Source organism: Helianthus annuus, chromosome 4 (assembly GCF_002127325.2).
Source record: "Helianthus annuus cultivar XRQ/B chromosome 4, HanXRQr2.0-SUNRISE, whole genome shotgun sequence".
NCBI lineage: Eukaryota > Viridiplantae > Streptophyta > Magnoliopsida > Asterales > Asteraceae > Helianthus > Helianthus annuus.
In genome coordinates this window covers 143,790,256-143,862,344 of record NC_035436.2, presented here as the reverse complement: position 1 = coordinate 143,862,344, position 72,089 = coordinate 143,790,256, and the positions used below count along the sequence as shown (strand labels likewise).

The following is a 72,089-nucleotide window of genomic DNA, read 5'->3' as shown; positions in this document are numbered from 1 at the left end:
GACAAACCTTGAAAGTATGTAAATTCGAGGGTTAAAAATGTCAACAAGGGGTAAATATAATGAACATTAACCCTACATGGTGCTCATACCTTCAAACGAATAAATCATGGATCATACGAAGCTAAATGTGAGAGATTTCAAACTACAGGGGCTAAATGTGTCAACATGTTTAAATTATACCTCTGAGTGACCTTTTGACAAACCTGGAGCTTTGTAACGGTTAATCATGCTCACTAGAATACACGGTTTAAATTTCGTAAAGTTTCGTTAACGTATGAGAAAGTTATGATCGAATTCGTGTGCGAAGGGTTAAAGCGTAAACGTTGAATGTTAGGACTTTTCGGGTAACAACGAAGTTAACCGGGGACCTAACAAAGTGGGTATATGTTTTAAAGCCTTTATAGATCAATTATAAGGGTTCATAATGCAAGAAACAAGTGCCTAATCGAATTTTGAAGAGCCAAGGATCAAATCGCAAAATCTAAAAATATTGATTTTGTGCAGAAGGGGCCTAGCGTGACGCGACGGGGGCCTAGCGTCACGCGAGGGGTGCCCAGCTTCGAAATTTTTGGGTTTTGCCTGCTGAAGTGCAATCTGATCAATCTTATCCGATTTTCCACATTTCTCTTGACCCCTAGACACCCCCTAAGCTCTAGTAACAAGTGTTGATCAGTTGTGGAGAGTTGTAGACCCAAGTGTCAACTTCTTATGGTAGAAATTTCACTATAAAAAGAGTATGAACTTGCAAACATTCTCACACCAATTCCTTCAGCATTCTGATCATTTCTGGAGCTCCAACCTGCTTCCAAGTGATCCCTAATCAAGCTTAGGACTTCAGTAAGTGTTCTAATCCTTTCTAAATTGAGTTTAGCTTAGTTATTTAGCTAAAAGTCAAACCGTCGTAATTACGGTTTGACTTCGAGATTAGTCAACAATGGCTCAGTTATATCTCGAATTAAAAGTAGTTATAAGTTGGTATTTATGTGGGTAATAAAACCTCAAAAGGGTTTCCCCTGATCATCACTCTAACCAGGTCAAAAGTCGGGTCAAACCTTTACTTAAAAAGTCAACAGGAAGTCTAAAATGCCATTTATGCATAATTAACATTTTAGATCATATACAACCTGTTGGATCATTGTTATAACTTAGTAATAAGTGTAAGAGCATGTCTAAACATGTTCAACCCGACAATTTCCTGTTAGACCCGGTTCGGAACCGAAAGTCACATAGTTTGACTTTCACTTTGACTTTCAGTTCTGACCCGTTTAGGCATGTTTTAGAAATGCCTCAGAGCTTTAATTGGATTAGGTTACATGTTAGAACAACCCTCTGTGATTATACACCTTGGTTCATTAGTTATCCAATTAATATGCATGTTTCCGTTAATTGCTCATATGTTGACCGTTATGCCCTTATTACCTTAAAACGTGATTTTTGGAAATGTAAAAGAGTAGAAAATTAAATTACTGATATATAAACTTGTATGCAAAGTTTGACATAAGTTTGAATTGTAGATTAAGAGTTATGCTCATTATCGCTAAATGAATGCTTTATGTTAATAAAATGGCGCAATTAGCATATAGCCTACTTAAACATACTTTTTGATATCAAATATTTTACCCACTGATGTAATATATTATTTTGGGATTTTTAAAGATTTTTAATTAATTTTAGGCTGAGCATAACTCATAGTCGTAGGCTTAATTCGGTAAATGTCGGTTTTGCCCTTACGGGCCATAAAATGAGTTTTACGTATCTAAACGACTCCAAACCTTTTGCTACTGATCACATATGATAAATAAATTATTTTAAGCCTTCTGGAATATAAAAATATCAGATTTAAGTATCGAACCCGGAAATGGCCTTTAATCGCCTTAATTAGCGTTTTTAACGCATAGTATGTTCTAAAATCATATTGGACATACCCGGGTTTATACCTACTGATATAAGAGGCAAATTATTATATTTTAACAGTAAGCAAAGGTTGATAAACTCAGACTTCAGTTTTGAGCTTTTCCGGCTTATGTGAAATTACCAAAATACCCCTACGGGGCATAGTTGGTTAAAAATGATAAATTTCACATACATGCTTTAACCTACTGATATAACTTAGCAAATTGAGTATATTTGCTGATTACATCGGACCTGTGACTCAGGTTGTCACGTAAACTCTTTTATAAACTTTTAAATGACCAAACTACCCCTACGGGGCCTAGTTTGTGTTTAAACACGTTTCGGGCATAATGAAAGGCATCTTACTGATGTCACAACATATTTGAGGCATAATTAACTTAGGAAACCTGTATATAGCTCTCAGGAATACCCGTCACGCTTATTACGCGTATGGTTCGGTTTATGTAACAAGTTTACATAAATTAGCCGAAACGGGTCAAACCTTAACGGTTTTATCTCAAAATCCAGAATGCGTATGAAATTCCCATATTAAAAAAGTCTCTGAACTTGTCGGGTCTAAATCACATTCTATCCGGTCTTCGCTTAATCGTGCGTACGAACCGTATCTTTGAAACTAGCCGGTCTAAGCTCAAGCTTAATTAAAGACCCGCTAGGATTCTAATAGGTTATTATAAACCTCCGTTCCAGATTAGGAGCCCAGTAAAAGCTATCTGTACTTGCTGATTTGATATACGGCTGGGATTAAATTTATATTTAGCTCAGGTAAATACTTTTAACTTATTTTCCGTTATACGGGCTTGGGTTACGGTATATAGCATACCGCTTGATCGGGCATCAAATTCTCCATCGCTTAGGTGGGTAGTTGAATAAATTTGATCGGCTCGTTTAAGCAGTCTTGTTACTTAAAGCCTTTGGGGGGGTTAATGACCATGTCCCGGATATCCCTGGCATCATTTTACGAAATGGCCATGACCTGAGCACGGGGTGTAGGCGTACACCTGTCAGTGTATAACTCAATATTGTGGTGTGTCTATTGATCTTTAACCCGGACAAGATCCGGGCTACTGAACGCACAAGGAACATGTAATTCGTTCACATGATTATATATTTAAATAATTCTCCCAAGTTATAAAAGGTTAATTTTGCCTCTGTGCATATTAATCAAATTATAAAAGATATTTTGTGCCACGTGCATCCAAATCAATTTTCTTAAACCATTTTCAAAATGAGTCGGTTAATTGTATTTACCAGTGTAAACTGACGTATTTTCCAAAAAGGTTAAATGCAGGTACTATACGAAATTTGCTGGATATTTCTCCTTAGCATCAACCGAAGTCTCGCAAGCTTAAGATGCCTAAAAGTCTGTTGAACTATTGTTTCCATTTTATGTTCGATCCTTCTGTGGATAAACTTCTGAATATTGTGACAATTGATATTACAATAATAAATTCGGTTGTATTATATTTTCAATTGCTTCCGCTGTGCATGTTAAATATTGTGTTGTTTGACTATTACGTTGCCAACCATGACGTCACGATAATCCCCCATTGGGCCCACCGGTGACACGTGGAAATTCGGGGTGTGACACGAACTCACACCACACACACTCTGCTCTCACTCAATCTGCCATAATCAAGAACACAAGGATTTACGTGGTTCGGTCTAAACTGACCTACGTCCACGGGTAACTAGGAGTTTATATTTAGCTTGGGTGAGGTACAAAGTTTACAATACAAATGAATCTCTTATATAGAGATTGAAGAAAGAGAAGAATGAACCAAAACATTATCCTCTGAAATGGGTTACAGGCATTATTGGTTCACCCCTGCCACCTTATCCTCTTATCAACTTGATCAGCATTGTGACCTCAGCTGAACAAGTTGTCAAGTGGTTTGACTTCACACTCAACAATCTCCCACTTGAAGCCACGGGATAATCTTCACCTGTGCTTCAACTGTGCATCTGTATCTCTGTAAAAACTTTAGCTCTTAGCTCCTTCCTAGTTACCCCGGCCTTTTCTTCAATTAACTTGAAGGCCCGTTGAAGCTCCCATTGAGCCTCAACTCATCAGTCATGGCTAAATCTGCCCCTGACCCGTTCTCTGTCTCTACGGGCTCCCACTGACACTAACTGCCGTATTCTGAGAAAACCTGAGAACTAACACTCTCCGAATAAAGCAGGTAATTCACTGGAGAGACTTTTACCACTAGAATACTGGTTCTCTAAACCCACTGTCGTCTGGGAGTTCTGACTGAAGCACTACCTGTGCTCCCACTGCCACGAATACGCTTGACTGGTTTCTCTGAACCTTTCCTAGCACATTCAACCTGAATCTGACCTGTGGCTCTGGGTTTGTCTCCTGCAAAACAAACCTTCTTCTGCCCACGAGATTCTGTGAACCGGATCTTGGTCTTCTTCTGAACTGGGACGGTTACTCCCTTAGATGGTAAACTGACCATATACAGCGAACCCTGTTTCTTTCCTCGAGCTACGACTAGATTTCCCTTTAGAACCTTCCACTGCCCGTTCCTGAACTTAACCTCGTGCCCCTGTTCATCCAACTGCCCAACTGAAATCAACTGTTTCTTCAGACTTGGAATTACCCGGACATCCTTCAAAGTCCATGAACCGACTGGAGTCTTCAGATCTAAGTCACCCATGCTCGTCACATCAAGAACCTCATCGTTCGCTAGTCTTACCTTACCAAAATAACCTTCTTTCATATTTTGCAGTGCTTCACTGTTGTGGGTAGCATGAAATGAAGCACCCGAATCCATAACCCAGGAATCCACACTGCTCTCCACACTACAGATCAAAACATCATCATCTGGGTGGGCTACTGCAGCGTTAACTTCTTTCTTCTCATTTGGACATTGATTCCTAAAATGTCCTACCTCTTTGCAGTTCCAACAGGTTACATCACCTCGAGCCCTAGACTGACTCCTATTTCTGTTCCTGCTCCGACTATCTCTGTTATTCTTCCTTCCTCTGCCAACATTCAGTAATTCACTCGATGATCCACTCGAACTTCTTCTTTTGACGTCCTCGCTCAGAATAAGATCACGAATACCTTCAAAAGTAAATCCGCTGGTACCTGATGAACTGGAAATCGCTGTAACAGTTCCGGACCAACTGTCTGGCAAAGAAGATAACAGTAGCAAAGCTTGAACTTCATCTTCGAATTTGATGCCCACTGACGCAAGTCTGTCCAAAATCGAATTCAACTTGTTGATGTGCTCTGTGACTGAACTGCCTTCCCTCATCCTAGTATTCACCAGCTCTCGAATCAGAAAGACCTTATTAGCTGCCGAAGGCTTCTCGTACATGTTAGATAGGGCTAACATCATATCACTTGTTGTGGTTTCCTTCATGATGTTGAATGCCACAGTCTTTGATAACGCCAATGTAACAACTGCCCTGGCTTTCCTGTCTTTTGATTCCCAATCTGCTGGTTCCACCCTTTCTGGTCTAACTCCTGTTAACACAATATCAAGATCTTTTTGAACCAATAATGCCTCAATCTGCATCTTCCACCAGCTAAAATCTGTACCGTTAAACTTGTCGATTTGCACCTTCCCGTCTTCTGCCATGATAACTCAAACACGACTAAACGAAACTGAAATCGAAAAATAAACCGAAAATCAAACTAAAACAACCGAAACAAGCACTGGTCTACGGTTCTGTTTCTTCGATCTTCAACGAAACGATACTCTGAAAATTTGCTGGTTTAACCGGACAAAAAACAGATCTTGAAAATTTTAAACCTTCTGCCTAATGCCCCCAAAAAAAATTTAGTTCTTTGAAAAAAATAAAAGTTTGGCTAGTACTGCCAAATGATTAAATAAAAAGAACTAAACCCATCTTTTAAAGTTGAGGGCCCTTCTGGTCAAATTGAAAACCTTTACTTCTCCACAAAAATAAAAAAACACGGCTGTCTATAGTCATTTCAAGTTATAGTCAACAGATTAGTCAACAAATTTGAGGCCGGGGGGTAAGGTTGCGACATAACAGTGAACAGTGGAGGGTAAAATTGCAATTATTTCCTTAAGGGGGGGGGGGACCACAAAAAAAACTTCTCTCCTTCTGAAAGCCAGCGAACCCAAGCAAAATCGAAACCCTAAACCTTCGATTTTGAAACCATAGATGCGATATTCGGCAACAATGGTTTCTAATTCGAAACCCTAGGCGGCGGCTGGCGGCGGGAAGATGACCGGCGGTTCTGTCGGCGGTTCTGACGGCTGTGGAGACGATTCTGATGACGTTGGAGGCGGGTCTGATGGCGGTGGAGGCTATTCTAATGGTGGTGGCCGTGATTCTGACGGAATCCGGCGGTGTGGGCGGCAGCGGTTTCGAACAGAAAATGGCTGACGTGAACAAACCAGTAGAAACTGATGCAAATCGGAACCCTAGTTCAGATTTCTGCACCTTCAGGTATCTTCTTCTTCTACACCTTCGTTTCTGTTCGGTTTCTGTTCGGTTCAACAACACGAGCCTGGGCTCTGCTACCAGTTGTTAGGATCGGACACTCTCACACGAACTCACACCACACACACTCTGCTCTCACTCAATCTGCCACAATCAAGAACACAAGGATTTACGTGGTTCGGTCTAAACTGACCTACGTCCACGGGTAACTAGGAGTTTATATTTAGCTTGGGTGAGGTACAAAGTTTACAATACAAATGAATCTCTTATATAGAGATTGAAGAAAGAGAAGAATGAACCAAAACATTATCCTCTGAAATGGGTTACAGGCATTATTGGTTCACCCCTGCCACCTTATCCTCTTATCAACTTGATCAGCATTGTGACCTCAGCTGAACAAGTTGTCAAGTGGTTTGGCTTCACACTCAACAGAACCAAGTCGTTCTTAGTGCCGCTGAGCTCCGTCACATTACTGATCTTCAATTCGATTCATCTAGTACTAGAATTGTAAGTTAAACCTTATTTTCGCGCATGTTGCATCATTTTCATTTACAGTCGACTTCACTTCACTGACCAATGTTTTGTCTGACCTAATTTATTCAATGTTTCCTAATATGGGGAAGATTTGTAAATCGATAATGTATCTAGCGATTGCTGATAATATGAACGTGCAAGTTTACACATTAATTGTCACTTGGGGAATTGCAGGAACAAGGCTATTTAATTTGGATGTGTACATGTAATTTGGGTGAAAGAGTAAGTGATAAGTTCTTATATGATATCCTTATTTAAGCTGGACGGGTAGTTGACTCGCACATGGGTATACTTTTTATGCAACTAAGTCCGTCTAAAAGTCTAAGATTCGGATTTTTCTTACTTTTTAGTTTCTTTGTGCTCTTAATACTCAAGACTCTTTGGCTTAGTTATATGTCAAAGACATATGTTGATAGTAGACACGAAGTGGATGACGCTTTGCAGTCTGAATTAAGTATAATGCTTCAGTTCATTCATTCACTGACTCGACACTTCTAATGGGGTTTTCTAATTACAGGAAGTTAAAAATCTTGACACTTCTAAAACTTTGTCTAGCATTGGTCCAACTTATGCTATCTTGAAGTTTATGGAATGTGAGTGGTTACTTGTATTGCAGCTCTCTTTTTTAAATGTTTTACACCTCCGTGTGATCTTTTGTTTTTATTTTATGTAAGTTACTTAGATGTATTGTTGATGTTTGGGGCATACAACATGACATTTAGCCCGTTTGACCCATTCACTTAGGTAAGTATTTTTATTTGGCGCATATGAAATAAAAATAAACCCAAATCGACCAACTTAAATGGTTGAAAAACTGCTATATTTTCAAACCAGAAGTGTAAATTTCATATTCAAGAATTCTAAGAAGTAACACATTCAGATTATTCTTCTCATTTGCAGGCTTTAGTAAAGACATTGGCTACTGAGGAGTTATTTTAGCATTGATGCTCCAAGTCACGAACATGCGCAACCACTTCCTGGTAAAATTATTTTTTTTGATACTGGGAACATTTTTTTACTTGAATTATTAAGCTATTAATGTTAAGTGATGCTAACTAAGCCAGACAGTCAGTTACTCTTTTCTTGCTATCTGAGCCATGACTTCTAAAATTAGCACAATTTGTTTAACAAGTATTAGACATAGTTTATTATTATATTATATTAGAGGGATTAGAATGTAACATTATAATGCGGAAGATCACACAAGATGGCCCAAAACAAAATAAGAGGATAAAAGCTACACCAAAACGGTGAGTTATTTTCTTCAATTAAAAAAAAGTCCCCCATACAAAAGTTCCAGCAATTCTTTATATCAATTCAGGAAATAAAATAAAAGGAAACTAAATAAAGAAAAATAAGAAACAAAATCAGAGAATTAGGAAGTCAAACCTTCAGCCGTACATTCCGTGACCGCCAGTCCCCATCCCGCGTTGATAAGTGCGTATAACTTTAGTTGGACTACAATTTTGATCCAGACCAGTTTGCGGGCCCGGTTGTAAGCCTGATGCTCCTGCATCATCCCCCCCTGAAAAGCATTCGCCATTCTCACTATCAGACGCATCGTAGGGAGCTAAATCCGCGACGTTAAAGGTGGCGGAGACATTATAATGACCCGGTAAGTCAACTTTGTAAGCATTATCATTGATTTATTTAAGAACCTTGAAAGGGCCATCTGCTCGAGGATGTAGTTTGCCAAAACGTCCGCCCGAAAAACGTTCGTTACGTAAATGGATCCACCCCAAATCTCCTTCTTTAAAGACAACGCGTTTCCGCCGTTGATTAGCGTGATCAGCATACTTCTGATTGGCTTTCTTAATGTGGTCCTGGACTTCATGGTGCAAGTGTTGCATATCAACAACTTGTTGGGCTCCATCAACATGTGGTGTAGGAAATGGCAGAGGCGCAAATCAAGTGGGGTAAAAGGATTAAGGCCATACACAATTTCAAATGGAGTCTTCCCAGTGGTGCGATTGACAGACCTGTTATAGGCAAACTCGGCTTGAGCTAATGTCAGATCCCATTGTTTGGGATGGTTCCCTACAAGACTCCGAAGCAAATTACCAAGACTTCGGTTGACAACTTCAGTTTGACCATAGGTTTGTGGGTGGTGAGAGCTACTAAACTGAAGGTTAGAACCCAAGCGAGACCACAACATCCTCCAAAAATGCCCAACAAATTTCACATCTCGATCGAAGGTGATCGATTTGGGAATGCCATGTAGGCGCACAATCTCTGCTAGAAATAATCGAGCTACCTGGCTAGCATCAAAAGTTCGAGCGCATGCAATAAAATAGGCCATTTTCGAAAATCGATCAACGACCACCATGACAGAATCCTTTCCCTTTTGCGTCTTTGGCAACCCCAACACAAAGTCAAGACTGACATCACTCCACGGGGTGGTGGGTACGGGCAGCGGGGTGTAAAGACCCGCGTTCGTGTGGTGGAGCTTAGCCACATGACATACTCGGCAACGATTAATGATCCGCATGACATCTTTACCCATACGTGGCCAATAATAATGATCTTGTACCAAACGCAAGGTTTTGTCTCGCCCAAAATGACCAGCCGATCCACCACTATGACTTTCAATAATAATAGAATCTCGAAGAGAACATACCGGGATTCACAACTGTGTGCCCTTGAAAAGGAACCCGTTGGCCCGAGAAAAGTGTTGGAAAGGGCTGTTAGTGATGTGCACAAAATGCAACATATAAATTACATCAATTGTGGCATAAAACTAACCCTTTTTTAGTACTAATGTTGGAAAAAGTGTGCTTTTGTCTTCCTTTTGTGTTTTCAGGATTAAATGAGCTCAAAATAACAAAGGAAGCAAAAAGACAGCAAAATCTAACATAAATACAAGAAAAGGAACAAAAGTGGCATGCCCGACCCCCCGACAACATCTTCCCAAGCAAAAAAAACCGAGAAGACAGAAGACTGAACACGCCCCGTGATCAGCGAGCACGGGGCCGTGCCCAAGTAGCAGCAGAAAAGACAAACTCATAGAAGCTTCTACTGCCCACCACGGGGCCGTGCCCAGCGGACACGGGGGCGTGGTCAACTTCCTGTAGGCGCATTTATTGGAATTGCGAATTGCAATTAATGAAGAGAGAGATTTGGATGGACACGGGGCCGTGCCTAGCGGACACGGGGCCGTGCCCGAGCTTCTGTTCAGCCTATAAATAGGAGTGTTTGGAGCTCTTGCAACTCATCCCTTAGCACATCACCTCTCTCACACTTCACCCACCACCCACCACCACCATAACACCATCATCCACCACCATCATCCATTGTCCATCATAGAGTGTGTGAGTCGTCTCGGGATCCAAGATTGATCGTAAGAGTTCTTGACAATCAAAGGCCATGTTTGCCTAAGTCTTTTACATCACTTGGTGAAGACAAGTGTTTAGTGTAATACTTTTTATTTTTAATCTTTTGCACTTTTTAATTGGTTTTGTATTAATGACTGTAATTACTAGTTTCTTATGTTGAAGGTGATTCTTCCTTATCATTTGTCCGTGGTGTCTTGGCATTATTTTACTGTCTATATAAAATAAAAATTTTCACCATTCATATCTCCACGGTCTATATGGAGGTATGTTGGCTACCTGGTCGGGGGTTAAGGGAACGGTTTGGTAAGAGTCTTGCCATTGTTCAGTGTATATATCCTGCAAAGGACCGGGGTCAAATTTAGTAGGACCAACTTCAATACCCAAAGGTATTGGATGGCGGGGGTCCAAACTCTTTGATCCCCTCATAAGTTAAACTACTATTAAAACTTTAACCCAGCTACTTAGGACTGTATCCCTGCTGACTCAGACTACTTAGCTGAGGGTAACTTCGCCTTCAAAAGAGGGGCTTACCACATTATGATTTAATAACTTAATTAATTATCTTTCAATAATCCGACCCTTTAGGATTGTATCCTTGCTAACTCAAACTACTGGGTTGAGGGTAACGTCACCTTCAAAAGAGGGGCCTACTACAATAATTAAGATAATCTCTTAAACAAGTGCAAAAGTGCGAAAATAATCAAAGGTTACACTAACATACGAGTCGGATCCAAGTGATTCATCTTGTCTATCTGTTTTTATTTTTATTTTATTTTTCAACATTTATTTAGTTTTCTTTTCTTAGTTTAAAAACCTTTTTCTAACATTTTGATTTGATTAGACGTTGAGGATAAACCAGTACTAAAAGCTCTTGTGTCCTTGGACGACCTCGGTATCTTACCAACACTATACTACGTCCATGATGGGTGCACTTGCCCATATGTGTGTTTAGTGTTTGTAAATATCGTGTTTTATAAATTTAAAACTTGGCTAAAAAGTGTAAAAGGGCTTAAAATATATACCTAAAAAATATAAACACTTCACACGCATCAAGTTTTTGGCGCCGTTGCCGGGGACATAAGGATTTTAAGAAAGTTAGGAATCAACGGCCTAATTATTTTTTTATTTTCTTTTTATTTTTTTAGTATTTTCATAAATTTTCAGCTTCTGCAGAGCTCAGCACGGGCCGTGCCTGGTCGGACACGGGCCGTGCCCAGCAGTGTCACTGGCAGTTTTTATTTTTCGAGTTACAGAGAGCTGAGCACGGAGCCGTGTCGGTGCAACACGGGGCCGTGTCCAACTTTCCGGTATTAGGGATCCGGAAAACAATCGCTGTATCTCCGACCACGAGCCGTGTTCACTAAGCACGGCGCCGCTATCAATGCACCGAATGTTGAAGCCAACAACTTCGAACTTCGGCCACATTTGATACAAATGCTTCAAAACTACGCAACCTTTCATGGGCTTGCGGACGAGGATCCCCATCTACATATTACTAATTTCTTAGAAATATGTGATACCTTTCGGATTAATGGAGCATCAAATGACGCCATCCGCCTTCGAATGTTCCCATTTTCACTAAAAGACCGAGCAAAAGCTTGGCTCAACGCCCTCCCAGTTGGTTCGGTAAACACCTGGGATGAACTAGCCCAAAAATTTCTATATAAGTATTTCCCTCCCGCTAAAACGGCTATTTAATGACTGAAATTAATACATACTCACAAAAGGAGGGTGAATCCTTATATGAAACATGGGAAAGGTTCAAGGAGCTATTGCGAAAGTGTCCCCATCACGGTTTTGCGGTATGGCAACAAGTATCAACTTTCTATAATGGGTTGTTGCCACACAAGAGACAAACACTTTACTCTAGCTCCGGGTGACTTTTAGGTAATCGCCACACGCATGAAATATACAATCAAATCGAGGAAATTGCTCAAACCAATTTTCAATGGCACACTCCCCGAGGCAATAAATCTATTGCCCCGGGCGCCCATAAGGTTGATGAAAGCACTTCTTTACAAGCCGAAATCGAGACCCTTTCTTCAAAAATTAAAAAGTTAGAAATGACAAAAACGGTCTCGGTTATGGCTTGTGAAGGGTGTGGTGGGCCACATGAAAATTGGAGTTGTATGAAAGAAACAAATGATCAACCAGAATCGGTAAACTACATTGATAATAGACCTTGGCCGTCGGGTCCTCCAACGGGTACCTACAACCAAGGATGGCGTAACCACCCTAACCTTGGCTGGAGAGAACCCGACAATAGTAGTAACCAACAAAACCTAAATCAACAAACAAACTTTCAACAACCAAGAAATGAGTCACAAAATTTCCCTCAACAACAAGGTGGACGAGAAAGGCTTGAAGATACTATATCTCGCCTCATCTCCGACACTGAAAAGAAAAACTCGGATCGATTTCAACAATTGGAATCAAATTTTAGAAATCAACAAGCTAGTATACAAAACATTGAAAAACAAATAAATCAACTAGCTCAAAATTTCTCCGAGAGACCACAAGGCGCGTTACCAAGTAATACCGAAACAAACCCAAAAGCACAAGTTCATCTCATAATATTAAGAAACCGTACCGTGGGTCCCGCGGAAGTTCCACCACCACCACCTGAGGAGAGCGCAACACCGCCCCAACAAGAGAAGGTTTCTCCTCCACTTCAAGAGCCCACCAAGGCTCCTCCGGTTCCATACACTAATGAGCAATTCGCAAAATTCGAGAGTCTACTAAAACAATTGCATGTTAATATTCCTTTCATCGAAGTCCTAACTCAAATGCCTAAATACTCAAAATTCATGAGGGACTTCCTCACTCATAAAATGAAAATTGAATCATTGCAATTAGTTAACCTAGGCGAAGAATGCTCCGCCCTCGTACTCAACAAACTCCCCCAAAAGAAAATTGATCCCGGAAGCTTCACAATTCCTTGCTCGATCGAGGAATCCCCCATTCGTAATGCGCTAGTCGACCTTGGGGCTAGCATTAACCTCATGCCCGCATCAATCTTCAAACGACTCGGCCTAGGAAAAACGAGCCCTACCAAGATGAGTATACAACTTGCCGATAGGTCCGTCAAATATCCACAAGGTGTCGCTGAAAATCTATTGGTCAAAGTCGACAATTTCGTCTACCCGGCCGACTTTGTCATACTAGATATGGAAGAAGACACCGAAGTCCCCCTCATACTAGGGAGGCCATTTCTAGCCACCGCACAAGCAGTGGTAGACATGAATGACGGAACACTCACTTTGAAGTATGGGGACAAGGAAGTGAAGTTTGGGGTTGGGAAGAGAATAGAGGACGATGACCCGGTAAATTACATGAAGGTTATTGATTCGAGTTTGGATGAGGCTCTCCGACGGTGCAACATGGGATGCAAGACATCCTGCTCGGAAAACATATAACCTCACTTCGGGTCTAGCCAAGGACCCTTATAAACGTGGCGCACTACGGAGACATTCCGCGGAACTATCCTTAGTTTAGTTTAATCTTTTAGTTTAATTTTAATTTGCATGAATAAAACACACTCGGGATGGTGAAGGACAACAAGGGAAACGAGAAACATTGCCCCATGCACGAAAACAGGACCATCCGACGACAATTTCTTCATTACAGTAAGCTCAGCACGGGCCGTGTCCGCCCAACACGGCCCCTTGTTGCAGACTCTGCAAAAAATCGCCCAGTTCAGGTAACTGGACACGGGCCGTGTTCGCTGAACAAGCCCCCGTGTCCAGGCTTCTGTTTCTTTTCTTTAATTTTTGTCACTGGCACCTGAACACGGGGCCGTGCCCGGTCACCACGGGGCCGTGTCCAGGATGCCAGTAACATAAAATTTTGCTTTTAACACCATTTTACACATTCAATCAACCTAAAAACTTATTTTTGGGACACATTGAGGACAATGTGTAATTTAAGTGTGGGAGGGATGCTAAAACCTTGAATCATGCAAGTCCTAATAACAAGCCTTACACAAAACTCTATTGGAACCGCTAATCACCCCAATTTTTTTTTCAAAAATTTTCATTTTTTTTACTTGTCTAAGTTTAAGTTGGGAATTCAAGTTCTAACAAGGTCATATTTTTACAAGTTTACAACCGATAGCGCCGTGATAAAAAGAACCAACATAAGAAAATTATGAAAAGGCATCACAAACTTAGTTAAAATTTGATTATATATACTTGATCACATAAAAACCCTTTCCCACAAAAGTGAGTTTTGAGCCTTTAACGAGCATAAAAATATATATATCTTTACACTAAATGCTCATTTTTCGTTTCTTGTGTGAATAGCCGTTTGGTTCATACGACTCTAGAACTTGCCACAACAATACATTCCCGGTCCTTATCAACTTAAACCCGAGTAAGTAAATGATGGAGGCATTAGGACTAACCCTTTTTCATTCTACACCATTATTTTTCATTTTTTTACCACCTACCCAAAATCCCCATAGTCAACCCCTTTGAGGCTAAACCCTTTCATTTCTTAACTCAAAACAATCACCCTTTTTACCCACCTAAACCGTTTTATTTTTAACCCTTTTGTTTTAGTAACAACGTTCGGTTTCCTTATGACTTGAAAAAGAAAATATTATATATTTTGATGAAACCAAACAAACAAACAAGTTCATCAAAAATAACTTTGTTTGAATAGAACGGTTCATCAAAATAAAAAAAAAATGTGAAAAATAAAAAGTCTTTCAAAAACTGACGTTTGTTACGCCTTTCGCCCTTTTACTAACCACTAACCCAATCACCCACCTTTAGCCCAAGCCTAACCCTTCACCCAAAAAGTCCTCTTGATATTTACAAAGGTATAAAGTTAAAAAGGAGGAGGAATGATTTCTTGGCAAGCTTATGGTAGGAGTAAGTTCCATGCCGCTCTCGAGTGATTCACTAAAAAAAAAATACACCTTCGGCCGAGTGTTGAGTGATCCCCCGTGAGGTATGTAACTTATATATAAATGGAATTTTAAAAAGGTATGTTATGCCCTTATAAGTAATTTATCTTAAAAAACGTTTTTAATAAATCATAACGAATAGAATTGTAAATAAATAAAAATAAAACCTAAATAAAGAATCTTGGAAATCCCGACACTCTATGACGAGCCCAAAAAAAAAAATATTCTCTTCTACCCATTACATTTGGGAGTGAATAAAGCCACATTATAAAGAGTTTACTTGAGGAGAAGCAAAGATTCAAGTGTGGGGGTATTTGATGTGCACAAAATGCAACGTATAAATTACATCAATTGTGGCATAAAACTAACCCCTTTTTAGTACTAATGTTGGAAAAAAATGTGTTTTTGTCTTCCTTTTGTATTTTCAGAATTAAATGAGCTCAAAATAACAAAAGAAGCAAAAAGACAGCAAAATCTAACATAAATACAAGAAAAGGAACAAAAGTGGCATGCCCGACCCCCCGACAGCATCTATCCAAGCAAAAAAAACTAAGAAGACAGAAGACTGAACACGCCCCGTGCTCAGCGAGCACGGGGCCGTGCCCAAGTAGCAGCAGAAAAGACAAACTCATTGAAGCTTCTACTGCCCACCACGGGGCCGTGCCCAGCGGACACGGGGGCGTGGTCAACTTCCTGCAGGCGCATTTATTGGAATTGCGAATTGCAATTAATGAAGAGAGAGATTCGGATGGACACGGGGCCGTGCCCAGGGGACATGGGGCCGTGCCCGAGCTTCTGTTCAGCCTATAAATAGGAGTGTTCGGAGCTCTTGCAACTCATCCCTTAGCACACAATCTCTCTCACACTTCACCCACCACCCACCACCACCATAACACCATCATCCACCACCATCATCCATTGTCCATCATAGAGTGTGTGAGTCGTCTCAGGATCCAAGATTGATCGTAAGAGTTCTTGACAATCAAAGGCCATGTTTGCCTAAGTCTCTTACATCACTTGGTGAAGACAAGTGTTTAGTGTAATACTTTTTATTTTTAATCTTTTGCACTTTTTAATTGGTTTTGTATTAATGACTTTAATTACTAGTTTCTTATGTTGAAGGTGATTCTTCCTTATCGTTTGTCCATGGTGTCTTGGCATTATTTTACTGTCTATATAAAATAAAAGATTTTCACCATTCATATCTCCACGGTCTATATGGAGGTATGTTGGCTACATGGTCGGGGGTTAAGGGAACGGTTTGGTAAGAGTCTTGCCATTGTTCAGTGTATAGATCCTGCAAAGGACCTGGGTCAAATTTAATAGGACCTCCTTCAATACCCAAAGGTATTGGATGGCGGGGGTGCAAAATCTTTGATCCCCTCATAAGTTAAACTACTATTAAAACTTTAACCCAGCTACTTAAGACTGTATCCCTGCTGACTCAGACTACTTAGCTGAGTGTAACGTCGCCTTCAAAAGAGGGGTCTACCACATTATGCATTAATAACTTAATTAATTATCTTTCAATAATCCGACCCTTTAGGATTATATCCTTGCTGACTCAAACTACTGGGTTGAGGGTAATGTCACCTTCAATAGAGGGGCCTACTAAAATAACTAAGATAATCTCTTAAACAAGTGCAAAAGTGCGAAAATAATCAAAGGTTACACTAACACACGAGTCGGATCCAAGTGATTCATCTTGTCTATATGTTTTTATTTTTATTTTATTTTTCAGCATTTTAGTCAGTTTTCTTTTCTTAGTTTAAAAACCTTTTTCTAACATTTTGATTTGATTAGACGTTGAGGATAAACCGGTACTAAAAGCTCTTGTGTCCTTGGACGACCTCGGTATCTTACCAACACTATACTACGTCCACGACGGGTGCACTTGCCCATATGTGTGTTTAGTTTTAGTAAATATCGTGTTTTATAAATTTAAAACTTGGCTAAAAAGTGTAAAAGGGCTTAAAATATATACCTAAAACATATAAACACTTCACAAGCATCAAGTTTTTAGCGCCGTTGCCGGGGACACTAGGATTTTAAGAAAGCTAGTAATCAACGGCCTAATCATTTTTTTATTTTCTTTTTATTTTTTTAGTATTTTCTTTAATTTTCAGCTTCTGCAGAGCTCAGCACGGGCCGTGCCTGTCGGACACGGGCCGTGCCCAGCAGTATCACTGGTAGTTTTTATTTTCCGAGTTACAGAGAGCTGAGCACGGGGCCGTGTCGGTGCAACACGGGGCCGTGTCCAACTTTCCAGTAACAGGGATCCGGAAAACAATCGCTGTATCTCCGACCACGAGCCATGTTCACTAAGCACGGGGCCGTGGTGAACTTTCTGACCATCATTCTTTTTTGTTTTTATTGCAGGACTTGGAACCAGACGCCACATCTGAACCTTCTACGTAGTGTATGAGCTCCAGTTCTAATAAAGACATAAAAGAACCTCTAGAAGAACCTGAACGCTTTATCAAAAAAAGACTTAAAGCTAAAAATTAAGAGAAGGTTTCGGGGGACCCACTTCCAATGGCGGACCAACGTACCCTCATGGATTACCTACGACCCATCGTAGGTAATCTCGGCGCCGCTATCAATGCACTGAATGTTGAAGCCAACAACTTCGAACTTCGGCCACATTTGATACAAATGCTTCAAAACTCCGCAACCTTTCATGGGCTTGCGGACGAGGATCCCCATCTACATATTACTAATTTCTTAGAAATATGTGATACCTTTCGGATCAATGGAGCATCAAATGACGTCATCCACCTTCGAATGTTCCCATTTTCACTAAAAGATCGAGCAAAAGCTTGCCTCAACGCCCTCCCAGTTGGTTCGGTAAACACCTGGGATGAACTAGCCCAAAATTTTCTATATAAGTATTTCCCTCCCGCTAAAACGGCTAAATTAATGACTGAAATTAATACATACTCACAAGAGGAGGGTGAATCCTTATATGAAACATGGGAAAGGTTCAAGGAGCTATTGCGAAAGTGTCCCCATCACGGTTTTGCGGTATGGCAAAAGTATCCACTTTCTATAATGGGTTGTTGCCACACACGAGACAAACACTTGACTCTAGCTCCGGGTGACTTTTAGGTAATCGCCACCCGCATGAAATATACAATCAAATCGAGGAAATTGCTCAAACCAATTTTCAATGGCACACTCCCCGAGGCAATAAATCTATTGCCCCGGGCGCCCATAAGGTTGATGAAAGCACTTCTTTACAAGCCCAAATCGAGACCCTTTATTCAAAAAATAAAAAGTTAGAAATGACAAAAACGGTCTCGGTTATGGCTTGTGAAGGGTGTGGTGGGCCACATGAAAATTGGAGTTGTATGATAGAAACAGATGATCAACCAGAATCGGTAAACTACATTGATAATAGACCTAGGCCGTCGGGTCCTCCAACGGGTACCTACAACCAAGGATGGCGTAACCACCCTAACCTTGGTTGGAGAGAACCCGACAATAGTAGTAACCAACAAAACCTAAATCAACAAACAAACTTTCAACAACCAAGAAATGAGTCACAAAATTTCCCTCAACAACAAGGTGGACGAGAAAGGCTTGAAGATACTATATCTCGCCTCATCTCCGACACTGAAAAGAAAAACTCGGATCGATTTCAACAATTGGAATCAAATTTTAGAAATCAACAAGCTAGTATACAAAACATTGGAAAACAAATAAATCAACTAGCTCAAAATTTCTCCAAGAGACCACAAGGCGCGTTACCAAGTAATACCGAAACAAACCCAAAAGCACAAGTTCATCTCATAATATTAAGAAACCGTACCGTGGGTCCCGCGGAAGTTCCACCACCACCACCACCTGAGGAGAGCGCAACACCTCCCCCAACAAGAGAAGGTTTCTCCTCCACTTCAAGAGCCCACCAAGCCTCTTCCGGTTCCATACCCCGGTAGGTAAATTCGTCAAAAAACTAATGAGCAATTCGTAAAATTCGAGAGTCTACTAAAACAATTGCATGTTAATATTCCTTTCATCGAAGTCCTAACTCAAATGCCTAAATACTCAAAATTCATGAGGGACTTCCTCACTCATAAAAGGAAAATTGAATAATTGCAATTAGTTAACCTAGGCGAAGATTGCTCCGCTCTCGTACTCAACAAACTCCCCCAAAAGAAGATTGATCCCGGAAGCTTCACAATTCCTTGCTCGATCAGGGAATCCCCCATTCGTAATGCACTAGTCGACCTTGGGGCTAGCATTAACCTCATGCCCGCATCAATGTTCAAACGACTCGGCCTAGGAAAAACGAGCCCTACCAAGATGAGTATACAACTTGCCGATAGGTCCGTCAAATACCCGCAAGGTGTCGCTGAAATTCTATTGGTCAAAGTCGACAATTTCGTCTACACGGCCGACTTTGTCATACTAGATATGGAAGAAGACACCGAAGTCCCCCTCATACTAAGGAGGCCATTTCTAGCCACCGCACAGGCAGTGGTAGACATGAATGACGGAACACTCACTTTGAAGTATGGGGAGAAGGAAGTGAGGTTTGGGGTTGGGAAGAAAATAGAGGACGATGACCCGGTAAATTACATGAAGGTTATTGATTCGAGTTTGGATGAGGCTCTCCGACGGTGCAACATGGGATGCAAGACATCCTGCTCGGAAAACATATAACCTCACTTCGGGTCTAGCCAAGGACCCTTATAAACGTGGCGCACCATGGAGACATTCCGCGGAACTATCCTTAGTTTAGTTTAATCTTTTAGTTTAATTTTAATTTGCAGGAATAAAACACACTCGGGATGGTGAAGGACAACAAGGGAAACGAGAAACATTGCCCCATGCACGAAAATAGGACCATCCGACGACAATTTCTTCATTACAGTAAGCTCAGCACGGGCTGTGTCCGCCCAACACGGCCCCGTGCTGCAGACTCTGCAAAAAATCGCCCAATTCAGGTAACTGGACACGAGCCATGTTCACTGAACAAGCCCCTGTGTCCAGGCTTCTGTTTCTTTTCTTTAATTTTTGTCACTGGCACCTGAACACGGGGCCGTGCCCGGTCACCACGGGGCCGTGTACAAGATGCCAGTAACATAAAATTTTGCTTTTAACACCATTTTACACATTCAATCAACCTAAAAACTTATTTTTGGGACACATTGAGGACAACGTGTAATTTAAGTGTGGGGGGATGCTAAAACCTTGAATCTTGCAAGTCCTAATAACAAGCCTTACACAAAACTCTATTGGAACCGCTAATCACCCCAATTTTTTTTTCAAAAAGTTTCATTTTTTTACTTGTCTAAGTTTAAGTTGGGAATTCAAGTTCTAACAAGGTTATATTTTTACAAGTTTACAACCGATAGCGTCATGATAAAAAGAACCAACATAAGAAAATTATGAAAAGGCATGACAAACAAAGTTAACATTTGATTATATATACTTGATCACATAAAAACCCTTTCCCACAAAAGTGAGTTTTGAGCCTTTAACGAGCATACAAATATATATCTTTACACTAAATGCTCATTTTTCGTTTCTTGTCTGAAACCCTTTTGTTCATACGACTCTAGAACTTGCCACAACAATACATTCCCGGTCCTTATCAACTTAAACCCGAGTAAGTAAATGATGGTGACATTAGGAATAACCCTTTTTTATTCTACACCATTATTTTTCATTTTTTTTACCACCTACCCAAAATCCCCATAGTCAACCCCTTTGAGCCTAAACCCTTTAATTTCTTAACCCAAAACAATCACCCTTTTTACCCACCTAAACCTTTTTTATTTTTAACCCTTTTCTTTTAGTAACAACGTTCGGTTTCCTTATGACTTGAAAAAAAATATTATATATTTTGATGAAACCAAACAAACAAACAAGTTCATCAAAAATAACTTTGTTTGAAAAGAACGGTTCATCAAAATAAAATAAAAATGTGAAAAATAAAAAGTCTTTCAAAAACCGACGTTTGTTACGCCTTTTGCCCTTTTACTAACCACTAACCCAACCACCCACCTTTAGCCCAAACCTAACCCTTCACCCAAAAAGTCCTCTTGATATTTACAAAGGTATAAAGTTAAAAAGGAGGAGGATTGATTGCTTGGCAGGCTTATGGTAGGAGTAAGTTCCATGCCGCTCTCGAGTGATTCACTAAAAAAAATACACCTTCAGCCGAGTGTTGAGTGATCCCCCGTGAGGTATGTGAACTTGTATATAAATGGAATTTTAAAAAGCTATGTTATGCCCTAATAAGTAATTTATCTTAAGAAACGTTTTTAATAAATCGTGACGAATAGGATTGTAAATAAATAAAAATAAAACCTAAATAAAGAATCTTGGAAATCCCGACACTCTATGACGAGCCCAAAAAAAAAATCTTATCTTCTACCCATTCCATTTGGGAGTGAATAAAGCCACATTATAAAGAGTTTTGCTTGAGGACAAACAAAGATTCAAGTGTGGGGGTATTTGATGTGCACAAAATGCAACATATAAATTACATCAATTGTGGCATAAAACTAACCCCTTTTTAGTACTAATGTTGGGAAAAATGTGCTTTTGTCTTCCTTTTGTATTTTCAGAATTAAATGAGCTCAAAATAACAAAAGAAGCAAAAAGGCAGCAAAATCTAACATAAATACAAGAAAAGGAATAAAAGTGGCATGCCCGACCCCCCGACAGCATCTTCCCAAGCAAAAAAAACTGAGAAGACAGAAGACTGAACACGCCCCGTGCTCAGCGAGCACGGGGCCGTGCCCAAGTAACAGCAGAAAAGACAAACTCATTGAAGCTTCTACTGCCCACCACGGGGCCGTGCCCACCGGACACGTGGGCGTGGTCAACTTCCTGCAGGCGCATTTATTGGAATTGCGAATTGCAATTAATGAAGAGAGAGATTCGGATGGACACGGGGCCGTGCCCGAGCTTCTGTTCAGCCTATAAATAGGAGTGTTTGGAGCTCTTGCAACTCATCCCTTGGCACACCACCTCTCTCACACTTCACCCACCACCCACCACCACCATAACACCATCATCCATTGTCCATCATAGAGTGTGTGAGTCGTCTCGGGATCCAAGATTGATCGTAAGAGTTCTTAACAATCAAAGGCCATGTTTGCCTAAGTCTCTTACATCACTTGGTGAAGACAAGTGTTTAGTGTAATACTTTTTATTTTTAATCTTTTGCTCTTTTTAATTGGTTTTGTATTATTGACTTTAATTACTAGTTTCTTATGTTGAAGGTGATTCTTCCTTATCGTTTGTCTGTGGTGTCTTGGCATTATTTTACTGTCTATATAAAATAAAAGATTTTCACCATTCATATCTCCACGGTCTATATGGAGGTATGTTGGCTACCTGGTCGGGGGTTAAGGGAACGGTTTGGTAAGAGTCTTGCCATTGTTCAGTGTATAGATCCTGCAAAGGACCTGGGTCAAATTTAGTAGGACCTCCTTCAATACCCAAAGGTATTGGATGGCGGGGGTCCAAACTCTTTGATCCCCTCATAAGTTAAACTACTATTAAAACTTTAACCCAGCTACTTAGGACTGTATCCCTGCTGACTCAGACTACTTAGCTGAGGGTAACGTCGCCTTCAAAAGAGGAGCCTACCACATTATGCAATAATAACTTAATTAATTATCTTTCAATAATCCGACCCTTTAGGATTGTATCCTTGCTGACTCAAACAACTGGGTTGAGGGTAACGTCACCTTCAAAAGAGGGGCCTACTACAATAACTAAAATAATCTCTTAAACAAGTGCAAAAGTGCGAAAATAATCAAAGGTTACACTAACACACGAGTCGGATCCAAGTGATTCATCTTGTCTATCTGTTTTTATTTTTCAGCATTTTAGTTAGTTTTCTTTTCTTCGTTTAAAAACCTTTTTCTAACATTTTGATTTGATTAGATGTTAAGGATAAACTGGTACTAAAAGCTCTTGTGTCCTTGGACGACCTCGGTATCTTACCAACACTATAGTACGTCCACGATGGGTGCACTTGCCCATATGTGTGTTTAGTGTTAGTAAATATCGTGTTTTATAAATTTAAAACTTGGCTAAAAAGTGTAAAATGGTTTAAAATATATACTTAAAACATATAAACACTTCACACGCATCAAGTTTTTGGCGCCGTTGCCGGGGACACAAGGATTTTAAGAAAGTTAGGAATCAACGGCCTAATCATTTGTTTATTTTCTTTTTATTTTTTTTAGGATTTTCTTAAATTTTCAGTTTCTGCAGAGCTCAGCACGGGTCGTGCCCAGTAGTATCCCTGGCAGTTTTTATTTTCCGAGTTACAGAGAGCTGAGCACGGGGCCGTGTCGTTGCAACACGGGGCCGTGTCCAACTTTCCAGTAACATGGATCCGGAACAATCGCTGTATCTCCGACCACGAGCCGTGTTCACTAAGCACGGGGCCGTGGTGAACTTTCTGACCATCATTCTTTTCTGTTTTTTTTGCAGGACTTGGAACCAGACGTCACATCTGAACCTTCTACGTAGTGTATGAGCTCCAGTTTTAATAAAGACATAAAAGAACCTCTAGAAGAACCCGAACGCTTTCTCAGAAAAAGACTTAAAGCTAAAAATCAAGAGAAGGTTTCGGGGGACCCACTTCCAATGGCGGACCAACGTACCCTCATGGATTACCTACGACCCACCGTAGGTAATCTCGGCACCGCTATCAATGCACCGAATGTTGAAGCCAACAACTTCGAACTTCGGCCACATTTGATACAAATGCTTCAAAACTCCGCAACCTTTCATGGGCTTGCGGACGAGGATCCCCATCTACATATTACTAATTTCTTAGAAATATGTGATACCTTTCGGATCAATGGAGCATCAAATGACGCCATCCGCCTTCGAATGTTCCCATTTTCACTAAAAGACCGAGCAAAAGCTTGGCTCAACGCCCTCCCAGTTGGTTCGGTAAACACCTGGGATGAACTAGCCCAAAAATTTCTATATAAGTATTTCCCTCCCGCTAAAACGGCTAAATTAATGACTGAAATTAATACATACTCACAAGAGGAAGGTGAATCCTTATATGAAACATGGGAAAGGTTCAAGGAGCTATTGCGAAAGTGTCCCCATCACGGTTTTGCGGTATGGCAACAAGTATCCACTTTCTTTTCTTTAATTTTTGTCACTGGCACCTGAACACGGGGCCGTGCCCAGTCACCACGGGGCCGTGTCCAGGATGCCAGTAACATAAAATTTTGCTTTTAACACCATTTTACACATTCAATCAACCTAAAAACTTATTTTTGGGACACATTGAGGACAATGTGTAATTTAAGTGTGGGAGGGATGCTAAAACCTTGAATCTTGCAAGTCCTAATAACAAGCCTTACACAAAACTCTATTGGAACCGCTAATTACCCCAAATTTTTTTTTTCAAAAATTTTCATTTTTTTTTACTTGTCTAAGTTTAAGTTGGGAATTCAAGTTCTAACAAGGTTATATTTTTACAAGTTTACAACCGATAGCGTCGTGATAAAAAGAACCAACATAAGAAAATTATGAAAAGGCATGACAAACTTAGTTAAAATTTGATTATATATACTTGATCACATAAAAATCTTTTCCCACAAAAGTGAGTTTTGAGCCTTTAACGAGCATACAAATATATATCTTTACACTAAATGCTCATTTTTCGTTTCTTGTGTGAATAGCCGCTTGGTTCATACGACTCTAGAACTTGCCACAACAATACATTCCCGGTCCTTATCAACTTAAACCCGAGTAAGTAAATGATGGTGGCATTAGGACTAACCCTTTTTCATTCTACACCATTATTTTTCATTTTTCTACCACCTACCCAAAATCCCCATAGTCAACCCCTTTGAGCCTAAACCCTTTCATTTCTTAACCCAAAACAATCACCCTTTTTACCCACCTAAACCTTTTTATTTTTAACCTTTTTCTTTTAGTAACAATGTTCGGTTTCCTTATGACTTGAAAAAAAAATATTATATATTTTGATGAAACCAAATAAACAAACAAGTTCATCAAAAATAACTTTGTTTGAAAAGAACGGTTCATCAAAATAAAATAAAAATGTGAAAAATAAAAAGTCTTTCAAAAACCGACGTTTGTTACGCCTTTCGCTCTTTTACTAACCACTAACCCAACCACCCACCTTTAGCCCAAGCCTAACCCTTCACCCAAAAATTCCTCTTGATATTTACAAAGGTATAAAGTTAAAAAGGAGGAGGATTGATTGCTTGGCAAGCTTATGGTAGGAGTAAGTTCCATGCCGCTCTCGAGTGATTCACTAAAAATACACCTTCGTCCTAGTGTTGAGTGATCCCCCGTGAGGTATGTGAACTTGTATATAAATGGAATTTTAAAAAGGTATGTTATGCCCTAATAAGTAATTTATCTTAAGAAACGTTTTTAATAAATCATGACGAATAGGATTGTAAATAAATAAAAATAAAACCTAAATAAAGAATCTTGAAAATCTTGAAAATCCCGACACTCTATGACGAGCCCAAAAAAAAATCTTCTCTTCTACCCATTCCATTTGGGAGTGAATAAAGCCACATTATAAAGAGTTTTGCTTGAGGACAAGCAAAGATTCAAGTGTGGGGGTATTTGATGTGCACAAATTGCAACATATAAATTACATCAATTGTGGCATAAAACTAACCCCTTTTTAGTACTAATGTTGGAAAAAAAAATGTGCTTTTGTCTTCCTTTTGTATATTTTTCAGAATTAAATGAGCTCAAAATAATAAAAGAAGCAAAAAGACAGCAAAATCTAACATAAATACAAGAAAAGGAACAAAAGGGGCATGCCCGTCCCCCCGACAGCATCTTCCCAAGCAAAAAAAAACTGAGAAGACAGAAGACTGAACACGCCCCGTGCTCAGCGAGCACGGGGCCGTGCCCAAGTAGCAGCAGAAAAGACAAACTCATAGAAGCTTCTACAGCCCACCACGGGGCCGTGCCCAGCGGACACGGGGGCGTGGTCAACTTCCTGCAGGCGCATTTATTGGAATTGCGAATTGCAATTAATGAAGAGAGAGATTCGGATGGACACGAGGCCATGCCCGAGCTTCTGTTCAGCCTATAAATAGGAGTGTTTGGAGCTCTTGCAACTCATCCCTTGGCACACCACCTCTCTCACACTTCACCCACCATCCACCACCACCATAACACCATCATCCATTGTCCATCATAGAGTGTGTGAGTTGTCTCGGGATCCAAGATTGATCGTAAGAGTTCTTGACAATCAAAGGCCATGTTTGCCTAAGTCTCTTACATCACTTGGTGAAGACAAGTGTTTAGTGTAATACTTTTTATTTTTAATCTTTTGCACTTTTTAATTGGTTTTGTATTAATAACTTTAATTACTAGTTTCTTATGTTGAAGGTGATTCTTCCTTATCGTTTGTCCGTGGTGTCTTGGCATTATTTTACTGTCTATATAAAATAAAAGATTTTCACCATTCATATCTCCACGGTCTATATGGAGGTATGTTGGCTACCTGGTCGGGGGTTAAGGGAACGGTTTGGTAAGAGTCTTGCCATTGTTCACTATTTAGATCCTGCAAAGGACCTGGGTCAAATTTAGTAGGACCTCCTTCAATACCCAAAGGTATTGGATGGCGGGGGTCCAAACTCTTTGATCCCCTCATAAGTTAAACTACTATTAAAACTTTAACCCAGCTACTTAGGACTGTATCCCTGTTGACTCAGACTACTTAGCTGAGGGTAACCTCGCCTTCAAAAGAGGGGCCTACCAAATTATGCATTAATAACTTAATTAATTATCTTTCAATAATCCGACCCTTTAGGATTGTATCCTTCCTGACTCAAACTACTGGGTTGAGGGTAACGTCACCTTAAAAAGAGGGGCCTACTATAATAACTAAGACAATCTCTTAAACAAGTGCAAAAGTGCGAAGATAATCAAAGGTTACACTCACACACGAGTCGGATCCAAGTGATTTATCTTGTCTATCTGTTTTTATTTTTATTTTGTTTTTTCAGCATTTCAGTTAGTTTTCTTTTCTTAGTTTAAAAACCTTTTTCTAACATTTTGATTTGATTAGATGTTGAGGATAAACCGGTACTAAAAGCTCTTATGTCCTTGGACGACCTCGGTATCTTACCAACACTATAGTACGTCCACGTTGGGTGCACTTGCCCATATGTGTGTTTAGTGTTAGTAAATATCGTGTTTTATAAATTTAAAACTTGGCTAAAATGTGTAAAAGGGCTTAAAATATATACCTAAAACATATAAACACTTCACACGCATCAAGTTTTTGGCGCCGTTACCGGGGACACAAGGATTTTAATAAAAGTTAGGAATCAACAGCCTAATCATTTTTTTATTTTCTTTTTATTTTTTTTAGGATTTTCTTAAATTTTCAGCTTCTGCAGAGCTCAGCACGGGCCGTGCCCAGCAGTATCACTGGCAGTTTTTATTTTCCGAGTTACAGAGCGCTGAGCACGGGGCCGTGTCGGTGCAACACGGGGCCGTGTCCAACTTTCCAGTAACAGGGATCCGGAAAACAATCGCTGTATCTCCGACCACGAGCCGTGTTCACTAAGCACGGGGCCGTGGTGAACTTTCTGACCATCATTCTTTTCGGTTTTTATTGCAGGACTTGGAACCAGACGCCACATCTGAACCTTCTACGTAGTGTATGAGCTCCAGTTCTAATAAAGACATAAAAGAACCTCTAGAAGAACCCGAACAATTTCTCAGAAAAAGGCTTAAAGCTAAAAATCATAAGAAGGTTTCGGGGGACCCACTTCCAATGGCGGACCAACGTACCCTCATGGATTACCTACGACCCACCGTAGGTAATCTCGGCGCCGCTATCAATGCACCGAATGTTGAAGCCAACAACTTCGAACTTCGGCCACATTTGATACAAATGCTTCAAAACTACGCAACCTTTCATGGGCTTGCGGACGAGGATCCCCATCTACATATTACTAATTTCTTAGAAATGTTTGATACCTTTCGGATCAATGGAGGATCAGATGACGCCATCCGCCTTCGAATGTTCCCATTTTCACTAAAAGGCCGAGCAAAAGCGTGGCTCAACGCCCTCCCAGTTGGTTCGGTAAACACCTGGGATGAACTAGCCCAAAAATTTCTATATAAGTATTTCCCTCCCGCTAAAACGGCTAAATTAATGACTGAAATTAATACATACTCACAAGAGGAGGGTGAATCCTTATATGAAACATGGGAAAGATTCAAGGAGCTATTGCGAAAGTGTCCCCATCACGGTTTTGCGGTATGGCAACAAGTATCCACTTTCTATAATGGGTTGTTGCCACACACGAGACAAACACTTGACTCTAGCTCCGGGTGACTTTTAGGTAATCGCCACCCGCATGAAATATACAATCAAATCGAGGAAATTGCTCAAACCAATTTTCAATGGCACACTCCCTGAGGCAATAAATCTATTGCCCGGGCGCCCATAAGGTTAATGAAAGCACTTCTTTACAAGCCCAAATCGAGACCCTTTCTTCAAAAATTAAAAAGTTAGAAATGACAAAAATGGTCTCGGTTATGGCGTGTGAAGGGTGTGGTGGGCCACATGAAAATTGGAGTTGTATGAAAGAAACAGATGACCACCACCTGAGGAGAGCGCAACACCGCCCCCAACAAGAGAAGGTTTCTCCTCACTTCAAGAGCCCACCAAGCCTCCTCCGGTTCCATACCCCGGTAGGTTAATTCGTCAAAAAACTAATGAGCAATTCACAAAATTCGAGAGTTTACTAAAACAATTGCATGTTAATATTCCTTTCATCGAAGTCCTAACTCAAATGCCTAAATACTCAAAATTCATGAGGGACTTCCTCACTCATAAAAGGAAAATTGAATCATTGCAATTAGTTAACCTAGGCGAAGAATGCTCCGCCCTCGTACTCAACAAACTCCCCCAAAAGAAGATTGATCCCGAAAGCTTCATAATTCCTTGCTCGATCGGGGAATCCCCCATTCGTAATGCACTAGCCGACCTTGGGGCTAGCATTAACCTCATGCCCGCATCAATGTTCAAATGACTCGGCCTAGGAAAAACGAGCCCTACCAATATGAGTATACAACTTGCCGATAGGTCCGTCAAATACCCGCAAGGTGTCGCTGAAAATCTAGTGGTCAAAGTCGACAATTTCGTCACGGCCGACTTTGTCATACTAGATATGGAAGAAGACCCCGAAGTCCCCTCATACTAGGGAGGTCATTTCTAGCCACCGCACAAGCAGTGGTAGACATGAATGACGGAACACTCACTATGAAGTATGGGGATAAGGAAGTGAAGTTTGGGGTTGAGAAGAGAATAGAGGACGATGACCCGGTAAATTACATGAAGTTTATTGATTCGAGTTTGGATGAGGCTCTCCGACGGTGCAACATGGGATGCAAGACATCCTGCTCGGAAAACATATAACCTCACTTCGGGTCTAGCCAAGGACCCTTATAAACGTGGAGCACCACGGAGACATTCCACGGAACTATCCTTAGTTTAGTTTAATCTTTTAGTTTAATTTTAATTTGCAGCAATAAAACACACTCGGGATGGTGAAGGACAACAAGGGAAACGAGAAACATTGCCCCATGCACGAAAACAGGACCATCCGACGACAATTTCTTCATTACAGTAAGCTCAGCACGGGCCGTGTCCGCCCAACACGGCCCCGTGCTGCAGACTCTGCAAAAAATCGCCCAGTTCAGGTAACTGGACACGGGCCGTGTTCGCTGAACAAGCCCCCGTGTCCAGGCTTCTGTTTCTTTTCTTTAATTTTTGTCACTGGCACCTGAACACGGGGCCGTGCCCGGTCACCACGGGGCCGTGTCCAAGATGCCAGTAACATAAAATTTTGCTTTTAACACCATTTTACACATTCAATCAACCTAAAAACTTATTTTTGGGACACATTGAGGACAATGTGTAATTTAAGTGTGGGGGGGGGGATGCTAAAACCTTGAATCTTGCAAGTCCTAATAACAAGCCTTACACAAAACTCTATTGGAACCGCTAATCACCCCAATTTTTTTTTTCAAAAATTTTCATTTTTTTTACTTGTCTAAGTTTAAGTTGGGAATTCAAGTTCTAACAAGGTTATATTTTTACAAGTTTACAACCGATAGCGTCTTGATAAAAAGAACCAACATAAGAAAATTATGAAAAGGCATGACAAACTTAGTTAAAATTTAATTATATATACTTGATCACATAAAAACCCTTTCCCACAAAAGTGAGTTTTGAGCCTTTAACGAGCATACAAATATATATCTTTACACTAAATGCTCATTTTTCGTTTCTTGTGTGAATAGCCGCTTGGTTCATATGACTCTAGAACTTGCCATAACATTACATTCCCGGTCCTTATCAACTTAAACCCGAGTAAGTAAATGATGGAGGCATTAGGACTAACCCTTTTTTATTCTACACCATTATTTTTCATTTTTTTTTACCACCTACCCAAAATCCCCATAGTCAACCCCTTTGAGACTGAACCCTTTCATTTCTTAACCCAAAACAATCACCCTTTTTACCCACCTAAACCTTTTTATTTTTAACCCTTTTCTTTTAGTAACAACGTTCGGTTTCCTTATGACTTGAAAAAAAAATATTATATATTTTGATGAAACCAAACAAACAAACAAGTTCATCAAAAATAACTATGTTTGAAAAGAACGGTTCATCAAAACAAAATAAAAATGTGAAAAATAAAAAGTCTTTCAAAAACTGACGTTTGTTACGCCTTTCGCCCTTTTACTAAACACTAACCCAACCACCCACCTTTAGCCCAAGCCTAACCCTTCACCCAAAAAGTCCTCTTGATATTTACAAAGGTATAAAGTTATAAAGGAGGAGGATTGATTGCTTGGCAAGCTTATGGTAGGAGTAAGTTCCATGCCGCTCTCGAGTGATTCACTAAAATTACACCTTCGGCCGAGTGTTGAGTGATCCCCCGTGAGGTATGTGAACATGTATATAAGTGGAATTTTAAAAAGGTATGTTATGCCCTAATAAGTAATTTATCTTAAGAAACGTTTTTAATAAATCATGACGAATAGGATTGTAAATAAATAAAAATAAAACCTAAATAAAGAATCTTGAAAATCCCGACACTCTATGACGAGCCAAAAAAAAAAATCTTCTCTTCTACCCATTCCATTTGGGTGTGAATAAAGCCAAATTATAAAGAGTTTTGCTTGAGGACAAGCAAAGATTCAAGTGTGGGGGTATTTGATGTGCACAAATTGCAACATATAAATTACATCAATTGTGGTATAAAACTAACCCCTTTTTAGTACTAATGTTGGAAAAAGTGTGCTTTTGTTTTCCTTTTGTATTTTCAGGATTAAATGAGCTCAAAATAACAAAAGAAGCAAAAAGACAGCAAAATCTAACATAAATACAAGAAAAGGAACAAAAGTGGCATGCCCGACCCTCCGACAGCATCTTCCCAAGCAAAAAAAAAAAAACTGAGAAGACAGAAGACTGAACACGCCCCGTGCTCAGCGAGCACGGGGCCGTGCCCAAGTAGTAGCAGAAAAGACAAACTCATAGAAGCTTCTACTGCCCACCACGGGGCCGGGCCCAGCGGACACGGGGGCGTGGTCAACTTCCTGCAGGCGCATTTATTGGAATTGCGAATTGCAATTAATGAAGAGAGAGATTCGGATGGAGACGGGGCCATGCCCGAGCTTCTGTTTAGCCTATAAATAGGAGTGTTTGGAGCTCTTGCAACTCATCCCTTGGCACACCACCTCTCTCACACATCACCCACCACCCACCACCACCATAACACCATCATCCATTGTCCATCATAGAGTGTGTGAGTCATCTCGGGATCCAAGATTGATCGTAAGAGTTCTGGACAATCAAAGGCCATGTTTGCCTAAGTCTCTTACATCACTTGGTGAAGACAAGTGTTTAGTGTAATACTTTTTATTTTTAATCTTTTGCATTTTTTAATTGGTTTTGTATTAATGACTTTAATTACTAGTTTCTTATGTTGAAGGTGATTCTTCGTTATTGTTTGTCCGTGGTGTTTTGGCATTATTTTACTGTCTATATAAAATAAAAGATTTTCACCATTCATATCTCCACGGTCTATATGGAGGTATGTTGGCTACCTGGTCGGGGGTTAAGGGAACGGTTTGGTAAGAGTCTTGCCATTGTTCAGTGTATAGATCCTGCAAAGGACCTGGGTCAAATTTAGTAGGACCTCCTTCAATACCCAAAGGTATTGGATGGCGGAGGTCCAAACTCTTTGATCCCCTCCTAAGTTAAACTACTATTAAAACTTTAACCCAGCTACTTAGGACTGTATCCCTGCTGACTCAGACTACTTAGCTGAGGGTAACGTCGCCTTCAAAATAGGGGCCTACCACATTATGCATTAATAACTTAATTAATTATCTTTCAATAATCCGACCCTTTAGGATTGTATCCTTGCTGACTCAAACTACTGGGTTGAGGGTAACGTCACTTTCAAAAGAGGGGCCTACTACAATAACTAAGATAATCTCTTAAACAAGTGCAAAAGTGCGAAAATAATCAAAGGTTACACTAACACACGAGTCGGATCCAAGTGATTCATCTTGTGTATCTGTTTTTATTTTTGTTTTATTTTTCAGCATTTTAGTTAGTTTTATTTTCTTAGTTTAAAAACCTTTTTCTAACATTTTAATTTGATTAGACGTTGAGGATAAACCGGTACTAAAAGCTCTTGTGTCCTTGGACGACCTCGGTATCTTACCAACACTATACTACGTCCACGATGGGTGCACTTGCCCATATGTGTGTTTAGTGTTAGTAAATATCGTGTTTTATAAATTTAAAACTTGGCTAAAAAGTGTAAAAGGGCTTTAAATATATACCTAAAACATATAAACACTTCACACGTATCAGTTAGCACACTCCGCCCATATGTCACTGAAGTCACGATCTGCAGCATACAAGTCTTTAAAAGTGTCAAACCCGTTAACATGTACCCGTAGTGTGGAGAGCAGAGAATACCGCCGACTTAAGGCATCAGCAACCCTATTTTGGGACCCCGCCTTGTGGTTAATAACAAACGAGAACATTTGTAGGAATTCAACCCGTTTAGCATGACGAGGATTAAGTTTGTGCGTACCATTGATATACTTGAGAGCCTTATGATCCGAAGAAAAGAACAAATTCATTAGGAAGCAAATAGTGGCGCCACGTGTCCAAAGCACGGACGATGGCATAAAATTCTTTATCGTAGGTAGAATACCTACGCTTAGCATCATTCAGTTTCTCGCTAAAGAAGGCGATGGGCCGCGGGTACTGGCTCAAAACTCCTCCAATTCCCACCCCCGAAGCATCACACTCAACTTGGAACACAACTGAAAACTCGGGTAAGGCAAGCACGGGAGACTCGGTCACCTTTTTCTTCAAGTCTTGGAAGGTCCGAGAAGCCGCTTCATTCCATACAAACTTCCTACCCTTTAAACACTCAGTAATGGGGGCCACAATGGAACTAAAATCTCGAATAAATCTGCGATAAAATGATGCTAACCCGTGAAAGCTCCGAATGTCATGGATGTTGGTCGGCTCGGGCCACCGTAAAATGGCATTAATTTTGGCGGGATCCATGCGTAGGCCCTCTCGTGAGACGAGGTACCCTAAAAAAGTAACTTCTTGCTCCTTAAAACTACACTTGTCTTTATTAGCAAATAACCGTTGGTCCCGTAAAACCATAAAGATTTTTTTTTAAATTCTCCACATGTTCAGCCTGGTTGTAGCTGAAAATCAGCAGATCATCAAAGTAGACTACCAAAAATTTACCGATAAAGTCCCGAAAAACATGATTCATAAGACGCATAAAAGTGCTTGGTGCGTTGGTCAAACCGAAAGGCATAACCAACCACTCGTACAAGCCATCCCGTGTCTTAAAAGCTGTCTTCCATTCATCCCCAGGTCGCATGCGGATTTGATGATACCCGCTTCGCAAATCAATTTTTGAGAAAATATTAGCTCCATGTAGCTGATCTACCAAATCATCAAATCAAGGAATTGGAAAACGATATTTTACCGTTATTTTATTAACGGAAAAGTGCCATTACTTTTGGGTACAAGTAAGGCGGGAACGGCACACAGACTCTTACTTTCTTGAACCAGCCCCTTGTGTAGTAACTCTGTCACCTGACGATGTAGCTCTTCGTATTCGGTGGGATTCATCCTGTAAGCCGGTTTATTAGGTATGACCGATCCCGGAACAAGGTCAATACAATGTTGGATATCCCTCATGGGCGGGAGCCCTATGGGAATATCATCAGGGAAGATATCTTTGAACTCGTGTAGGAGTGGTTGTATTACCTGCGGAACACTAGAACCGGATTGATTAGCCTCGAGGACGATGACGGCAAAGACTAAGCGTTCTTCCAAAAAGGAACGTTCAAAGGCTGAAGCTTGCAATAATAAGGAGGTTTTGGCCTTGACTTGTACCCGCTCGTCCGAAGGTACTAGTGTGACATTAACCCCATCCTTCGTAAAGCTATATGTGTTCTTGAATCCGTCATGGGTAGTTTTCCTATCAAATTGCCATGGCCGTCCCAAAAGAAGATGACACGCATCCATAGGAACCACTTCACACCATGCTTCATCTTTGTACCGAGTCCCAATGGAAAATTGTACAAGGCACCTCTTGTCAACTTTAACTGAACTCCCTTTTTTAGCCATGCTAACTGATAAGGATGAGGGTGGGGTTCGGTGGCAAGGCCAAGTTTTTCCACCATTGTACTAGCAACCACATTTTCACAACTTCCACCATCAATGATAACGTTACACACCTTTCCTCGAGACGTGCACTTGGTTCAAAAAATATTGTTTCGCTTCCAGGAATCCTCGTCGTCATCTCGAGTGGGCTGAACATTAAGCGCTCTGCAGATTATAAGCGCTTTCCCTTGGTCAGGGTATACCCATTCGGCTTCTATGGTACCTGTGTTTCCACCGATTTCGGCTTCCTCAGTTTCGTCAAAGCGGGGTAGGTCCTCCTCAACAAGGGTGACAATCTTCTTGTTAGGACAGTCTTTAAAAAAATGCCCAATGCCACTACACCGATAACATCGAGCAATCTTGGTGTTAGAAGAGCCGGCCTCAGAATACACGTTGGCATTTTGGCCGCTGTTGGGCCTATTTTCTCTGTAACGGGCGGCTGGCTGGTGTGAAGGGGGCCAGCCATACGGAACCCTGAGGTACTTTTTCTGTTCTTCTGTTTTTTCCACTTTGACGGCGAGCCGACACACATCTTCATAAGTTTCAAAGTGCTGGAGATGCACCACATCAGAAATTTCGGGTTTTAGTGTCACACCCCAAGAATTTCCGGCAAGAATTTACCGATAGCGGCAAGAATTTCCTCATCAATAGTGTCACACCCCAACCGATAGCGGAAACATCGGGGCATGGCACTGTGTGAAACAGATTGTCTAGAAGTTTCCATAACAATTATCATTACCAATCAATTTAAAATAACATGTCCTATACCATGTCTCAAAAGGTAAACAAATTATTACAGACAACATCTAGGCAAATAGTTCTATTCCGACAACTCAGATTTTTCAAATAGCCCAATTGTTTATCTGCTTCTAGAGACCCTTGATTTCATTTGTACAGACAACTATTTGTTGGCCTCTAGAGCCTTATTCTAGCCTCGATTTCCTAGCAGATATGCATCCTAAGCACCTGTCACATACGTTAAAATAAAAGTCAATACACATAGTGTAAAGGCGAGCATACAAGTTTGATAATAGCATATAGAGTTCAAAATAGTTTAAGCCTAACCAGCACGTACACAGAGGAAAACGAAGCATGTTAGTTATCGACATGAACCTATCGATACCAATGACTGCGGGTTGACTGCCTAAGGCAGTTCGTAATACATGATCACCACTGTAATCCATTCAAATAATTGTCTTTAACAACCCCCGTGTGAACGGGTGCTGAGTCCAAACTATAGTACTATCGTCGTTAAGGCAAGTAGACAGCATTCCATGTGTAAACATAACAAACAAGCATTCATTAATTCACATATAACATGCAGTAACAGTTAGCGTTTAAAAGTATTGCGTAGTGTGTTCGATTGTGATTTAGAAAATGTAACGTATGTAACACCCAAAAGTGCGAAAGCAAAAAGGGGTCGAGTATACTCACAGCGGTTGTATGGATTGAAGGGAGCGCTTGAGAGTAAGGTTAGCATGAATAGTAAGATAGCATAACGATAAGTGACGCGTAAAACGTAAACAAGTGTTGGTGGGTCGAATCAGCTGGTCGATCGGTTGGTAGTCCGATCGGTCAGCTGACCGTGCGGGTGACTGTCCGTTTGGATGGCTGTCCGTTCGAATGGCCATTCGAGTGGATGGTTTCTTCCTTTAGAAAGGATGTGTTTGTGTATGATGGTTTGCCTTTTGAAGTTTTTGTTGTAGCGTTTGAAAACATTGAAGTGTCTCTACCTTTCAGGTCGGTTGATCGGACAGTCGTTCGATCGGCCGGCAACCCGTTCGGCTGGGCACCTCAGCGAGAACAAGTTCACAGCAGGTTGTCACTCGATCGGACAGCAGTTCGTTCGGGTGGCATTTCTAGTGCACTGAACATGTTGAAAATTGTTTAAGTGTTGAAGTTCAAATGTCTCATAGTACGGTTTGCAGTTCGATTGGTTGGTAGTCCGATCGGACAGCAACTCGTTCAACACTCAGACTTCTAAGATTAACAATGGTTAAGTGTGGGACCCAAGGTACAAGCCGTTCGGCTGGCCGGTCGATCGGGTGACTGTCCGTTCGGACAGCAGTCCGATCGGATGGCACCTTGGTTTAAAAAAGCGCGAAGCGCTCCGAAGCGTTTTGGTTCCAAAAGCTTTAAGCGAAGCTTCAAGCGCGAAGCGAGAGCTTCACGTATACGAATGTAACACCCCAAAAACTCGAGTTCGTTAGTTACTAGTATGTTACCACGTTTAAAAGAAAGAAATGGAATAACTAGGTTATTAAACCTAGTTATTTGTAACACCCCAAATTCCGTACGTCGTAATATAATATTTTAATTTTATTAATAAGATGGGGTAAATATAGATTTACTTTACCATTCCCTAAGCTTTACAAGTTGTGGAAATTCTATAACTTATGTGCACATGAGATTAAACAAGTTAGTATGTAAAAAGGAAATAAGTGACATGTTTTGAAAGATGGAGGGGTTAAAAGAGAAAAGTGTTTTAAATAACACACTTGATAAAAAAAATAAGTCAGTATGTTGTGGTTTGGGGCGTACGATCGAGAACAGGGGCCAAGGAAGAGCCAAAACCCTAACATCCTAAAATCAGCAGATTGAGAAGGAAATTGAAGGCTAATCGATTGCATGTGACCAATTTCTCAGTTATCTAGGGGTTCTCCATCATGGGGTAAGTCGAATTTTGTGAATTGATGTTAGGGGATGATAATGGTTTTGATTAATCCATGAGATAGTATGAAATTGAACTTGTTTGTGAGTTAGAATCACCAAATAAAGGATGTTTCATGGATAATACTGATTTGTTTGAAGGTTTGAATAAAAACCCATTTGATCTAGTTGAATAGTGAACTAGTAGTGAATTAATCAAGAAATTCAGATGGGTGATTGTTTGTGTGCAAGTTATAGACAGATTATTAGGTTGTAGAATGAATAAGTGAGGTGGATTTAGTTGATTATATGATTCATGAAGACTACTAGTGAAAGTGTGCATTGTATACTTGTACATAGAGCTTACAATGTTATATGCACGCCAAGTGTTCGATTAAATGCTTGAATGGGTAATATTATAAAGTTGAATGAATTATGAAGTCTTGTGTTGCATGTAGAAAATTATGGAATTGGTCTTTTATATAAAAAGTGTTATGGAATGCATACTATGTGTGAATGCAAGAGTTGTGTAAGTGTATGATAAAATGTATACAATGTCGTCCGTATAGTCGATTATGATGTTACGGACATATGTTGATAAGCCGATAGTTACCTATGGTTAATAGTTGACCTTTGGAAGTCAACAAGCACAAGAAACATGATTTGACTCGTTATTGTAAAAGTAGGATTATAGGAAGTCGTTTGATACATGTTATGTTAATATGTGTTAATTTTGATTACTCGATGAATTACGTGTGTTGGAAAGGATATGAAGTTGATTAGATGTTTTGATGCTTGTTAGAAATGACTAAGGAAAGTTAAGTATGAATTATGCGAATGATATGATTATTACATGTACAAATGAGTATGCTAATAAGAGCGTGGTTTCGATGAAATGAAAGTATAGGAATCACGTCGTGACTGACTCAAGCATGAAAGGATAACGGGTCAAGAAAAGGCAAGGAATCGGATACGAGCACGGACGCATAAGGTAAGTGATTTCCGTAATCACTTCTTAGTTCAAGTAAGTAATAAAGTGTTGAAATTAATTAAACATGATGTTTGAGGTTAAATATGTAGGAAAGTCTTTCGTCGTAAATGATGGGATTAAAGTTGACCAAAATGCCCTTGATGGGTACTTTGGGCAAACGATCTTAATAAGTATTTTAGAAACAAGTTATAGATTAGTATAATGTCTTGGACAAATATGGAAGCGAAGAGTATGGTTTTGGTATGTCATAAACCATTTAACGCGCAAATACCCTTAACGGGTCAAAACTAAGTATATGAACGATAATGTGTTAAGAGGATGCAAAATGTCTAAGAACTTATTATTTTATGATAGATGTCACTGATATTATTAGGTTTATAAGAGTTTATGGTAAAACAACAAGTTACGTTGATGAATGCATGAACGGGTCGAATTGTGGGTAAGAGGGAAATAAGCCGATAGTGTAAGTTAAGAATTTCCTTAATCCGGATATGGGATTTTAAGTTCATATGATAGAATGTGAATTTACAAGCATGTAGGAAGAAACGGGAGGTCAAACGGGTAAACGGTTCAAAAGTTACGCGCGTTTTAGTGCGTACGGACGACGAAACGAATCTGCAGAAAACTGCAAAATCTAGAGGGCGTCGCCGACGGGTAGGGGGCCGTCGCCGACGGGCAAGGGAAAATCAGTTTTTGTGCTGACGGGTTAATTACCTGTCTACGGGTTTTTGGGCTACGGGTAAATGCAAGGCCCGTCGCCGACGGCCCTAGGGGCGTCGGTGACGGCCTTCCCAAGTCCCAAAAGCTGAAATCTTGTTATTTAAGTTAATTTATGTACCGTGGGCTTTGGTTTGATATACGTGGACTACGGCGGACTTTCCAAACATGATTTTTGAAGGTTCCTTGGATGTTTATGGGCTATAAAGCTAAGTCTAAGACCCACGTTAATAATGTATGATTAGGTAAGAGGTACGCGTGATCTAGTACGTGTTCGTTAAAGTAGGTATATATGTAGATAAGCAAGTTTGTGTGTTTGTATGTATTTGTATACGTATGTAGAAGTTATGTAAGCATGTATGTAGGCATACACGTATGTATGTTTATAACTCCAAGTGTACGTATGTAGTAGGATATGTAGTTATGCTTAATGATATGTATGAGTGTATGTACGTATGTCTAGTTGTAAGAAGGATATGCAAGTATGTAGTTGTATATGTAGGTATGTATAAGGGTATGTATGAGTGTATGTACGTATGTAAGATGTATATGTATGTGGGTATGTAAGTACATATATGTGTATGATTTAGACACATTGAGGATTAACGTTATTAATGGTGTACCTTGAGAATGATAAGTAATGCAGGTACATTCATGAAGCCTCGCCAGGAAATGGATACGCAGATGAAATGCTTGAAGTTTGATAAAGAACGAGATGTGAAGTGTATGCGAATGATCTTGTTTATACATTGTGTGCTAATGTTTTTGAATGTATGTGGTGAATGTAGGTTGTGCGGGTCACGGAGGATCATCAAGGAATAAAGATCGAAGACCGAGTCACTTAAGGGATTGTACGGGGTTGTCTAAGGATGTAAATTTGTTGTACATAAGCTATGATTTATTCTATAATTGAGTTAGTTTGTTGTATTCGATATAAAAGAGTTATTTTAAAAGTGAACTTTCAAGTAAGACGTAAGGTTTATAATGAAAGAATTTTTATGGCATGAACTTCCGCTGCGACTTTCGTTAATTACGTGTTAGGGTGTTACAAGTTGGTATCAGAGCCCTGGTTTGAGAGAATCAAGTACGAGAAAGTAAGTACTTGAACTCAAACTTGTGTGCTCTTATGATAAGGAACCCGTACAATCCAAGACTCGATCAAGGCCTAAAGGTAAAGCAAATGTAAGTATGTATTAACTTATGTAATTGAAGGAAATTAATAGTATGTTATGTGAAGGGTAAGCGCAATCGTTTGGAAGGGATGATCTGTGGATGCGGTCTAGGACCGACATCAAGGCAAGTAATAAGGCGAATTGACCCCAGGTACGTAAACCTAACGTGTGGGCATATGAAATGGTATAATTAAGCAAGTGAAAGAAAATTTTTAGCAAAATATAATAACGACATGATAAATAAGTTTTGAAAAGGTTACACGAGCCGAAACTAAATTCTTCGGACATAAGGTGGCAATTACGCGAAGGCACGAAACTAGTACGTGGAATGTGTACCTGGCCAGTACACAAGAAACGTATGGCGTTCGTGAAACCGTGATAATTATTACAGGTATGTCCGATAGAGTTTGGTAGCAGCTAGGCGTGTGGGTGAAATGGGTAGTAGGACTCTCGGGGGATTGAGAGTACCTTGTAGGAATGAAAGATGGGAATGCAATGCTTGAATCCGCGAGACGGATTCAAGGAATGAAAGATGTGAATGCAATGCTTGAATCCGCGAGACGGATTCAAGGAATGAAATATGCGAATGCAATGCTTGAATCCGCGAGACGGATTCAAGGAATGAAAGATAAGAATGATGCAAATCCCTTGTGGATTTGGTTATGATGGCGAATGCTATGATAAGTTATGCAAGTCGACCGGTTCAAATTGAACAAGTCGAGTAAGGATAAGGTACCATCCGTTTGGAACGGGTGGTCGTGAATGCAATAACAAATGTATGAAGTTCAATCCGTTATACGGATAGAACGAAAGATTTATGTTGAAAGCAATTAACCCGATGTGACCGGGTCGTAAGTGGTATGCTTGAATCTCATTATGAGAGTATATGCCATTACCCATTTAATTGGGTAATCGAATGCGTAAAAGAAATAAAAGCATATAAGTGAATGGAATTAAAATGTTGGAATTATAAGCGAAATAAGTATTATGACTAACTTTTAAAACGGGAAGGGCAAGTGTTTGCAAGAAAACACTGAAACGGTGAAGCGATGGGATCGCAAGCATGTCTGAATTGAAAAGGGGTACAAACATGTACTCCGATACGCATGTATATACATGTATATAATAAGAAATAAGTAGCAGTTTGACCTTGAAAAGTCAAACTGCAGAAGCTAATAAATAATTTAATTTCCAACCGTGGGACTGCTACAGAAGAAAGGAAGTGTGTAGAATAGTACACCCAATGAGTTATAGAATTACGAAATAATGGTTATGTATCTACCCGTCAAGAACGTGTCAAATAATAAGATATTGAGTTATGGCCATGTATTGACCCGTTATGAATAGGTCTAGCACACTAATGCCTTACGAAGGAATTGAGAAAGTATTAATATATAAATAAGGCGATGTGATAAACATCATATCTGAATGAAATCGAATGGAATGTGTAAACCCCTAATTTTATAATGAGATTGGCAGGAATCACGATGCGATAAAACTACCTAGGACGGCGAAAGAATGCCCATGAATGAAAGCTTATGATACCGATGGACAAGATCAGCCCTATTAAGTTATGGATTCATGAAGGAGCAAGTCAACTCGGGTTGTTACACGTTGGTTTGTTCCAAATTAGCGAGGTTAGTAAATGGTTTAACTTGTGAATGTTAAATAGAAAGTTACAAATTGAATAATACTTTTATGTGAATTGGTGGTAGTGAACCTGGATGCTCGTAACTGTGGAAATTTTGATAGAAATTATGAGAAGGGAAGTATCGTTAAGAAATGCTAACTCTGATGCTCGGCTTGTTGGCCATGTTCATTTGAACAAAATGAAAGATGGCATATGATGAATGAGTAGTATAAAGTAAATCGATTTATTTTGAATTAGCAAATATATGAATGTGATATGCTTAAATAGGGAGTTAGAAACAAGCCGCATACCTAGGTTTGTACAATTAATAATTGTATACAATTGGAATAAATTCGATGAAAGAAACGTAGTAATGCTACGTGTTAAGAGCTAGTATTATAAAGTAAAAGACACTAATAAGAGCTCTGGAGAAGAGTCTGACATAAGTATAATTATGAAAGTAATTTACTTAATATGAGGGCATATGAACGATGTGTACAAATACGTTCATGCATGAATAAAACCTTTGCCAAGGTCCCGAATGCGTTTAGGTTGTAGTAAGTATAGTGAATGAACAACCTGAAAGGGGTAAGAGTATAATTGGTCTAGTTTGAATGAGAAAGGTTTCGGGGACGAAACCTCATTTAAGGGGGGTAGACTTGTAACACCCCAAAAACTCGAGTTCGTTAGTTACTAGTATGTTACCACGTTTAAAAGAAAGAAATGGAATAACTAGGTTATTAAACCTAGTTATTTGTAACACCCCAAATTCCGTACGTCGTAATATAATATTTTAATTTTATTAATAAGATGGGGTAAATATAGATTTACTTTACCATTCCCTAAGCTTTACAAGTTGTGGAAATTCTATAACTTATGTGCACATGAGATTAAACAAGTTAGTATGTAAAAAGGAAATAAGTGACATGTTTTGAAAGATGGAGGGGTTAAAAGAGAAAAGTGTTTTAAATAACACACTTGATAAAAAAAATAAGTCAGTATGTTGTGGTTTGGGGCGTACGATCGAGAACAGGGGCCAAGGAAGAGCCAAAACCCTAACATCCTAAAATCAGCAGATTGAGAAGGAAATTGAAGGCTAATCGATTGCATGTGACCAATTTCTCAGTTATCTAGGGGTTCTCCATCATGGGGTAAGTCGAATTTTGTGAATTGATGTTAGGGGATGATAATGGTTTTGATTAATCCATGAGATAGTATGAAATTGAACTTGTTTGTGAGTTAGAATCACCAAATAAAGGATGTTTCATGGATAATACTGATTTGTTTGAAGGTTTGAATAAAAACCCATTTGATCTAGTTGAATAGTGAACTAGTAGTGAATTAATCAAGAAATTCAGATGGGTGATTGTTTGTGTGCAAGTTATAGACAGATTATTAGGTTGTAGAATGAATAAGTGAGGTGGATTTAGTTGATTATATGATTCATGAAGACTACTAGTGAAAGTGTGCATTGTATACTTGTACATAGAGCTTACAATGTTATATGCACGCAAAGTGTTCGATTAAATGCTTGAATGGGTAATATTATAAAGTTGAATGAATTATGAAGTCTTGTGTTGCATGTAGAAAATTATGGAATTGGTCTTTTATATAAAAAGTGTTATGGAATGCATACTATGTGTGAATGCAAGAGTTGTGTAAGTGTATGATAAAATGTATACAATGTCGTCCGTATAGTCGATTATGATGTTACGGACATATGTTGATAAGCCGATAGTTACTTATGGTTAATAGTTGACCTTTGGAAGTCAACAAGCACAAGAAACATGATTTGACTCGTTATTGTAAAAGTAGGATTATAGGAAGTCGTTTGATACATGTTATGTTAATATGTGTTAATTTTGATTACTCGATGAATTACGTGTGTTGGAAAGGATATGAAGTTGATTAGATGTTTTGATGCTTGTTAGAAATGACTAAGGAAAGTTAAGTATGAATTATGCGAATGATATGATTATTACATGTACAAATGAGTATGCTAATAAGAGCGTGGTTTCGATGAAATGAAAGTATAGGAATCACGTCGTGACTGACTCAAGCATGAAAGGATAACGGGTCAAGAAAAGGCAAGGAATTGGATACGAGCACGGACGCATAAGGTAAGTGATTTCCGTAATCACTTCTTAGTTCAAGTAAGTAATAAAGTGTTGAAATTAATTAAACATGATGTTTGAGGTTAAATATGTAGGAAAGTCTTTCGTCGTAAATGACGGGATTAAAGTTGACCAAAATGCCCTTGATGGGTATTTTGGGCAAACGATCTTAATAAGTATTTTAGAAACAAGTTATAGATTAGTATAATGTCTTGGACAAATATGGAAGCGAAGAGTATGGTTTTGGTATGTCATAAACCATTTAACGCACAAATACCCTTAACGGGTCAAAACTAAGTATATGAACGATAATGTGTTAAGAGGATGCAAAATGTATAAGAACTTATTATTTTATGATAGATGTCACTGATATTATTAGGTTTATAAGAGTTTATGGTAAAACAACAAGTTACGTTGATGAATGCATGAACGGGTCGAATTGTGGGTAAGAGGGAAATAAGCCGATAGTGTAAGTTAAGAATTTCCATAATCCGGATATGGGATTTTAAGTTCATATGATAGAATGTGAATTTACAAGCATGTAGGAAGAAACGGGAGGTCAAACGGGTAAACGGTTCAAAAGTTACGCGCGTTTTAGTGCGTACGGACGACGAAACGAATCTGCAGAAAACTGCAAAATCTAGAGGGCGTCACCGACGGGTAGGGGGCCGTCGCCGACGGGCAAGGGAAAATCAGTTTTTGTGCTGACGGGTTAATTACCTGTCTACGGGTTTTTGGGCTACGGGTAAATGCAAGGCCCGTCGCCGACAGCCCTAGGGGCGTCGGTGACGGCCTTCCCAAGTCCCAAAAGCTGAAATCTTGTTATTTAAGTTAATTTATGTACCGTGGGCTTTGGTTTGATATCCGTGGACTACGGCGGACTTTCCAAACATGATTTTTGAAGGTTCCTTGGATGTTTATGGGCTATAAAGCTAAGTCTAAGACCCACGTTAATAATGTATGATTAGGTAAGAGGTACGCGTGATCTAGTACGTGTTCGTTAAAGTAGGTATATATGTAGATAAGCAAGTTTGTGTGTTTGTATGTATTTGTATACGTATGTAGAAGTTATGTAAGCATGTATGTAGGCATACACGTATGTATGTTTATAACTCCAAGTGTACGTATGTAGTAGGATATGTAGTTATGCTTAATGATATGTATGAGTGTATGTACGTATGTCTAGTTGTAGGAAGGATATGTAAGTATGCAGTTGTATATGTAGGTATATATAAGGGTATGTATGAGTGTATGTACGTATGTAAGATGTATATGTATGTGGGTATGTAAGTACATATATGTGTATGATTTAGACACATTGAGGATTAACGTTATTAATGGTGTACCTTGAGAATGATAAGTAATGCAGGTACATTCATGAAGCCTCGCCAGGAAATGGATACGCAGATGAAATGCTTGAAGTTTGATAAAGAACGAGATGTGAAGTGTATGCGAATGATCTTGTTTATACATTGTGTGCTAATGTTTTTGAATGTATGTGGTGAATGTAGGTTGTGCGGGTCACGGAGGATCATCAAGGAATAAAGATCGAAGACTGAGTCACTTAAGGGATTGTACGGGGTTGTCTAAGGATGTAAATTTGTTGTACATAAGCTATGATTTATTCTATAATTGAGTTAGTTTGTTGTATTCGATATAAAAGAGTTATTTTAAAAGTGAACTTTCAAGTAAGACGTAAGGTTTATAATGAAAGAATTTTTATGGCATGAACTTCCGCTGCGACTTTCGTTAATTACGTGTTAGGGTGTTACAACGAAGCGCTCCATATTATATATAATGTTAATTTTATATATATGTATAAAGTAGCTATCCATATTATATATATGTATTTTATAATGTTAATTTTGTACTTTTATGCATAAATTAAAAAGTTTAAGGACCAAATGTAAACTACTGAAGATAGAGGGGGTTAAATGTTTAAATAGACAAACTATCTTTACACTTTTTAAGTAAAAAGTTAGAAGTTTTAGGGACTGAATGTAAACTAATGAAAGATAGAGGGGTTAAATGTTTAAAAACCTTAACTTATAAAAACCCTAAAAACCTAAAAGACATATACGCAGCCGTCAGCATCTCTCTTCTTCTTCCCCCTTCTTCCTGGTTTCCGGCTGAAAGCAACTCCGTCGCCGAAATTTGTCGCCGGATTTCACATAGGAAGTTGCTATATCGTCGATATAAGGTCGATATGTACCTTGTAAAGACTGTTGGGCTTAAAAAATGGCCCAAATGGTGATCTGATTGGCTGGAGCCTCGCTTCACAACTTCATCGCTTCGCCGCTTAAAGCTCGCTTCACTTTGCTTCACGTAATGTAACGCTTCAGAGCCAAAAAAGCGTTTTTTCCATCGCTTCATCGCTTCAAGCTCGCTTCAAGCGCGCTTTTTTAAACACAGGATGGCCCCTCGTCCTGGTCGTCCTGGTCGTCCTGTTCGTCTCACACTTGGCTGTCTTGATTGTTTGTCGTTTTATCGAGGCATTTTGATAACGTGCAAAACAACAGTAACCTTGTCACTACTTGGTGCTCCTGATCAGACTGGAATCACCCAGATCCGATTAGTTAACTTTTCGTGACGGTGTTCCATGTTTAACCTGAAATCGGTGAACCTCATGGATAGAATCCAGATCTTGAGTCACACAAACACGAGAATGAGTAGTATGTCAGCACAAGCTCTGCTTCTATTGGTTTTGAGTGCATTGAGTGTAAAAGAGTTGAAAGAAAGTTGGATAACCATCTTTCAATCCTTTTCTTTGTGAATATGTTTAGATCTATGAAAGATCTTTGTTAGTTTATGTCGAAATCGGTTAGATCTAAGTTGTTCTTGGTGGATTGAGGCCAAAACATGAAGTTCTTCAAGAACACATGATGACGTCATCCTAGAACACCTTGAATCTTGGTGATTTCACGGTTAAAAGTTAAGATTCAAAAGATAGAAAGGTGTAGGAGTGCGTGTAGATCAAGAAAGTACAAGATTTAGGATGAGATCTTGCCGGAATCGAGAGAAATCTGAGAAAAGGTGAGGAGCACGAGCTGGCCGGTCAGAGAGTTTCCAAAAATAGATGGTGCGAAAGTGACAGGGGTATTTATAGAGTTCCAAAAGAGGAAAGGTGTCACACCCCGACCACGTAGGACAACAAACCGTGGCGGAAACGTCGGGGAGTGTTGTAACAGAAGCTATCGTTTCATAACCATGGATACAAAAAGTGTTTCGTTTTATTGATAACATTAAATATTAACATTGTCTTAACACATCACAAACAAACTACATATCGTCTATCACTTGTTATTATGTCACTAAGGCCTTGTCCAGTTCCTACGTGACGCATGCATCCTAGTAATCATCATCAAGCATCAACACCGAAAACATATGTGAAAATAGAGTCAGCAAAGAAATGCTGGCGAGTACATAGGTTTTATTGGAGTGTCGGATTCATGGCTAGTTTATATGTTGCAATACTTTATTAAAAACTTTGTTTTGAAAAGAGTATGATATTGCAACTTAATTAACCAACTCAAATCAAGCGGGTTATAGTTTATAAAACCTCGTAGCCATGATTCTTAACCCAAAAACATTTGTTTTAGTAAAGCAATTTGTAAAACATCTCATATTAAATCGTTAATAAAATCTCGTTAATAAAACTCGAATGGTTTATATCATTTCGAAAACCTCGTTTGTGTGATATCGTTCCAAAATCGTTTACCCAAGTGAACTAAATAACGCCACGGTATGTAATATGTTGAAAACACTTATATATAAGATGTACCAGCGGCGTATCTACCATGTTTTCACCACATTACCCCCGTCCCGTTATCTAAACGCTCAACCAAAAACCAATCATTTATCAAATTCGTCTACTCTTGTATGAATCGTTCCCAAATCGTTAACTCGTTTAAATCGTCCTCGTTTTAAGTGTGAAAACTATTTGTGGTTGCCTCGCTAATAGCATTCAAACCTTCGTGACTCGACTATCTCGTTCTCGCATTAATAAACCACCAAAGGGTAAATTAACATTCAGATTCAGTCATTACCCACCTAACCCACACATAACCATGGGTACAGTATGATAATGGGATTTGTCAGATCCTATGGTACCATAACCTAATACTGTCGGTTCGGCCAAAATTAATGAATGTCATTCGTTATGTAACTACAACCAACCAGTTATGTTCACTTTATTGAAATCGTTATTAGTTTAGTATAAACCATCTTAATCGTTTTTGAAATCATCGTTATGATATCGAAAAATCGTTTTGAAAACCATCGTTAAAACCTTGAAAACATTTAGCACATATGAATCACCCCAAAACAATTAAAAACAGTAAAATAGGGGAACTATGTACTCACATGAAGTGCAAAGTATCCTTGATCAAATAGAACTCCAACAAACTCAAGCAAATCAGAGAAATCAAGTAGCACCTAATAATCGAACCACTAGTCAAACAATAGACGCCTAAATCGGGAGATCGGACAGAATGAGGTCTTGTAACCCAAATGAGTGTTGGAACTCATGTGATATGGTTTAACAAAGCCTACATCCTAAATTGAAACCTAACCTAGTGCTTTCGACCCATCGTGACCCATTAAGGTAGCTTACGCTACTTTAACGCGTCGTGCCCGCAAATGCGCATTCGAGACGTCTAACTAGTCCTATGACAAGTATTATATGCCAAGACATGTTTAAATATGTTACATAATCAGTTACGTGACAAAAGTTTAGGTTACATATGCTTAATTACCAATTATGTATTTAAAGGGCATTTTGGTAATTTACCAAAGGCATATAAACTACCTATCATGCGACTAATCAAACCTAAGTGACCATAAGGTATAACCTCGGAAGGTTATTCCCTATGCTACTATGGTCACTAAATATGTTTTGTCGGATCCTAACGATCGACCAAACGGGTCGTGTTCGAAAGTCTAAGCGGGTGTTTATTCCGCTTTACTTACGACTCCACACAAGCACCAAACTAAAAAGTGACGAGCTAAACATGCTAGAACATGTTTAGTTAAGTTAGAAAATAGGTTTTGATATCAAAACAAATGGTTTTGATATCCTAGAGTAGTTTAGTTACAAAATACGCGAGAAAACGCATTTTGGCCGAAACTACGACTCGTCACTGAGCCTAGATAACGTGGTAATCAGTAGGTATAGTCACTTAGGGACTATAACCATCGTGATTACGCTCACGTTATGAAGTTCAAACTAACTTCGCGTTGACCATAAACTGGTCAAAGCAGAAAGTCAAACGCAGTTTGACTTTAACGATAGAAACGAATGAAAAGAACAAAAGAATACTTACAAAAGGCCCCGCAAGCTTTGATTCTCCAAGTAATCTCAGGTATGAAGTGATTAACACTTCAACTTAGAGATATCTCAGAAAATCAAATCTGGGTTTTGCAAGTGAAGGGTGGGGGGTATTTATAGGATTTCTAGAACCGTTAGGATCGTTTATTGGGAAACGAGCTTCGATCTAGACCCTCCACTTGGGCCCATGGTATTTGAATACAATGGGTATTGAAAAACCATCAAAATTGGCCCATAGAATGATCAAAAGCATGTCCAAATTCACTGAATACCAGCTGCTATTTCAGAAAACAGTTTTCTGATACTGGGTGTCTCACACGGCCCGCGTAAGCATGCACAATAACTTACGCAACCCGCCTGGGCTAACTATGCAGAAATTGTAGTTTAGTCCCTGAACTTGTGAAAAATTTTTGACACGTTTAAGCCCCGTTAACCCCATTTCAAGGCTCTAAAATGAAGTTAAAGTGTAAGGAACTCCAAACATGCTCAAAAATATCTCAGATGTCGGTTCGTTTGGTCGTACGGTTGCGTTATTCGCTTAATTACGACGGAAGTCGTAACAAACGCAAAAACGATCCAAATTAAGCGACGAATGAAATTTTATCATGCCAAACACTAAAACATAATATTTTAATGATTACATGGATTTTTGGATGTCCGGATCTATTCAGTACGTAAAATATGCGCGAAAATGCAAACTTGTGCACTTTTTGACGCTTTTAGTCCCTATTGATCAATAAAGTTTATTTTAGCATACCGAACCCTTCAAAGCCTATTTCTAAGCTATGTAAAGGATATTTATGGTATGTTAAACTTATGATCAAGTTCCGGAGTGTTCGTTACTAAACAAATCAGTATAGTTTCGCAGTTTGACACAAATAGTCCTTGTGATCGAACAAAGTTGATTTCAACACACCAAACCATCCAAAACTTATTTCTAAGTTATGTGGAGGTTATTTAAGGTATGTTAAGCCTATTTCACTATTCCGGAGTGTTTGTTGCATTAAACTGGTTATATTTACACATTAGTGCGCGTATAACCTTTCAGAAAGCGATTTAGAGCTTGAAATTGGAATTGAATCGAATTGTAAAATCACCAACCACAAATACACAAAATAACACCAAAACACATATAATAATACCAAAGCACATTGTTTTATTAGTAATCAACATTGTTTTACATCGTCCATCGATTATAGAGCACAATTGTCACAGGCTCCCCTACTTCAGGAAATTTCGTCCCGAAATTTTAACTAGAGGAAGCTTGTGAAAACAAATGCGGATATTTCGTCATCATATGGTCCTTACGTTCCCAAGTGAATTCTGGGCCACGCTTGGACTCCCAACGAACTTTAACCAAATGAATCCGTTTGTTCTTCAACTGTTTGAATGTACGGTCCGCGATCTCCACTGGTTTCTCGACAAAGTGCATCGTTTCGTCGATTCGGATCTTGTCGAGAGGAATGTGAAGATCAGCGTCAGCTAAACACTTTCGCAAATTGGACACGTGAAAAGTCGGATGAATATTTCCAAGCTCTGGAGGTAGCTCTAATCGATAGGCAACCTTCCCAATTCTTTCCACAATCTTGAATGGTCCCACATATCGAGGTGCAAGTTTTCCTTTCTTTCCAAATCTCACGACTCCTTTCCAAGGTGAAACCTTGAGTAGGACAAGATCTCCGACTTGAAATTCTAAGGGCTTGCGTCGCATATCCGCATAACTCTTTTGACGGCTTTGAGCTATCACAAGATTATCGCGAATTTTCTTGATTTTGTCTGTTGTTTCCAGAACGAGCTCAGGTCCAGTAAGCTGAACTTCACCGGTCTCGTTCCAACAGACAGGTGAACGACATTTTCAACCGTAGAGAGATTTGAATGGTGCCATTTTAATGCTAGCATGATAACTATTGTTGTAAGAGAACTCGATCATTGGTAGATGAGAGTCCCAATTACTACCAAAGTCTATCACGCATGCTCTAAGCATATCCTCCAAAGTTTGAATCGTCCTCTCGGATTGTCCATCTGTTTGGGGATGATAAGCAGTGCTTAGATTTAGTTAGGTTCCCATAGCAGATTGCATGGTCTTCCAGAAATGAGATGAAAATCGAGCATCATGATTGGAAATGATATCCAAAGGAACACCATGTCGTGAAACAATCTCGTCAACATAAATCTTTGCAAGTTTATCAGTAGATAGATCCTCGCGAATCGGAAGAAAATGAGCTGACTTCGTTAATCGATCGATAACAACCCAAATAGCATCATGACCTTTAGACGTACGCGGTAACTTAGTGATGAGATCCATCGCAAGGCTCTCCCACTTCCAAACCGGTATCTCTGGTTGTACAAACAAACCAGAAGGTCGTTGATGTTCAGCCTTGACTTTAAGACAAGTTAGGCATTTCGATACATACAAGGCAACATCTTTCTTCATACCAGGCCATCAGAACTTAGTACGAAGATCCTTCTACATTTTATCTGCACCAGGATGGATAGAATATCGAGACTTGTGAGATTCGTCCATCACTAGGGTGCGAAGATCGTCTTGTTTCGGAATCCACAAACGATCCTTGAAGTAGAGTAAACCATCGCCTTTCCTTTCGAGCTTAAGCTCAAGTTGAAGCGGCAACTCCTCACCTATCAAATTTTGTGAAACACAAAATTGCTGAGCTTGAAGAATACGAGTTTGAAGATCAGATAACGTTTGAACAGAATAAAGCTTGACTCGCTCTTTTCGACTAAGCGCATTGGCCACGACATTCGCCTTACCAGGATGGTAGCGAATCTCGCAATCGTAATCGTTCAAGAGTTCAACCCAACATCGTTGCCTCATGTTCAGCTCTTTCTGATTAAGAATATGCTGGAGACTTTTGTGGTCCGTGAAAACCACACACTTCGTTCCATAGAGGTAGTGTCTCCAGGTTTTAAGCGCGAAAACCACAACTCCTAACTCAAGATCATGAGTCGTATAGTTCTTCTCGTGAACTTTCAACTGCCTAGATGCATATGCTATAACCTTACCTCGTTGCATGAGGACGCAACCAAGGCCTAAGTTGGATGCATCGCAATACACAACGAAATCGTCGCTTCCCTCGGGCAGAGATTGAACAGGAGCATTACATAACTTCTGCTTCAGCGTTTGGAACGCTTCTTCTTGCTTGGGTCCCCACTCAAATGGCTTATTCTTCTGGGTTAAAGCAGTTAGTGGAACCGCAATCTTCGAGAAATTAGAAATGAATCGACGATAATAACCAGCAAGACCAAGAAAAGATCGAATCTTTGTAGGTGTCGTTGGCGTACTCCAATCCTTAATAGCAACAATCTTGGATGGATCCACATGAATATCCTGCTCGTTAACTATATGACCCAGAAACTGAACTTCTTTAAGCCAGAATTCACACTTGGAGAATTTAGCGAAAAGTTGTTCTTTCTTAAGGAGTTCCAACGTTAAGCGAAGGTGTTGCTCGTGATTGGCTCGAGTCTTCGAATAGATGAGAATATCGTCGATGAATACAATAATGAACTTGTCTAAATAAGGTTTACAGACCCTATTCATTAAGTCCATAAAGATAGCTGGGGCATTCGTCAAACCAAAAGGCATGACAGTGAACTCGTAATGCCCATATCTCGTGCGGAAAGCAGTTTTGGGAATATCTTCTTCGAGAACACGAAGTTGATGATACCCAGAACGCAGATCGATCTTAGAAAAACATGAAGCACCTTGCAGCTGGTCAAAGAGATCATCAATTCGGGGTAGGGGATATCGATTCTTGATGGTAAGTTTATTAAGCTCACGATAATCGATACACATTCGAAAAGATCCATCTTTCTTTTTCACAAAGACGACAGGAGCTCCCCATGGTGAATAACTCCGACGGATGAATCCTTTATCAGATAACTCTTGAAGCTGTTTTGATAACTCTTGCATTTCCGATGGTGCAAGACGATAAGGTGCTTTCGCAATCAGGTTGGCATTGGGTACAAGGTCGATATGAAACTCAACTTGACGAACTGGAGGCAAACCAGGCAGTTCATAAAGAAACACCTCTGGATAATCCCGAACAATCGGAATATCCTGAATACTCTTACTCTTGTCTTTCTCCTCGGTGACATGTTCTAGAAAAGCGACATATCCTTTTCTCAGATAACTTTGGGCCTTTGTACACGACATAAGCTTCAAGCCACCAGATGGCTTCTCGCCACGTATCTCCAGAACATCGCCAGAAGACAATGGAATACGAACAATCTTATCGAAACAAACCACCTCAGCGTGGTGTTTACGTCGAAGCTCCCAAGTTGCATCGGTGTGAGGTCAATAGGAAAAAGATGGTGTTATGGGTCATTTTCTGAAACCATATCCTGACTGATATTCTGATTATGATTGTTTATTTGTGATCAGGATACTGGACGGGGATATTGCTAACATCCTGGCTAATATCCCAAGGAATATCAAATTAATCACGTGCAGCTTAAAGGCTGGGACTTGTTAACGGTCAATTGGACTTCTTCTCCTCAAGACTCGGGCGTATCTGTTGATGGAGAGACGTTGAATCCGAAAGACTAGGTGTACAACGTTCGGCTAAGGAATATTCGTTGGATCCCGGTTTTAGAGGATAGTTAGTTACATTATCTTTGCTATAAATAGATGGGGGCGGATCAGTTTAAGGCACACAACTTTTCACTAACACTCTCGTACACTTTCACTCTCTAACTTATTGCAAACACCACACTTGTATCCAAATTATATTGTAACACTTAGTCGATCCGCACCACATCCTGCACTGTATCCTGAAATTTGAAGCAATAAGAAGAACTAGGCAGCTGCGATTGTCAGCTCCCGAGGTTTTATGCCGGCGATCTAGATTGATCAAGGGCTTTCCTCGTACATCTCGTGTCAACCCCCTTTACTTTTTGCTCATTGTTTGATCATAGATACAGCTCAATATCCTGAGTCGTATCCTGAACGCTGTTTTTCCAAACTACATAACTAGCATTTTTTCAACACACTTTTTAGCACACTACCTCACTTAACTAATTTGATCACTTAATTGCTTCGGTAATTTTTGACCAAAACAATTTGGCGCCCACCGTGGGGCAAGTGGTGCTATCTTTACTAAAAATCTTTGTGAAATCATTAATCGGTTTTCTGTTTTCAAAACTTTTTGCCACATTATCTTCAATGGCCTCAAGATCAAGCATGAGCTCTTCTACTGTGTCTGCTATGACTTCTGCTACCACTGGTCCGGTGCTTCCACCACCTCCTCCAAGGATGCAATCTTCTTCACAACCTCAGGACATTATCCCTACTCGGAGTGTTCAGGGATCTGCTCCGATTTTGGCTTCTAATGATGAAATTCTAACCTTATTTGGAAGTGTGCAGGAACAAATGAGGCAGCAACAGGAAACAAACCAGATGCTGTTGAGGGAGATACAACTCCTGAAGTCCGGCTCGAGCAGATCTGCTGAGGATATCGTCACTCCACTACAGCCCAGAACTTTGAACTTTAGTTCAGATGTGTATACTGAGGATAATAGGGGGAATATTGTGCCCAGCCTTCCTCAAAATCATACTCCTGAAATACCCTCCTCAGTTAGAATGTCAACCACGAGGAGCTCAGGATATGCTTCAGGATATGGGCAGAATCCTCCGACTGGTAACGCGTCTAACAATAATAATACTATTGCCACTAACAGTGTTGGTTCTTTGCAGGATACAGCCGTAACGTCAGCATTATCCAGGGAGCTTCAGAAGCTAAAGGATATGATATCCAGTGTACCTGGGGTGGTTCAGCCAATTCCTGAAGTATCCCAGGATAGCCACAGGATATCTCGGTTCGTACGTCCTATTTGTGATGCTGAAATCCCAAAAAGATTCCAGACTCCAAACATGAAGCTTTATGATGGAACCACGGATCCTGAAGAGCATATTGCCCAGTATAGGGAGAGGATGGAGATCAACCCTATCCCTCCGGAGCTCAAGGAAGCTTGCCTGTGCAAGGGTTTCGGTTCTACTCTGACAGGATCAGCCTTAAAATGGCTGTTAAATGTTCCTCCGCATTCGATTACATCATTTGCTCACTTAGTGAATTTATTTAACAGTCAATTTTCTTGCAGTCGGAGTTTTGAGAAACTAACCAGTGATCTTTACAGGATAACTCAAGGACCTCAGGAATCCTTGAGGGATTATGTGAACAAATTCAGTCGAGAATCCTTGGATATCCCACATCTTGATGTTGCAACGGCCGTGCAAGCTTTTAAGATGGGGTTGCAAAAGGATTCTCAGTTTTATCAGGATCTTGTAATGAATCCCTGCAGGAATCTCGACGAGGCTCGTAACAGGGCTCTAAGATATATTCGATTGGAGGATGACAAGAAAATGCTAGAAAGGATGAATGCATCCTCAACATACGAATCGACTAACAGGAAGTCGGAATCCTTGTACAAACCATACCGCTCCAAGCCATATGGCAGAAATGATAACAAGAGAGTGAATGCTGTCGAAGACGAGGATCCTGAAGAATATCCTGAATTATCCGAATATTGTTTTTCTGTTAATATACCTGAACTAATGTATGCTATGCAGGGTTTGGGAGATAAAGCCAGGTGGCCTCGGAAGAATCAACAAAAAGCTGATTGGAAGGATAAATCCAAATGGTGTGCCTTCCATGAGGATTTCGGACACGTTACTGAGGATTGCATTGCCTTGAGGAAGGAAATAAGCTATCTTCTGAGAAAGGGATATTTAAAAGACCTCTTGGGAAGGAAAAAGAATAAAGGTTAGGATACTAAGAAGGATCCTGAACGAGCAGCCTCACCTCCCGCGGACGCCAAGATAATCAACTTCATTTCGGGAGGATCCGACATTTGTGGGACTTCGTATTCGGCGGCGAAGAGACATGCAAAAGAAGCTAAGGTTGAGAGGGGAGACAAACCTGTCAGGATGACTACCCTCACAACTGACAAATTGTTCATGTTTGACGCTGATGACAGGGATACTGTCCAGGATCCTCACCATGATGCTCTGGTAATAACGTTATATGTGGCTAACCATTTTGTACGCAGGATACTGGTTGATAATGGCAGTTCCGTCAATATAATCCAACTAGAGACTCTGAAGAGAATGAATGTGTCTCCGATGGATATCACTTCGAAGTCTACTGTGCTCGTTGGTTTCAGTGGAGAAGCTAAGAACACGGTGGGAGAGATAAAGTTGCCGGTATATGTTGAAGGAGTCAACTCGATACAACGTTTCTGTGTGATGGATTCTCTATCCTGCTATAACATCATACTGGGAAGACCCTGGATCCATGATATGAAGGCCGTACCATCAACATATCACCAATGCATCAAGATCCCTACCCCTTGGGGAGTTGTCAAAGTCGATAGCGATCAACAGGAGGCAAAAGAATGTTACTCATCCTCAATGAAATCCTTGACCAAACCAAGTGCAGCATAGCAATCAAAGATCCGGGCCCAGGATATCATGGAGAATTCGGAGCAGGATGTGAAGAAAGTTATCCTGGATCAGGATAATCCTGATATCTCGGTGCTCGTAGGAGTCAATATCCCTCAAGATATTGAAGATCAATTAACTAACTTTTTGAAATGCAGGATGTCAACATTCGCATGGAAGCATGAGGATATGACAGGTATATCCAAAGACATTATTACTCACAAGCTTGGAATTGACAGGTCATTCAAGCCTATACAACAAAAGAGAAGGAATTTCGCTCCTGAGCGGAATGCAATTATCCAAGAGGAAGTTGAAAGATTATTGAAGTCCAAGATGATCAGAGAAGTCAAATTCCCTAGATGGCTAGCAAATGTGGTAGTGGTTCAAAAGAAGAATGGGAAGTGGAGAGTTTGTGTAGACTACACAGACCTGAACAAGGCTTGTCCAAAAGACCCATTCCCTCTGCCTCATATAGACTCGATGGTGGATGCCACTGCCGGTCATGAAATGTTAACTGTTAGGGCTGGATTTTTATTATAGGTGATCCTTACACGTGATCCTAACCAGTGATCCTTGTTTCTTTGGCAGACAGTGATCCTCAGCAGGACTTCAGGATCAGGATCATGGGACATTATAGGATCCTCATACTAACGATCATCTTCGCTTAATGCAATGTTATTTTTGCAGGAATATCTAGCAGGATATGCTCTAGGCATCATGATCCAGGGACGCGTCTTCACAATTATGGCAAGAGCTTAATTGAAGAAAGACGTTGCACAGGATAAGGAAACATGGCTTGATTCATGGGCAGCAATTTAGGCTAGATTGTCTTTATTTCTAAAGGGGTAATGAGCTGATAATTAGTCATTTTACCTAAAATAAGTCACCTACACTTGTATAAATACCCCTCTTCCTCATTCGGAAGAACACACACGAAACACGACATACGACGCAACTCTCACACACTTAGACACCAAAAGCAATAGTGATTGTTAGGGCTGGATTTTTACTATAAGTGATCCTTATACGTGATCCTAACCAGTGATCCTTGTTTCTTTGGCAGGCAGTGATCCTCAGCCGGACTTCAAGATCAGGATCATGGGACATTATGGTGATCCTTATACTAACGGTCACCTTCGCTTACTACAATATTGTTTTGCAGGAACATCTAGCAGGATATGCTCTAAAGATCATGATCCAGGGACGCGTCTTCACAAATATGGCAAGAGCTAAATCAGAGATAGACGTTGTACGAGATATGGAAACATGGCTTGATCTAAGGGCAGCAATTTAGGCTAGATTATCTTTATTTCTAAAGGGGTAATGAGCTGATATTTAGTCATTTTACCTAAAATAGGTCACCTACACATGTATAAGTACCACTCTTCCTCATTCGGAAGAACACACACGAACATACAAGGCAACTCTCACACACTTAGACACCAAAAGCAATAGTGATCCTTGTACTCAGCTCATTATCATCCAAAGTTGTAATCATATTTTTGTTATATTGAAGTTGGTGATCGGTAGTTGCCATCACCCGAGGTTTTTTATGCCGGAGATCATTCATTGATCAAGGGCTTTTTCCTCGTATAAATCATTGTGTCTTTGAATCTTCATCACAGAAGTGATCCTTTACTTTCATAGTTAACCAAGCATCATACCCCGTTTTCATAAAGTTTGGTTACATTATCCTTGTGTGATTTTTGACCAAAACAGTTTGGCGCCCACCGTGGGGCAATTGGTGCTTCATTCATAAGAAAATCTTTTGTTCGAAATCATTTCAAAGAATTACATGGCTTCATCATTGAAGAACACGTCCACGGCGATGTCTGCGGTCACCTCATCACAGATCACCTTGCCTCCTCCACCGGCAGGATCTCAGAAAAATACTGAGAAGAGATCAACTCCCACTTTCTCTAAACCTCTATCTTCTTCTGCTATGAATTCTTCTATTCCCAGTACTAGTGATGTATTTGCTTTGATTTTGCAGATGAAGGATCGTATGCAGAGGCAAGATGAAACTAACGAAAGGATCCTCAGGGAAATTGGAGATCTCAAAAGACAAAAGAAAGCGGCAGAGGATCATTCTCCACTGGTGCCCAAATCCTTGAGCTTTGATACTCCAATGATCACTTCCCAACCATCAGGGATCCCGGACGTGCAAATCACAGGGGAGTCAAGAGGATCACGTCTCAACTCGGCAGCAATGACTCAGACATCAGACTCACATTTTCAGCCAATAGGATCCTATCCTCAGTACATGGGATCCTTCATGAATCCGGGAGCCTATCCGGGGGCACAGCAGTTTCAAGGATCCTACTTTATTCCAGGATCATTCCAGGGCCAAGGATCCTCCTTTGTTCCAGGATCATCCCAGGTTCAAGGATCCTCCTTTGTTCCAGGATCATCCCAGGTTCAAGGATCCTCCTTCGTTCCAGGATCATCCCAGATACCAGGATCCTTACAGATGCCAGGATCCCTAAAAAGTTTGCAAACAGGGAGTCTAGATGTCCATCAAGGGGACTTCATTCCAATGCAGACCATTGCTTCCACTGGTCCCTCCGTTGTCCCAGAATTCCCAGCAATATGGATTCCCTAACTTGAACCCAATGGGAGGTAACACTTTAAACAATTATCCTACCACTAACCATGGATTCATGCAGGATACAGGTACCAATCATGCTATGGCCAGGGAGTTGCAGAAGCTAAAAGACATGATCTCAAGTGTTCCAGGGGTAGTCAAGCCTATCCCAGAGATTGCAGATGGAAGCCACAAGGTATCTCGCTTTGCACCACCAATTTGTGATGCAGAGGTGCCCAAAAGGTTCCATATCCCTACCATGAAGCTGTATGATGGAACAACGGATCCAGAGGAGCATATAGCACAATACAGGGAAAGGATGGAAATCAATCCTATCCCAGAAAAGTTGAAGGAAGCATGCCTATGTAAAGGATTTGGATCCACTCTAACTGGATCAGCTCTTAAGTGGCTGCTAAGTCTTCCCCCTTACTCTATTACTTCATTTGCTAATTTAGTTAATTTATTCAATAACCAATTCTCTTGTAGTAGAAAATTTGAAAAATTAACTAGTGATTTGTACAGGATAACTCAAAATAATAATGAATCATTAAGGGATTATATAACTAAATTTAGTAAAGAGTCCTTGGATATTCCCAACTTGGATATGGCTACGGCTGTTGAAGCCTTCAAAATGGGACTTCTTAAGGATTCATTATTCTATGATGATCTTGTTATGACACCTTGCAGGAATTTAGATGAAGTAAGAACTCGAGCACTCAGGTTTATCCGGCTAGAGGATGACAAGAGGATCCAGGAGAGACAAGTAGGATCCTCAAAACAAGATAAGCAAGGATCCTCCTTCAAAAACAACAAGTTCAAATCCTACCATAGAAACGAGAACAAGAATGTGCATGCTGTTGACCAAGAAGAGGATGATGAAGAATATCCTCCAATCTCAGAATATTGTTTTTCCGTTGATAATCATGAACTAATCCTTGCAATGCAGAATCTAGGTGAAAAGGCTAGGTGGCCCAGGAAGAATGATAAACCATCCGGGACTAAAGACAAGTCCAAATGGTGTGCATACCATGAGGATTTCGGGCATCTAACTGAAGATTGCATAGCCTTAAGAAAAGAAATTGGATACCTGCTAAGCAAGGGGCATCTAAAAGAATTATTGGGGAGAAAAAAGCAAAGGACCCAGGATCCTGAAAGGATCCCTGAAAAGGCTCCAGCACCTCCGGCAGACGCACAAGTGATTAACTTTATATCCGGAGGATCAGACATTTGTGGTACATCCTTTTCAGCGGCCAAAAGACATGCAAAAGAATCAAAAATGGATAATGGAGAAAGGCCTATTAGAACCTCAAGTGTCTCAGAAGGGAGGATGATAACATTTGATGAGGATGATCGCATTAACATTCAGGATCCTCACCATGATAGTTTAGTTATCACTCTCTTTATCTCTAACCATTTTGTCCGCAGGATCCTTATTGACGGGGGGAGCTCAGTGAACATTATCCAGCTTGATGTCTTGAAGAAGATGGGAATCCCAGAATCAGACATCACACCAAGATCCTCCGTGCTTGTAGGATTCAGTGGGGAAACGAAGAAAACTCTGGGGGACATCAAACTCCCAATCTACGTGGAAGGATTACATAATTACCAAAAATTTTGTGTTATTGACTGTTTATCTTGTTGCAACGTTATCCTTGGCAGGCCTTGGATACATGACATGAAAGCAGTTCCATCTACCTACCATCAATGTGTGAAGCTCCCTAGCCCATGGGGGATAATCAAGATCGACAGTGATCAGCAAGAGGCTAAGGATTGCTATACCTCATCCATGAAGCCAACCTCGAAGCCAAGGGAGCAATAGCAATTACAGTATCCTCCGAGGAATGTCTTGGAGGCAAGGGAACAAGATGTAGATGAAATCCTCTTGGATCCTAGTGATCCTGAATCAAAAATCTATATCGGATCAGGGATCCTTGGCAACATGAAAGAAGACATGATATCCTTCCTCAAAAGAAGAAAATCTACCTTTGCTTGGAAACATGAAGATATGACAGGTATATCTAAGGAAATTATTACTCACAAACTTGGCATTGACAGGTCTATCAAGCCAATCCATCAAAAAAGGAGGAAGTTTGCACCAGAAAGGAATGCCATTATCCAAGAAGAAGTAGAGAGACTACTTCGAGCAGGTATGATCAGAGAGGTAAAGTATCCAAAATGGTTAGCCAATGTGGTTGTTGTCCAAAAGAAAAACGGAAAGTGGAGGGTATGTGTCGATTTCACTGATTTGAATAAGGCATGTCCCAAGGATCCTTTCCCATTACCCCACATTGACTCCATGGTGGATGCAACAGCGGGGCATGAACTGTTGACCTTTATGGATGCATCATCTGGATTCCAACAAATACAGATGGAACCATCTGACCAAGAGGATACAGCCTTTATGACCCCAACCGGTTTATATTGTTATATTGCCATGCCTTTTGGACTAAGAAATGCAGGTGCAACATATCAAAGGCTGGTAAATATGATGTTCAAGGATCAAATTGGAAAAACTATGGAGGTGTACATAGATGATATGGTGGTCAAGTCAAAGAAAGCTGAGGATCACCTAAGGGACTTGGAAGAAGCATTCGATATCCTTGATGATTATAACATGAAACTAAATCCTTCAAAATGCCATTTTGGTGTTAAGGCAGGAAAGTTCTTAGGATACATGGTAACCCAGAGGGGCATTGAAGCAAGCCCGGAACAAATCAAAGCATTAATAAATATCAAATCTCCTGCCAATGCCAAGGATGTTCAAAGACTAACAGGCAGGATAGCAGCTTTGAACAGGTTCATATCGAAATCCTCAGAAAAGTGCAAAGAATTCTACGATATCCTAAGGAAGAATAAGAAGTTCGAATGGACTGAGAAGCATGAGAATGCTTTACAAGCCCTAAAAGAGTATATGTCCTCAGCACCAGCATTAGCAAAACCGGAAAAAGGAGATGTGTTATCCTTATATCTGGCGGTATCCTCAACCGCTGTAAGTGCTGTACTTGTTAAGGATCACGAAGGTACACAATATCCTATCTACTATGTAAGTAAAAGTTTGCTTGATGCCGAATCCAGGTACTCACACCTCGAAAAACTTATTCTTGCATTGATCATGGCATCCACTAAGTTAAGGCATTATTTTGAAACCCATACTATTATTGTTAAAACTAATTTTCCAATTAAGAATGTCCTCAGGAAACCAGATATGTCAGGGAGAATGGCTAAGTGGGCAGTAAAGCTTAGTGCCCATGATATAAGATACGAACCAAGAACAGCCATTAAATCTCAAGCATTAGCTGACTTTGTGGCTGATTTCAGTAGTGATCTACAAAAGGAAGCAGAATTGGAGGTCCAACAGCTGGATGAGACCAAGGATCCTTGGATCCTACACACTGACGGATCCTCAAATATCAAAGGCACAGGGCTAGGGATCCTACTAAAATCGCCACAGGGGGACATAATACCCCACTCCATAGCCTGTGAGTTCCAAGCAACTAACAATGAGGCTGAATATGAAGCCTTAATTGCTGGCTTACAGATTGCTAAGGATATGGGGGTAAGATATCTCGAAGTATATGTAGATTCATTATTGATCACCAATCACTTTAATGGATCCTATGCTGTTAAAGGTGAAAAACTAACCAAATATTTAGAGATAGTCAAAGAATTGGCACTCTCTTTTGTTTCTTTTAGCTTAACACAGGTACCAAGGGAGGATAACACGGAAGCTGATGCATTGGCCAACCTAGGATCATCCTTAAAAATTCCAGAAGATATAAGTATCCCTATCATCCATATCCTGGCTCCTGCTATTGAAAATCAAGTAGCCATGGAAATAGAAGAGGATACTGCAGTAATCCCTAGTGAAGAAGCTCGATCTTATTCAGGATCATGGATCCCACCAATCATGAAATACTTGCAAAACGGAGAGATCCCAATGGGAGAAAATCCTAGAGCTTTCAGGATCAAGGTATCTCAATTTACAATCCTAAATAATATGCTATATAAACGATCCCTTGCAGGACCATATTTAAGATGTATTGAGGATCCTGAAATTGAAGAAGTGTTGAGAGACTTCCATGAAGGAGATTGTGGAAACCACACTGGGGGCAGGGCATTATTCTCAAGGATCCTTAGAACAGGATACTACTGGCCAACCATGAAAAGGGATGCCATAGAGTATGCTAAGAGATGTGATCCTTGCCAAAGACATAGCAATATCCTTCACCAACCAGCTGAATTACTACACCCCATACCATCCTCTTGGCCATTCATGAGATGGGGAATGGATATAGTTGGCAAGCTCCCTAAAGCACCTGGTGGAAAAGTATTTATGCTTGCCATGACTGACTATTTTTCCAAGTGGATAGAAGCTGAAGCCTTCGCTCAAGTCAGAGAAAAGGAAGTCATATCCTTCATTAAAAGAAACATTATAACTAGATTTGGCATTCCCTCTGAAATTGTATGTGATAATGGCTCCCAATTCATTGGAAGCAGAACCACTAACTTTTGTGACAGTTGGGGAATCAAGATGATCACATCAACACCAGTTCACCCACAAGCCAATGGTCAAGCAGAATCATCCAACAAGATCATCATCAACAATCTGAAGAAGAAGCTAGGATCCAAGAAAGGGAAATGGGCAGAAGAGTTACCTTATGTGCTATGGGCTGATAGGACAACTCCCAAGAATGCCACCGGTCAGACACCCTTCTCTTTAGTATTTGGGGCAGAAGCAGTGATCCCAACAGAGATGGTGATCCCAACTGCTAGAACAAGTGCTCGTGATCCTGAAGAAAATGCTACAATCCTGGCTCAGGATTTAGATACTATTGAGGAAAACAGGGATCTAGCCAGGATAAGGATGGCAAGCTACCAACAAAGGATGGCTGGTGCCTACAACAAGAATGTCAGGATAAGGAAGTTCCAAGTCGGAGATATGGTGTTGAGAAAAGCATTTCAAAATACTATCAATCCTGCTGACGGGAAGCTAGCACCAAAATGGGAAGGTCCCTACTTGATTGAAGCTGAAGCAGGAAAGGGGGCATACAGGTTGCTAACCATGGAAGGGAACTTGTTACCAAGAGCCTGGAATGCTGTTCACTTAAAGAAATATTTCATGTGAACATGATCCTTCCTGCATGTGATCCTTACATTGAAGTATCCTTGAAGGATCCTGGAGATATCGGTGATCCTTACTCTGGTAATATGCTTATCCTAAAACTATTGCATTTCTTACTTTTTGCCTAAGGATAAGGATCATGTATCCTTCATCCTCTACTCACAAACCATTTGAGTTATGATAGTTCAGGTATCCTCAGCAAATCATCAAAGATCTCCAAAAGCACCAAAGATCCTTGGGTACAACCCCAGTTATCCTTGGGATTATCCCCAGTTTCCGCCAGCAGCGCACGATGATCCTGGTATAGTTCACGTCTTTGGGACCAGTACCCACTTTCGGGGCTGACAACCTCATCGTACTGGCTATATTTGGGATCCTACGTATAATGGTGGACGCACCATACATCCGTTCCTAAGGTTTCTAACGTTTTCACGTTAGCTAAGGTTTTGACATTTTCATGTCACTAAGTTTGGATAGTTGCCAGAAAGGGCCATACTCCAGTTTACATACGATCCTTTGGGCTTGTCCCCAGTTATCCTATGGGCTTGTCCCCAGTGATCCTCCGGGATCATCCCCAGTTATCCTTTGGGCTTGTCCCCAGTGATCCTCTGGGATCATTCTCAGTTATCCTTTGGGCTTGTCCCCAGTTACTAACTTATCCTTTATATTGGCTTAGTCCCAAGTTATATTCCATTTTTTCAGGTTTTCGAATTTAAACAATTAAGGATCCTTAATCCTTATTATCCATTAAAGTTTTACCTATGGTTGATTCCGATTAAAGGTTAGGATCCTAACTTGGATCCTCAGGTATGATCCTTAACTATTTTTAATTTCATTATTCATTATCCTAACCAACCCTTATACTTTGACAACCAAACCTATGATCCTTGAACTAAAACACTTTGAATAATTTCAATATGAGGATATTTGATCTAGGATCATATCCTAAGTTTATTAAACACTTTTTCAACTCTCGTTATTTTAACAAATATAGCAATTGAGAAATAAGAGGATTATTGAAGGATAACAACACAAGATAAGCCAGAAAAGTTAAGTTATATTATTAAGCAAAAGGATCATTAACCCTTTCAAAAAGATTGTCAAAATTGCCAACCCACATTTCTACCAGCAAAACGTGGCCCGTCCACATGGGTTGGCAAAGGGTGTCCATTGTCTATGCGGTCTTAGCATTTTGCAGGAAATAAAAGCGGCAGGATCACAAAGGCTTCATCCCCCAAACAGAGGATCCCTCCACCTTTTGTAATCCTACCTATTGTTCAAAGGATCCAGGATCCTTAACCCTAAGAAACTATTGTTCAGAAATTACAAACCATAATTGTTCACAAACACCACTACCACGAAAAACCACTACCAATCCTAAAAAATTGGGCTCCGGCCTAGTCTCGAAATATCCATCATCGCCCAATCATGCAGCCTACACCTTCGCTGCTTCATCACCACCAGCATCTCCACCCTGGTCCTTCTCAGCATCACCACCTTCCAGCATGGGGATCTCCTCAGCATCATCCTCATCCTCCAGGTCTGCCAGCCTTGCCTTCCAACCTTCAACATCCCACGAGCCTTTGTCAAAGGTAGGATCCTGAGCCTCCTCGGCCATCTGAAGTTGAATCTTATACATAGCAATTGCCGCGGAGACCTTAGCATCTTGGGTGATCTCCTGCTTCTCGTTATCCATATCAATCAACCTCTGAGCAGCCTCAGCCTTCATGACCCGGAGTTCCTTCTCAAGATCTCCTATCTTGAGATCCTTAAGCACGCCCATTTGTTGAAGGTCAGCAATCTGGCTCTCCTGGTCCTCAACATTGCCAAGATAAGTTTCAATCTCAGCAAGTTTCTGCAAACAAGAGAATAAAGACAAGCTCAGACTCAGGTGATCCTCAAGAAAAGCAGGATACACAAACAGGATATGATAGGCGGATAACCTACAGGGGCAGTGATCCTTACCTCATTCACGTAGTCAAGGAATTGCTGACGGAGGAGGGGAAATCCTTGTAGATCTTCAGTAGTCTTCCTCTTCTTCCCCTTGCCCCGGATAGACGCTTTGGGAGCTGAGACTGAAGGACTGGCAGCAGGAGCCTTCTTCTTTGAAGACGTAACATTGGCAAGATCACTGATCCCAAACTTGGAGGCTGATTTAACGGACCTGGCAGATTTTCCAGCACCTACACAATCAAAAAAAACAAGATAAGTTGCTTTATTAATCAAACAATCCTACATATAATTTATTTTCTGTAAGGATACTTACTTGACATAGTGGCAGATGCAGAGGATACTTCTTGAGAATCTTGGATGGTGACTTGGAAGCTTCTGACTTCAGGATCAAGCTTTTTAAAAGCTAACACTCTTTCTCTGGCAGCAGGGGTCAACTTTAAGTGAGCAACGGAGATAGCTGCATAAAAAAGACAAAAGAAAAAAGACATCAGTGATCCTCATCATATGAGAACAGGACTGATAGTGATCCTTCGAGGATCCTCTACCCTACCATGAGTGGCCCATTCCTTGGGCAGATCCTTCCCATCCGGGATAGAATCCCTCTTAACAAAGAAAAACCGACGTTTCCAGTTTGTATCATTCTTGGTAACTTTGAAGATAGGGTGATCCTCCCCAGCTTTCCGTTTCAGCAGATACCGATGTGATCCAAACGTAGTAAGATCATAGAGCTCAGCTAGCTCCGCCATCCCCAGATCAATTCCTTCCTGCTCAATGATCCTCTCGAAGGTATAAAGAACCCTCCAGATCATCGGCATAGCTTGGATGTAAGAGATGCCGGTTAAGGAAAAGAAAGACTGGGTAAAGTCTGGAAAAGGATATGAGTAACCTATAGCAAACGGAGTAGCAGGAAAAGCCACCCAGACATCTGAGACAAAGTCGCTCAAAGCAGTAGGATCAAAGGATTTAAAAACAACATTCGCCGGAAAGCAATGACGAATCTTGTCTACGTGAGCATCACTGAAGCAACACCTCTCCGAAGGAGAATCCTTGATAATCCCCTGGCTTTTTAAGGGACTATCCTTCTTGGAATCCTTGTGTGGAGAATTCCGGAGCAACATGTTTCGTGACGGAATAGAAACAGAGACGGAGTAGAAAAAACAGAGTAAAGAAAAGAAAGAAAGGAAAAGAGAGAAGAAGAGGATACCTGGACAACCTTCGGTGCAGAATATAAGGAGAGTGTATCTTGAATTTAAACACAAACTGATCCTGACCCTATCTCCTATTTATAATGATGATTTGCAGGGATTGTCACCTCTGTGACGTAATGATCATAACGGCTAGTCCGAGCATAACGGCTAGTTTCTTGGAATCGCCCGTTAGAGATAAGATCATAACAAAATATAACTCGTCTATTTACAATTAACTCCTTATATTTTGGGGGCAATTGTTAGGGCTGGATTTTTACTATAAGTGATCCTTATACGTGATCCTAACCAGTGATCCTTGTTTCTTTGGCAGGCAGTGATCCTCAGCCGGACTTCAAGATCAGGATCATGGGACATTATGGTGATCCTTATACTAACGGTCACCTTCGCTTACTACAATATTGTTTTGCAGGAACATCTAGCAGGATATGCTCTAAAGATCATGATCCAGGGACGCGTCTTCACAAATATGGCAAGAGCTAAATCAGAGATAGACGTTGTACGAGATATGGAAACATGGCTTGATCTAAGGGCAGCAATTTAGGCTAGATTATCTTTATTTCTAAAGGGGTAATGAGCTGATATTTAGTCATTTTACCTAAAATAGGTCACCTACACATGTATAAGTACCACTCTTCTTCATTCGGAAGAACACACACGACATACGACACAACTCTCACACACTTAGACACCAAAAGCAATAGTGATCCTTGTACTCAGCTCATTATCATCCAAAGTTGTAATCATATTTTTGTTATATTGAAGTTGGTGATCGGTAGTTGCCATCACCCGAGGTTTTTTATGCCGGAGATCATTCATTGATCAAGGGCTTTTTCCTCGTATAAATCATTGTGTCTTTGCATCTTCATCACAGAAGTGATCCTTTACTTTTCATAGTTAACCAAGCATCATACCCCGTTTACATAAAGTTTGGTTACATTATCCTTGTGTGATTTTGACCAAAACAGTTCCTAAGAAATGCTAGGACTTTCAGGATTGGATCTCATTCACAATCTTAAATAATTCTATATAAGCGATCTTGCAGGAATATTTAAGTCGAGGATCCTGAAGTTCAGAAGCTAACAGCCTTTCCATGAAGGCAGGTGCCTACATGGGCTAGGGCATGTTTCTACTATACATCCCACATCTCATCAAAAGTGGCAAGAATGGTATGATTTAGTCTGAGACGAATCGGATACAGAACGTAGGTTTCGATCAAAAGTGACAGAAGTTGGCACTCTGTGCCCCCACAGCTACTTCTATTAAGTAGATGGTTGTAGGTTCGGAAACTTATCGGTTTCTTTGGTTGCGTGGCGTTACTAGCAGACATTTCATCAATGCCTTGGATAGGATAGAGTAAGATAGAAGCACCTTGTAAATCATTTTCCAATCGTTGGAGTTGCGGGTATTTGAGCATTCCTAGGGGACGCCCCTTTCGATTTCAAATCATGAGGGGTTGCGTATATGGTCGAGAAATGCGGGCTTCGCGACGTTAAAAGTCGGTGCATTGAAAACTTTGCGCAAGGCGGTTCATGTCGTAGAAGTACCAGGGTAAAGCGTAGGAGTCGTCCTGATTCCCACTGGTTTTCGGAATAGGTTTGGACGTCGTCGGAGGAAACAATTGTAGGATGGAATAATTTCGAGTGTCGTAATCCAGGTGTTGATTGTATCGAGTTCGAAGAACAGTGCTTGCGATACCCGTTACCCCCGAGCTATCCTTGGCTCGTCGCTCCAGCGGGTAACATTTGCAGGAAGTAGTTCGTCCAAACGGAGATTCGTGCAGAGTAGATAAGGATCATGGAATCCGTGAATAATAACACGAGTAGGGAGATAATGCAAGAGGGGTAGTCATAACTGCTGCTTTCAACTTGAGACAAAACATGAAGGCTTTGGGATCGGCAATAGGGATTTATCTAACGTCGATGAGGTAGCTGGTCGTACGCAAGTTGTATATAGTTAGAAGTATGTTGCTTGCCGATATGGGGCGTTACGTCAATGTGGTTAGCACCATAAGAAACGGCTATAGAGGGATGATCGTCGTGTGGGTTTGTAGGTTTAAGGGTCTACTGAGACATATGGCAAGAGGTAATTCTTCGAATCGGTAAGAATCCAAGTTCGAGCGGATTGTTCTAAGTCGCGCGAATGAGTTTGGAGTAGCGCTCGCGTCGTCGAGGGGGTTTCTATGTGAAATTGCAAAAACAGGTTTTCGAGATGTACGATTGAAAGAACACGTTGCTGAATTTCAAAGGCTAAAAGTTTGTCGACTGAAGGTCGAGGTTGTTGGATTCACCAACTGATGAGAGATCTGGTCAAGGTTTCTACACGAATAAACATGGATGTCGTGATAAAGAAACGATAGAAGCGGGGATACCATCTGAGCAATAAACGCGGGTTCGTACGAAAGCTAGTGAAAGAATTCACTGAATCAGAAAAAAAATCGTCAAAGAATATGGTTTTGGCAATTGGAGGATAAGGTAAGCATCTAGATTACCGTGGTCGTCGATGGGTTGAATGGCTCATACAGTCGTCTTGCCACGCCTTTAAATATGCCGATTGGTAAGGAAGATATCATTTTGCTGGGTTTTGGGGCGTGCTAAGGCATAAGGTTCAACTTGAGTAGGGATTAACCATGTAACAAGGAATTAGGAGGAAATAACTTCGCGGTCAATGGAAAGGGGATACAATTGCTGGCACCACAATGAGAAGCATACACCATGCATGCTTTTCGTGTTTGAGACGTGCAAACAGAAACCCGAAAAGTGTAGACTCACTAGGACGCTTCAAGATCTACATAATCAGTCGTGTGAGGGAACAAGTCTCACTACTTAAATAAAAGAAATACGCAAGTAAAAAGAATACGAATGGCGTCGTCGCTTCTTCTAATTATCTCATGATACGGGGGTGGCTCCCCTTCGTTGATTCGGTTTGTAACTTCTCTATGTGCTTCGTAGCAGGCCTTCCCTGGGTAGGTCTATCGAGTGGACGTCCCTCGCGTTGATTTGCAGTTCAAGGATGATATCAGGAAATATGTAGACGAGGGCTTGGAATAACCGGTTTCTTGCCCTTAGTGTATCGTGGTTTCGAATCAGGTACAGGAGGACTCACTCCTGTTTAAAACGTAACATGCTAGCCTAGCCTTCGTATGATCCACGGTGTTAAATACTGCATATACTCATACGTACTAACACATATATGCTAATTATACACATACACATGCGTGTTCACACACATAAGTTATGCACAAGTAAATGTCGTTAGCCTACCATTACCAGGTGAGCATCTGAGGTTGACGAACCTTGCAATCCGGAGTGTGGTGTAGTTGTGGTTTCCACTAAAGAACGGTTATAGTCTGGTTTTCTTATAAAAATATTTTATTTCCCAAACCAAAATATTTTATATTTAAAACCTAGTTCGCTATAACCAATGGCTCTGATACCAATCTGTCACACCCTCAAAATCCACACGCGGAGTATTACCGCGAGGCGTGTGACGACCAGGATCTTAGCCACTAATTATTTTGAACGGATTAGTTATTGTTATAAACATTAGCATATTTAGTGACCTAATTTAAATTTTTCAAAACAGAGTTTAAGTTCACAGCGGAAAGGGGAAGAAAACGCATCGTAATTGAAACCACAAGTTTATTAACATGTTACTTACAAACCACGCACTCCATCCGATTGCAACGTCCGTCCAAAGCTGTATCGAGCAACCTGCAAAGCATGCAGTAGAGTGTCAACATAACGTTGGCGAGTTCACGTGTTTGCAGTTTTCCAGTTTTAATTCCAAAAACTTGTTTTAGCCAGTTAATTTACTCGTTTATACATGCCATGGGGAGCTACCCCATAAGTAAGCGACTAAACTGTTTTTCCAATACCGAACACTAGGTAACCGTTTGCGTTTCCGCAGGATGCCCCGATGTCAATGTTCTATCATCATTGACGGATGCCTGAGTACATTAGTTCACGACCGATCCCATACCATGGCACGGTGTGAGGTTGGTAAGACCTAAATAGCGCTATCAACTAATAACCCGTTCGCCTGGCCCCGGCGACTAATCGGTATTATGTAGTAGGGACTTGAGTGATAGAGTTTCGTTTAGTGTTGCTTGTTGCATTTCCGTATAAACAGTAATTAACTAAAATGTTCCCAATAACCAGGGAAGGAAAGTAAGTTGTACCCCTCATAAGGGGGTAGTGTTGTTACCCGTATCCCACACAAGGAGATAGAAATACCGCATCCCGCATAAGGAGATAGTAAGCAATTCCAAACCAGGAATAGTTGTTTCGTTCCGTTTCCCAACCACCGGGAATGCATG

General features: G+C 40.4%; 1 protein-coding gene, 1 long non-coding RNA gene and 4 other non-coding genes across 6 annotated transcripts; 1 reads left to right on the top strand and 5 right to left on the bottom strand.

Annotated features, from left to right (window-relative positions):
- The first annotated feature begins 7,052 nt into the window (after positions 1-7,052).
- On the top strand, positions 7,053-7,853 carry LOC110934884. Its single transcript, XR_002588704.2, has 2 exons — positions 7,053-7,617; positions 7,774-7,853. It is a non-coding gene; the product is annotated as an uncharacterized LOC110934884 (long non-coding RNA).
- A 4,048-nt stretch (positions 7,854-11,901) lies between these two features.
- Positions 11,902-12,003, bottom strand: LOC118491842. Its single transcript, XR_004892287.1, has one exon. It is a non-coding gene; the product is annotated as a small nucleolar RNA R71 (small nucleolar RNA).
- A 6,024-nt stretch (positions 12,004-18,027) lies between these two features.
- LOC118491770 lies at positions 18,028-18,134 on the bottom strand. The gene has a single exon (XR_004892215.1). It is a non-coding gene; the product is annotated as a small nucleolar RNA R71 (small nucleolar RNA).
- Positions 18,135-24,111: 5,977 nt separating this feature from the next.
- On the bottom strand, positions 24,112-24,218 carry LOC118491751. The gene has a single exon (XR_004892196.1). It is a non-coding gene; the product is annotated as a small nucleolar RNA R71 (small nucleolar RNA).
- Positions 24,219-28,270: 4,052 nt separating this feature from the next.
- Positions 28,271-28,377, bottom strand: LOC118491768. The gene has a single exon (XR_004892213.1). It is a non-coding gene; the product is annotated as a small nucleolar RNA R71 (small nucleolar RNA).
- A 5,797-nt stretch (positions 28,378-34,174) lies between these two features.
- LOC110933700 lies at positions 34,175-34,819 on the bottom strand. The gene has a single exon (XM_022176910.1). The coding sequence runs from the start codon at positions 34,817-34,819 to the stop codon at positions 34,175-34,177; it is 645 nt and encodes a 214-aa protein (XP_022032602.1).
- Between the last annotated feature and the right edge of the window lie 37,270 nt (positions 34,820-72,089).

Coding starts and splice junctions, on each gene's coding strand:
- LOC110933700 (XM_022176910.1), bottom strand. CDS start 34,819: ATGGCTAAAAAAGGGAGTTCAGTTAAAGTTGACAAGAGGTGCCTTGTA.